Source organism: Apium graveolens, chromosome 9 (genome assembly GCF_009905375.1).
Source record: "Apium graveolens cultivar Ventura chromosome 9, ASM990537v1, whole genome shotgun sequence".
NCBI lineage: Eukaryota > Viridiplantae > Streptophyta > Magnoliopsida > Apiales > Apiaceae > Apium > Apium graveolens.
In genome coordinates, this window is record NC_133655.1 from 82,367,027 (window position 1) to 82,439,115 (window position 72,089).

The 72,089-nt window shown below is 34.0% G+C and overlaps 5 protein-coding genes across 6 annotated transcripts; all 5 read right to left on the bottom strand.

Annotated features, from left to right (window-relative positions):
• Positions 1-5,772: 5,772 nt before the first annotated feature.
• On the bottom strand, positions 5,773-9,886 carry LOC141683881 (casein kinase 1-like protein HD16). 2 transcript variants are annotated; one of them, XM_074488674.1, is made up of 9 exons: positions 9,710-9,886; positions 9,513-9,604; positions 9,199-9,417; positions 8,979-9,109; positions 7,772-7,946; positions 7,590-7,680; positions 6,625-6,782; positions 6,336-6,524; positions 5,773-6,074 (listed from the first exon to the last, which is right to left on the bottom strand). In XM_074488674.1, exons 3-9 carry the CDS (start codon positions 9,304-9,306, stop codon positions 6,015-6,017), a joined length of 912 nt encoding a protein of 303 aa, XP_074344775.1. In that variant the 5' UTR covers positions 9,307-9,417; positions 9,513-9,604; positions 9,710-9,886; the 3' UTR covers positions 5,773-6,014. The 2 variants fall into 2 exon arrangements, with proteins under 2 accessions (XP_074344775.1, XP_074344774.1); XM_074488673.1 differs by having other exon boundaries at positions 9,513-9,642; positions 9,710-9,866.
• A 71-nt stretch (positions 9,887-9,957) lies between these two features.
• LOC141683882 (H/ACA ribonucleoprotein complex subunit 1-like protein 2) lies at positions 9,958-11,815 on the bottom strand. The gene is made up of 4 exons (XM_074488675.1): positions 11,591-11,815; positions 11,225-11,373; positions 11,000-11,115; positions 9,958-10,266 (listed from the first exon to the last, which is right to left on the bottom strand). Exons 1-4 carry the CDS (start codon positions 11,736-11,738, stop codon positions 10,086-10,088), a joined length of 594 nt encoding a protein of 197 aa, XP_074344776.1. The 5' UTR covers positions 11,739-11,815; the 3' UTR covers positions 9,958-10,085.
• A 16,829-nt stretch (positions 11,816-28,644) lies between these two features.
• LOC141686604 (casein kinase 1-like protein HD16) lies at positions 28,645-31,105 on the bottom strand. Its single transcript, XM_074491633.1, has 6 exons — positions 30,966-31,105; positions 30,770-30,898; positions 30,456-30,674; positions 30,236-30,366; positions 29,030-29,204; positions 28,645-28,938 (listed from the first exon to the last, which is right to left on the bottom strand). Exons 3-6 carry the CDS (start codon positions 30,636-30,638, stop codon positions 28,831-28,833), a joined length of 597 nt encoding a protein of 198 aa, XP_074347734.1. The 5' UTR covers positions 30,639-30,674; positions 30,770-30,898; positions 30,966-31,105; the 3' UTR covers positions 28,645-28,830.
• A 108-nt stretch (positions 31,106-31,213) lies between these two features.
• LOC141686603 (H/ACA ribonucleoprotein complex subunit 1-like protein 2) lies at positions 31,214-33,073 on the bottom strand. Its single transcript, XM_074491632.1, has 4 exons — positions 32,850-33,073; positions 32,484-32,632; positions 32,259-32,374; positions 31,214-31,525 (listed from the first exon to the last, which is right to left on the bottom strand). Exons 1-4 carry the CDS (start codon positions 32,995-32,997, stop codon positions 31,342-31,344), a joined length of 597 nt encoding a protein of 198 aa, XP_074347733.1. The 5' UTR covers positions 32,998-33,073; the 3' UTR covers positions 31,214-31,341.
• Positions 33,074-36,445: 3,372 nt separating this feature from the next.
• Positions 36,446-38,136, bottom strand: LOC141687275 (H/ACA ribonucleoprotein complex subunit 1-like protein 2). The gene is made up of 4 exons (XM_074492485.1): positions 37,960-38,136; positions 37,586-37,734; positions 37,361-37,476; positions 36,446-36,629 (listed from the first exon to the last, which is right to left on the bottom strand). The coding sequence occupies exons 1-4, from the start codon at positions 38,105-38,107 to the stop codon at positions 36,446-36,448; spliced, it is 597 nt and encodes a 198-aa protein (XP_074348586.1). The 5' UTR covers positions 38,108-38,136.
• Between the last annotated feature and the right edge of the window lie 33,953 nt (positions 38,137-72,089).

Below are 72,089 nucleotides of genomic sequence, written 5' to 3' on the forward strand. Positions count from 1 at the left end.
AAGTGCTTTTCTTAATTGAGAATTGGAAGAGGAAGTATATGTTGAACAACCTCCAGGCTTTGTAGATCCCAAATTTCCTAATCATGTCTACAGGCTTGATAAAGCACTTTATGGCCTTAAGCAAGCTCCAAGAGCATGGTATGAGACTTTAGCTCAGTTTCTTCTGGAAAGTGGATTTAACAGAGGGACTATTGACAAAACACTGTTCTACCTCAACCATGGAAAGGACTTACTTTTGGTGCAAATATATGTTGATGATATCATTTTTGGTTCTACAAATGACAGACTTTGTAAGAAGTTTGCCAAGCTGATGCAATCAAGATATCAAATGAGTATGATGGGAGAACTTAACTATTTTCTGGGCCTTCAAGTCAAGCAGAATGAAGAAGGAACTTTTATTTGTCAATCTAAGTACACCAGAAATTTGTTAAAAAAGTTTGGAATGCAAGATTGTTCAAGTGCATCCACTCATATGGCCACTGCAACAAAGTTGGATAAGGATACTTGTAAATCAGTAGATATTACTGATTACAGAGGTATGATTGGCTCTCTACTCTATCTAACTGCAAGTAGACCTGATATCATGTATGATGTCTGTCTCTGTGCAAGATTTCAAGCAGATCCAAGAGAACCTCACTTGACAGCTGTGAAAAGAATTTTCAAGTACCTTAAGGGTACAGCTGATCTGGGATTGTGGTATCCTAGAGAATCAGACTTTAAGCTAATAGGTTACTCAGATGCAGATTTTGCAGGATGCAAAATTGACAGGAAAAGTACAAGTGGAAGCTGTCAATTTCTTGGAGGCAAATTGGTTTCTTGGTTTAGCAAGAAACAGAAGTCAATTTCCACATCAACTGCAGAAGCAGAATACATTGATGTAGGAAGCTGTTGTGCACAGATTCTTTGGATGAAGAATCAGTTACTGGATTACGGGTTAGAATTTTCTAAAATCCCTATTTACTATGATAATCAAAGTTCTATTGCTATGACAGGTAATCCAGTTCATCACTCAATGTCAAATCACATCAGCATTAGGTACCACTTCATAAGGGAACATGTGGATGAAGGTACAGCAGAATTGCATTTTGTTCCAACAGATCAACAACTAGCAGATATCCTCACAAAATCACTATGTGAAGTTACTTTTACAAGACTGGTAAATAAACTTGGAATGGTTTCAGGTTCTTTCTCTAAATCTGCTTAGTTTATGTTCTGATACATCAGATTTTATGATCAGTATTTGCAGATATTACTATCTTTATGTATATGTGCTTAAATTGAAATTTGCTTAAGTGCTGATTGTTGTCTGATGTGAATTTCTAAACTCTGATAGTGATATGAATGTTTCTGTGACTATTCAATCCAATAAGGATAACTGTGTTAGATGCTGACCTAGTAGTCTTTAATATACTAAAGATCCCATGTTTTAAGTAATTGTTTATGTGGAAATCTTTTAAGACAAGCAAATTCTAATATTGAGCTTAGTTAAGTTTACTTTGTATATCTTATTACTACGTCAAAAACTAGAATAGTGTTTCTTATCTGTTAAGTTCTGATGTTAGTAAATCTGATGGATGTACTAAGTGCTGATAAGCCTCACTTATCAAAAGAAAAAAAAATATCAGTTATTCCTTTGAGATCTAGAGTAAAAATGTGGAAGGGAAGACCCAAGTGCATTGCTGGTATTAAGTAATATGCATTAGAAAAGCAAAAAAAAAATCTTGGTGACTTTTCACACTCTATGATTACTGGAGAAATACTCTGATAGCAGCATAAATTCTGATAAGCAGTCGTGACTCACTTACATTGAGAAGCCACTGTAAGAAGGAATTTCAAAAGATGCATAAAATGAGCACAAAACAGTTGAGGTAGACTCATGCATGAACTCATTCTATAGTAGACTTCAGAATAATGAAAGATTTTGAGCAAAGTTCTTAGTTATGCCTTATTTCTAAGATGTAATGAAGTGAATCAGACTTTACTCTTTGTCTGATATTTAGCTTAATGCACACACTTACACTCTATATGAATGATGAAAATTATTGTGGTGATAAATGTTGTTTTGGATGAACAGTTTATGTGTCAGATTGCATAAATTATGAGGACAAGTTCCGATGGAAGTTCTGATGATTAAGTTCTGATGAAACCATATCAGTATTTGTGTCAAGAATTACAGGAATAAACATTCACTTTTCGAGTTAAGGAGCCATATTCTGATGACTTTTAAATTCTGATAATAATCAAGTTCTGATGCTGACGTGGCAGTATTTATTTACTTGGTTTATTTTTGGTCATTACTTGAACGATAATATTTTTACAGAATATTGGTTTATGTGAGATAAAACAGTCATAATCATTATGAGTTAGTGGTTAGCGTGTATGTCTTGAAAAACTGCATGTGCACAGTAATTGTTATTATATCTCGTGCCCATTAACTTTGGCTTTAGATCTTTTACTGACTGTTATTATTACACATCAGTCTAGGGAGTCGAGGGGTCATTATTTTTACTTGTAATTGTTACACATTTCTCGCGTCCCTTAGTATTTCATTGCCTATTTAAATAACTGATCATTCATTAGTAAAACCACCTATGTTCATTTCTCTCAAACAATGGCACATTTTAGTTGGTATTACTGTTATGGCACAGAGACTGTGACTATCTTTCGAAATGGAATTTCGACTTCATATCCTATCAACAACATTCCATTCGTCATCTGGATTCAACTTCCAGAGAACATTAAAAATGATTTGTTGTCTTTCCAAAGAGAAGTTCATCTTCGTATTCTTAAACAGCAGGAGCAAATCATTCGTCTTGCTGTTCTCTTTGTTGAAAGTAGGAAGAAGAATTAATTGTCATTCATCCGTTTCTCTTCACCATCAGCTTTGTTAGGCTTCTTAGACTAGGACTAAGGCTGTTGATGTTAAGAATCGTAGAATAAGAGGACTATCTTGTACTTTTTGCATGTAATTGCTAAATTTCATCAATTGTAATCATCTGATATATCAATGAAATTTTATTTAATTGCAAGATTTGTTCTTTATTTCTCAAATTATATGACTGTGCATGTTTAATTGCAATTTATTAATCTTTACTTCATCGATTTTTAATTTTATTTTGTGATGAATGTTTTGATTAAATTCTGTTGATTTGAGGAAACAACTGAGGAACAGGTTCCAATATCAGAACCTGTTGTTGTAGAAGCTGAGAAGGTCTCTTCTCAGAAAGATACTGTAATTGGGAGTTCTAGGCCCCTTAAAAGGCTTAGAAAGTTAAATTCTGATGATAAAGCTCCTACAGTGTCTCCACCTTTGAAGAAATTAAAGAAATAGAGAGCTCACAGGGACATAGTTGAGTCAGATTTAGAGGATGTAGTGGAAGCAGCTAAGGAAGGGGATCAGAAATCTCTGATCTCAACATAACCAATTGTTATTAAATCACTTCCTTCTGCACAACCAGAAACTGCTCAAGACGGAATACCTACACCTCCTATATCACCTATAGTTGATCCAGTACATACTGAAGAACCAGGTACAAGTGCTGAAATTGATATTCATAACTTGGTTGTGCCTGAGGTTTTGTACTTGGAAGCTCCACCAATTCAACTCACTCCACCAACAACACCAATTTTGGATGTTGATCAGAACCTGGCTGCAGATCAGAATTTAGAGGATGATGTTGAAGCCTCTATAGCCTCACATACTGTTATTTTATCAGAGGATGCTGATACTACAGGATCTACAAGTTCTGATGCTGCTAATGAGAATATTACTGGTGAAGCTGCTGCTAATTTCGATGTTGATGCAGCTGGTCCGTCAGGACATGCACCTCAACAAACAGTTAATAAAACTGATATAATCAAGAAGTTTGTTAAGGAAGCACCAGTACCTTAGAGTGGAACTCCTAGAGGAAAGGAGTGGACTAAGGAATGGAACACAGTTAGTTTTGTTCCTTCTGAAAAGATTCTTGCTGAGCATCTGGCAAAAGCTGATGAAATGCTGATAAATGATGATTTTAAGGCACAGCTGAGAGTTACTGCATTGAGTACTAGGCACCTTCACGGTCTACACTCAACAACTCATGCCAAGGTGAAAAAAATTCAAGAAATCTTGATCCAGCAAGATATGAATGTGAAACTTGAAAAGAACATATTTTTTAAGCCAGCCTTTGACAGAATTGCCTACATTGAGAAAACTCAGGAGAAGCAACAAGCTCAGATTTCTGAAATTCTAAAGAATCAAATTTCTCAGCAAACTCAACTCAATGAGATTCAATCCTCAGTGGAATTGCTTGTCTCTCTTCTTTTACCTGCTGATGCCAAAAAGGGGGAGAAAGTGATTAAGTCCAAATGCAAATCTATTCAGACACTGAAGGGAAAGGATGATGGAAATGATGACCAGGGAAACTCTGATAAGGGTAGAGGTCAAGGTCAAGGCAAAGAATTTTCATCAAGTAAAGCTAAAATTACAAGTCAAGGAACAAGTTCTGATACTGGAAAAAGAATAAGTTCTGCTACTGGTAAAAGGATAAGTTCTAGTGAACATTTGGAACTTGATGAAGAAATTTCAAAGGAGTTATTTCTTAAAGAAAATCCAGGAATGGACTTTGAGAGTCTAAAAGAAGAAGAAGCTAGACTCAAAGCAGAAGGTGTCAAGACAAAATCTAAATCTTCTGTTGCTGAAAAGAAATTTCCAAAGCATAAGGATATTGTGATAAAGGAAAGAACAAATTATGAGGCAACCAAAGCCAAATCACAAGTGGAAATTGATCTAAGGTCCAAGAGAAAAGAAAAAGTTGATGAACCTGTAAAGGTTTGTATGCCAGTCATGGATGAAGAAATAATTGATGAAGAAGATGTTAGTCTTACTCTGATTTCAAAGAAGATTTTTCAAACAACCTCTGACATGGCTCATGTTGTTCAGAGTTAAGATGTAGTAAGTTCTGATATGACAGTGAAGCAAGCAACCTCTTACATAGCTCAAGTTGGCTTGATATCAGAAGATAAGGAAAAGGAAACCTCTGACATTGCTCATGTTAAACCTTCAAAGATACTTCTACCAGAATTCACCAAAGCTAAACAGACTCAATCTTTAAAGACTGCAACAAGTGGTTTTGAAGCAAGAGTTGTTACAGAAAAGTAAGCAAGAGATAAATCTGGATTGGATAGTTCTGATGAACGGAGAATACACAACACTACCAATGATCCAACTTCCTTAAGTGAACCATGTGTTGGAGCAACTCCTGAAAGATTGAATCGACTTGAATCTGTACAAATAGTTTACCATACCTTTTTGAAATAACATATATTTTATATTTTATGACAGATGGAAGGGTATACCATATCAGGAAGAATGATATACCACTGAAGTATTTTCAGGAACTGGAACATGTTCTATTCCTACTTCAAGTGAAAGACAGATTAACAGATAGTGCTACAGGTTATTTAAAGTCACAAATTCAAAGACAGGAGAAGCTTTATTCAGTAAAGTCTGACAGCACATACTGTCCCAAGTACAGAGATCAAAAAGGTAATACTGTCGAAATAAAGCCTAACACTGCTAAGATCATAACTACTTTTCTGGATTATAAGTCTGTGGAATTCAATCTAGAGTCTGACAAGACATATCTGATCAGACTAGATCAGGAGATAAGAAAATCTAAGATAAATGATCTCAAAGTATCTATTTTTCAAACTGGTGACTTGAGTACAAAACTTAAAAGTAAAAAAGACCATTTAACCATAATGAAGCTGCAAAGTTTAAAAAGTGTAGTGTAGTCTCAAATGCATGGTTTTTATTGCCAATTTGTTTTAATATCTTCTCAGAAACACAAGTCAAGTAGTATTCAAGACTCCGGCAACCCCCACCTCTCTTTCTCCCTTTTCACTCACTTTATCTTTACATGAGATGTGAAACTTCTCACTTAATACTAATCTCTCACACAACTCACATATGTCAAAATTTCATCTCCCCTCCAGCCTATCCACAGCAAGATCCAGGATACAATTTACAACTGTTAGCAAACAGTTCGGCCATAACATATTGATGCGATATAGAGATTTTTGGACCATTTCTCCTGCAAAAGAATGGCATACATGTAATTAACTTCCATGCTTTAAAAGAAATAAAACAGACGCCTGTGAGAGGCACCACAAAGATAACTGGTGGCATCTATATCTTAGAAACTTCCTAGTTTTAATGAATGATAATCTTGTAACCCAAGGTCCTACATAACATAATAAGCTAATATACGGTATAAAGAAGTACGTATAAAGAACTAATATTGCTATATAGGCCAACATAACTTTATTTGGGCATATTAAAGGCAAACATTTACCTTAACATGAGTGCTAGGGAAGGCAGAAGTCCTTAGGGTTTCCTGAGTCTCGTTTGTCATCTTACGTCTTGGAACACTTAAAATGAAGGCTGATTGATCAGCAGTAGCAGCCATAGATGTTATTCTGTATCCACTCTCCCAACGTCGATGTATTCCTTCACTAGGGTAGAGAAAATCAAGCTCTACGACCTACAATGCACAAGTCATTATAAAAGTGCATACTAAACAATGGAAGAAATAACAAAGGTGCAAAGAAGAAATTTTTTTCCTAATTAATCAGTAATATTACCTGATCAGAATACCCTGAGTTTCTAGACATTACAACGCCCCAGCGATTGCCAGCAGTAGTCATGGATGTGACATGAAAACCTTCTTTCCACTTTTTGTTAATCCATTTAAAAGGAAAAGATTCACTCACTTTGTAAGATTGCTGGGTGTAAGGTGTACCTACATAGTTAAAGTACGTTTATATAGGTATTAAAGTTCATGTAACAAAACAACTGGCCTCTATCCTCAACTGAGTAATTTTTAACAGCTTGAGGTCCAAATTTTGAGCCATGCATACCTCTCAGAACAGATTCTCGCAAGTATAATGCATTTTAGTAGTGCAATTTTTTCAAAGAATACGTTTCCATGCTTTAAAATCTTTATCACTTCTCCTGGTATAGCCAAACTCTTTTCTGTTATTATAATCTCTCAACCTCTACTTCGATATTACAACATGCAGCGATGATATAGCATTTTCACTGTCCTCATTCGAGAGTAGCGGGATCTCGGTACATTACTTGCATTGGCACACAGACAATTTGTCCAAAGCAGACAAGTACAGAGCGCAGCTGGATCAAGCTGGGAATCTGTTCCCAGAAGTTAGGTGCTTTTACTGCAGTACTCGTTATATTCCCACAACTAACAAGAATTCAAGCCACAGCTCAATCAAGAATTTTGGCTCTCTAGTCTCGTTCGATCAATGAAGTTCCTAATATATTGCACTCCAGTTTAGAGGTTAATTACATCTCCAACTAATATATTGCACTCCAGTTTAGAGGTTAATTACATCTCCAACTAATAGTCTTTACTCAATAACATATGTAGCTTTTTACAGTTTGTGGGACTATCAAACTGATACAAAAAAAATTATACTGTTTACCATGAAAATATGGCTATACCATTATGGCAGGAATAAAAGATGCACACACACAAACATGTATAAAAAAAATCTACAGTTATTGTAGATTGATCAACTGTTAAACCAACCTTTAGACATCACAACCAAAGAACTTCCACTGCTCACACCGGCTATTGAACTGATGTAATAATTCTTCTCCCATTGTTCCATAATCCATTCCTGAAAAAATGAGTACAATAAGATTAGGTAAAGCTTGACCTAGATATAAATAAGTTTATAACAATGAAGCAGTCGTAAATTTAGAAACGACCTTATGAAGAAAGACTGCTGAAAGCTCATAAACCTGGGAACAGAAACCTGTCCCAGCATCCATGATCAAAGCCCAAAGATTTGCAGCTGAAGCCACACAGCTGATATACAAACCATCTTCGTTTCCTTTCTTGATATGTTGATGCAATCTTGCGTCTGCGACATTGTAATGGTATCTACACATCCAAAAAAAAATGTCTTCATTAGTACAGTAAAATCATAACGGGTCAAAAATCCCAAAGAAAGTATTGGGAGCCATTTTATAGGCTTTGGAAGCACATTTATTAGAATATTATATTATTATTAATAATAACATATGATAGAGTTTTAATTTAATTAGAAATTGGATTATTATATATAGGAGTTTAATCATTGTGATTCAGCCGATTTATTTATTCTCTAGTTATATTGTACTTATCTATTATGAATGATATAGTCATGAGTTTTCTCTAGTTATTACTTTACTTATATTGTAATTATCTACTGTGAATAATACTGTCACGAGATTTCCCGAGTTATAACAACTAGAGAAATCTTGTGACAATATTGTCTCTGTGTCAATATGCAAACGTTCTTTTGAAAATATTCCGAAACATTTTTTAAAGTGTTAATGCTCTGGGAAAATGTTGAAATTGTTAATTGCTATAGAACTTAGTGTTGTCACCACTAGAATATCATATCATATCGCTCTCACTTACTTGGGATATTTTACAGTACCACATTCTCAAATTCATAATTAATCTGAACTTTTCCTTTATGAAATAATGAACTCAATAACCATATTCCATACATTTCAAGCATTAAATGAAGTCATATATTAATAGATGGGACAAAGGAAAGGTGTCTTGATATTGACGATCTTTACAAGATGTTTAAACCTTCCACCTTCAATTCAAAATCTAAAAATGAACTTGATGTTCTAAGAAATCACACCAGAAATCAGTAGTTCACAAGGATTAAAGATTCACTAATCACTCTAGAACCCTCCCTATCCCCCCCCCTAAAAAAAAGAAGGAACTCCAAATTTCTTCAGACATGCACGATTGATCAAACTAGTTTCACATGTCCTAGAATAGAAAAATAGAATTTTTTCACTAGATCTCCATTTTGAGGACTAGGATAAAATAGCATCAACAGCATATAGTTAGGGAGAACATTTTGAGTCAAAACAGACACCTTAGCATCTTAAAGTTAGAGAAAGTACTGACCTCTGCTTCATTGGACGACGTGCATTGTAAACTGAAATCCACTGGGTTGCAGGACTACCTACCCTCACTTTCTTTTTGGGTTGTTCATCTTCTTCCAAATTAATAAGCAAACGCCCTCGTTTTTGCCCAACCTGATCATACAACACAAAGTAGAAAATTTACTAGGCAAAACATGACAGCATGAATAATAAAAAGGAGAATAAATATATCAGCATATAACCTTCAGGGCCCCATCAATTCTAACAGGTCTCAATGATGTGCATGGTTCAATGAGACTTTCAAACAAAGATATTAGCTTGCAATAGTTTGGCTCCTCATCAAATTTCATATTGGTAACAGCTTCAAAGAACTACTTGAATAGGGCAGGACAAAAGCAACACATTGCATCAGGTGTGGTAAACATCTTCTTTTTACATACAAGAAAGCTCTTATTGTCCCCCTACAAATATAAAGTAAGAAGAAAGTATCAATAACAGCACAAGATGAAATGAAATTAAACAACAATGTGGTAATGAATCTAGATGATCCACTTACCTGGTAACCTTGCCATGGTAACCTCCCTTTAATGAGAAAATTTAATGTATAAGCCAGCGACTCAAGATCATCTCTTCTACTCCCAGTTCAGCCTAAATGAGCATGCACACTCGCATATCTTATTGTTCCGCTGCCAAAAGAGATCATTAATACAATATATCAACAGAATTATGGTTGACATTCAAAATTCGACAAACCTGAAAATGTCAGGCCGCTGATCATATTCAACATGCTGACCAGATGACGAATCTTTCCATTTAGAAGCTAAATCAGCAATACATGTTAAATGGTGCAAGTACCAATATACCCTTTTTATACTAAAAATACAGAACGCATGTGGTCAATTAAAAAACAATTACAGATAAAAACAAATTAATGCATTTATTAAATTATACCAACACAGAACCAAACACTCTTATAAAGTAAGACATATTGGTCAATGAAATTAACATTGGAAAGCAGCTTAATTTAGCATTCAATATAGAATTCGAAAAGGTTAATTTAGCATTCAAAATAGAATTCGAAATATCCAGAAACGAATATTTAAACAGGCATAATTGAAATACAAATTCTCTAAAACCTCCCTCTTCCCCTAAAACCTCCGCCACCACGACTACCGCCTCGGAAGCCACCTCCTCGCCCACCTCTTGGGGCACCCCTTCCCCGAAAACCACCACCTCCACCACGACTAAATCCACGTCCACCGCCTCTTCCTCCACGACCTCCACCTCTACCACCAGCTGATGCTTGTCCCCTGAAAATAGTTTCAGGAACAAAATGAGGAAATAATTAGATGATACCAAAACAAACACAATAAAAGTCTTGAACCAAACAATTATGCAGAACCAAAAGTCCAGAACAACTTGAAGAATGGAGAAGCTCAAATAAAATACAAATATTTCTCTATTACATATCACAGTGCTTTCTCTTACAGAAAAATGATCTTTAATCTCAATCATTTAAAAAACAATGTAAAAGCACAACCTATCATAACACTGCATATCATGGATTTATTTTTCCACTATAGAATTCTTTTGCTGTCATGTTACAACAATGACATAAATAAAGTTTTTTAGTTTACAATTTTAGGGAAACTAGCAAATATTAGAATATTAGAATAAGCAGTGTTATCTGATCAATACACAGATATAATGTTGCACTTTTGACAAAGAGATCAAAGGATTACTACCTACTTCTCTTGGAAAGTAATGGTTCCAAACAGACTGCATTTATATTTTGTAAACTGACCTTTTATAAACGGTTAAAAGGCAACTTAATACCAGAAGGAAACTATACGATTTCTCCAACAATTTTAAGGAAAAACAGTGTGATGTGTTCATCTTCAATACAAATTGCCACGGATTGATCTTCATGAAGCATACTATATACATTAAATTTATTACATCATATCAAGTGTATGACAACTATTCAAAGCATGAACAAAAAGCACATCTTTAAGACCAACGCATAGCATATACGAAACTTACTTAGGCTGTGGAAGAAATCTAGACAACGGAAGAAGCTTATATGGATCGATGTAAAACTTGTCTCCAGCTGAGTAAGAAGCCGCTATAATTCCTTCCGCCATTTTAATGGAGAAAAACTACAAATATTATATAATTAGAACCAAATTAAACTACAAAAGCATACAAATTAATATGAAACATAGTGGCAGCAAGAAAAAATATACAAAGAACGGACTAATGACTCACTGATTCGTTAATTGGACCGAAAATTTCATCGACTTTCCCAATCTGAGTCTTGTTCTGAAGATAAATGGGAGCATTAAAGTAAGGTATCTTCTCATTAGTTAGCTTTGTAACAGCATCGCCTTCGCAAGCGTGAACGAAGGACGCAACCTCTACATTCACCACAATCAATCCATCAGCAAATGCATATAATTACACATATCTATATACATAAACATTCAATAGAGATAACAAATTAAAATAAGAAAAATGAGAATGCATCTACAGATACAAACACAGAGAGAGGGAGGGATGGAGAGAGAGGGGGAGGGGAAGAGAGGGAGAGAAAGAGAGGGGGGAGAGATAGGGAGAGAGAGAGAAACAACTGACCAACAACTTCAGCAGGAGGGCCTTCATCTTGATAACCACGACCACCGCCGCCGAAGCCACGACCGCCACCGCCTCTTCCCCGGCCGCCTCCGAAGCCACGGCCGCCGTCTCTTCCGCCTCTAAAGCCGCCGCCTCTCGGTGGTCGCATTGTTTGGGAGAGAGAGAATTAAGAAAAAAATGTAATTTTGAAGGGGCGGAGCGGAGTGAAAGTGAGAATTAGGGTTTTTCAGCTATTTAGGGTTTAAGCATGTTTGTAGCCCTCTTGTAAAATTACACAAATATCCTTCATTCCTTCCTACTAATAAAGGTTGGCTGGGGCTTGGAGAAGCCCAAAGTTATTGGATCAAAATATCAAATCTATAAAACTTGGGTTAGGAAAATGTGTTTTAGAAGTACTTTAAGATCACTTTAGAATTTATTTTGTAAACTTTTATCAATATATTCATGAACTTTACTATCAAAGAAAAAAGCAAATTACACTTAATACCCTACCATCCAAAAAAAATTATATTATTCTATACCCATTTTGGTAAATATACTTTCAGCTATGAATAGTCCAACTTTAAATGGGTAAACCAACTCTTCTATTTTTACATTTTTTTGGTTTAAAAGATGAATAATCCGGTTTCATGGATAAAACCCATGTTTATTAATGTGAAATCATATTAAATATTGTGTAATAAATAACAAGATCATGCCTAAGATTACCCCTCAATTTAAGTAACATTCAAATTCAAAAACATAAATGCTTCAATCAAGTGTTAACATATAATTCAAATTCAAATGTATTCTTTCTTCATATCAATTAACAGTACATCAGTATACCCGTTTTTAAATTTCATAACTACTCACACCTCCATGATAGCATACATCATGAATTTTTTTTTGAATTTGAATTTATTGTTTCTCAATTTTGATCATCTTCTTCAATACGGAATCAATGCACATCGGTTATCCTCACAAACATTGAATACATCACATCTTTCCTCATGTACGTATCCTATTTTTATCCCGATTTTTGTTACTTGTTAAATCTGGTAAAACGGTAGTATTTTTTTCATGCTTTTTTTGTGATTTAGAAACGATGAATTAGTATTGCTTGATTCCTCCATTAAAACAGGCTTGATTTAATCAGGGCGAATTATTAATATACATTAACTGTTGTTATTAATTTTAAGTTGATTTTGATAGTATTTTATTATTTACTTTTGCTTGTGCATTGTACATGTTTGATGAAAACTCCCAAAGGTATGTTATGCAAAATCAAATTGTGATTATGCAGTTGGTTATCTTTTCATTGTTATTGGATCAGAATTCACAAGGTATGTATTGTAATCGAATCACTTCTTTATATTCTTCTTTGATATTATATATTTACAAGATAATCGAATCAAATTTTGATTATGCAATTGGTCTTCTTTTCATTGTTATTGGGCCAGAATTCACAAGGTATGTATTTGTAATCGAATTCACAAGGTATGTATTGTAATAGAATCACTTCTTTCGAACGAGCTTCTTTAATTTTGATGTGATTATGTTATATATGTTTATGTGTTTAAAATTTCTTTGATCCTTTTTTATTTTGAGTAGTCTCTTTTTATTTTCTGGTTGGTTGCTTTGCTTATACCAGTTTATGCATGTTTATAAATTCTTTGTAATTGTATCTTTTAAAAATTAACATTGCCTGGTTGTTTGCTTTGAGTTTATAGGTCGCAAACGACCCCATCTTGGTCCAATATCTCCTTCTTTTGTACAAAAAGGTTTTGTCATACACTCTGCAATCACGTTACTATGTTATATTTTGATGTGCTTAAATCTTTTTAATGTGTTATAGGTTGTCAGAAAAGATAACTCGACTCTTTGATGCTTCAACTGTTAAAGAGAATCATCTAATTAGATCTAACATGTTAGAGAACAATAATCCCAATTTTTCATTATCCTGTAACACTAGTATCCCATAAGTTATAATCAGAAATTTGTATTTTAATACTGGATTTTGTTTCCATTATACATTTTTTTAAAAATAGGTCGGACTTAACGTTCTCTTGGTTCATGATCTCCTTCCTCTGTACATAAAGGTTATACGCTTTTTTTAGAAATGTATTTTAGAATATTTTGCTTCATTTATTTTTCATTATGTGTCTTTGTACGTGTGTGTTTCTCCAAGTTGTGAGCACAAAAACACTCATTTGCCTCAGACATCCAATGAGAAAGTGCAATCGATGCATCGATATGTATTTAAGGAAAACCAAAATCCCAATGTTTCGTCGTTATTTGACACTGGTCAACAATTTTGCATTTGTTGTTGCATTTTCTCACATCTGGTTAAATCTCTATGTCAATAATAATCTTTAGTTTTCTTATTGGTTATGTTTTGAATTTCAAATTTTTCATTAAAATAATCACTAATTGATATCTTCCTTATTTTTTTCTTTTATTTGAATTAGATTGATATATACAGATATAAACACGTACATAATTTTGATGAGATGATTTTCTTATTTACATAAATTTCTAATCTCTGAATCTCATTCTTCTCTCTCTTTTTGCAGGTTATACGTGCTCTACAGGTTAGTAATTATGTCCATCTTTTCAATCTCTATTTTCCGTGATGTTAGTATTGTTATTTATATTGATTTTATATGTTCATATACTTATTGTTTATTTATATTTATTTTGGTTTTGCCAGGAGATGATGATGTGTTGATAAAGTTCAGAGTATATGTGTGTCTAACCTGTTTTTTGATCAATGATGCATGATTTTATAACCTATGCCTAAATACATAGCACGTGATTTTTTTATCGTGGTGAATTAAGTGTATGTGTGTCTTTTTTTTAGAATGAAGTGTATGCGTGTCTAATCTCTGATTAGTATTGTTATTTGTGTAGATTTTATATGTTTATATATTTAATTTTTACTTATATTTATTTTTATTTTGGCAGGAGATGATGGTGTGCTGATAAAGTTTACAACATTGTTTACAAAATCATGATGAATTTTGTGTATGTGTGTCTAACCTGTTTTTTGGTCAATGATGCATGAATATCAAGAAATTGTTACAAACACTCAATGACGCGGATGAAGAACCACTTGAGCATATGCCAGACTACGAGCAATTTTTTCTGGTGCTGTATTCTATACTTGACTTAACTTTGTAAATTTTTTTGCAATGTCCAATTTATTAATATCTATAGTTTCGTGTTCTATTCAGATTACAGTGAAGATGCATCAGATCCCCATTGTATGTTGTAATATAAGTTGCTCATTTGTATTAATGTTTAGTTTGTCTAACAATTCCATATTAATTTGATTTTGTAAATGTTACGGTAAATATTCATCAAGGCGAATATTTATCTGATGAAGAAAGTGATGAACCAAATCCAGGTATAAATCTTTTTAATGTTGGTTACTTATTTCTATAAATAATTAAGCAGATCACAAGTTATCATCTTATTATCATAAAAAATCACAGATTTGTGGAGTGAATACGTGGACCTTGGACCACCGTCCAAAATTTTCCAGAAGTGTAATGCTAGAATGTGAAATAAGAAAAGGAACATTAAGTCTTCCAAGAACACTACCAGTAAACTTGCAAAAAAGGTGGAAATTTGTTAAGAATTTGTTACAAAAGGTGGATTGCTCTGATTCATTATTCTGGATTATTACTATTTTTTTGCTTCCAATATGACTATACAATTTTTGCAGTTTAGTAGCATTTTCCTGCAAAATTATGCTACAATTTTTGAGAAGATTTTAGTAGTAGATTTTGCATTTATTTGCACCAAACCTGTACCATTTTTCTACAATTTTTTTAGCAAATTTATGTAACTCTTTCGTGCATATTCAAGCAGCAAATTTGGTATTTTTTGCAGCGTATTATAATAGAATTTATCTGCAGTTTGTTGCACCAAATAATTCAGTTTTCTACAATAGTTTTTTCACCAGATTTGTACTTTTCTGCATCCATTTTTTGCACTATTCTACTGCATTTCTTCTGCATTTTTTATTTGAAATCCCGCTCTTTCTGCATAGGATCGCGGGTTTTTTGTCTATCTTAATAAATCAATCTATTTGTGGTTATTGATAAGTTCTGATCAACTAATGATCAATGTATTTGGTGTATTTTTTAATAAATTTCTTTGATTAACACGTATTTAGTGCACAAGGGTACGATGTTTTTCACTAATATTTTTGCTATGTATATATGGATGTAGCTAAATATGTTGTTTCCCTGTAGATTAAAAGCTACGCTCTCGGAACCTGACTTGCAATCCTATAACACTAGTTCAGACCTCACACTCTACAATGACTAAATTCGAAAAATATAAATTCCACTATTTCTTCTAAAGGTACATTACAGTTCTTCTAAATATCTATGTATTTCTGTTGCTTCCCCTTTAGTCCTTGACCAAGCTGTTGCTGATCAACCTATGTTATTGGCTTCTAACAAGTAATTATGTCTTACGTATAGTAGTGCATTTGTACTTAACCTATAAGGCTAACAAGCTTGGTTTTTCAGAATGTGTTTTTTTATGTACTACTAATGAAAGCCAAGTTCGATATTATATAGACTATTACTGCACTTGCAAACCTAGCTGTTGCAGCTATACTAGAACTACTACAAGTAGTTGAAACTGGTAACTATGATTTATTTTGGTTTTTTATTCATTTCATTACATATCATTGTTCTTTGCAGAATTGTATTGAATTAGATATATATTTTTAGCTAACATAGTTGTAATTTGTGTTATTAATATATTTCTTAATCCAAAAGATTATATAAGAACATGTACAAAGTTCTCTCATACCATATTTGATTTCCTTTCAAACTAAATTTTTTAGTTATTAGCATTTTAGTGCATTTGTTCATTATTAAGAGTTGTTGTTTAATATGTTTTAGATATAAACTAAAATATCAATGATCAATGATATAATTTTTTTGAATATTTCATGTCCAGCAAAGCAGCAAAACAGGAGCAGCACACTCAGTCAGATCAATGATCCCCGTGCATCCCTTTGTCCATCCTTGACCTCCAGCTCTGATCTCATGTCAGCAAGTCACAAAAAGTTTCTTATACCAGCAATGCGAGCGAAATTTTTTTAATTGAGCTGGTACAGAATGACATGATCCAGGTTGCAAACGGAAGTCAAATGAAAAAGTTAAAACATCTAACTCCATTAAGGTGAATATTTAGCAATATGAGGTGAATATTCATATAACATCATAAATAGATAATTAAACCTCTTCTAGAAAAAATTTCAAAAATAATTGTACACAACAACATGCTTATTATTTAAATTACATATGTTTAAACTAAAAATGTTATATAATGATGTCATTTAATATAATAATTTCTAAATGTTAATTTTGTATTACAAGAATTTAATTATTTTTTCAATTAATATATAAGATAAATAAAATTTTTGTGACGCTAAACTGGATTAAATACAGGTAATAATACTTTTTATCACAATTTATAATTTAGAGTAAAAATTCCGATGGATATAATGACTCATGGGAGTAAACTAAAACTATAATTAATAGTTATTAACTCAAAATTTTAAAATAATCAATAATTTTTAAAAATTTTAAAGAAATTAATCAATGAACTATAACTAATTTATAATGTGAATTTCACATTTTAAAAAAATATATTATTTCAGTTATTTTTAACCGTCATGCTATTCTGATTAATATAACATATCAATATAAATATATTCTTAAATATATAAATATATTCAAGTATCTGTTGCACTGTTGAATTGTTATTAATCTATTTTTCAGTTTGTTAAAAAAAATCACGTTGGTAAAGTTAAACAAAATAAAAATCTATCTAGAACAAAAAATAAGGATGTCATACCCAAAAAAGATATAAATAAATCATATCTTGAAGAGGAGCACTTTTTGGGTAAATAAATTTACTATGTCATGTAAACAAAATTACTAATAATATTGGATTTATTGGAATTACGTGAATTATACCACATGTGATCAAAATAATAAAGTTAAATTATACCAAATTTCAAATTTTTAAAAAGACCAATAAAATTAAATTTTAATATTTTTTGGAGAAAATATTGATTTTACTTAAAAGTTACATAATAATTACATATTTTTTAAAAGAAAAATAAATAATATGCATATGCTAATTTCTTTTATTCCGCCACTTTAAAAAAATATAGTGTACATAGAATTATAAGTAAAATCAGTGTTGGTTATTTAAGTATATGTTGCACTGTTGAATTGTTATTAATCTATTTTTCAGTTTATTAAAAAAAATCACTTTGTTAAAGTTAAAGAAAATAAAAATCTATTTAGAACAAAAAATAAGGATGCCAAAGATAAAAATAAATCATATCTTGAAGAGGAGCATTTTTTAGGGTAAACAAAATTTACTATATATATATATATATCCATCATTAATGACTTTTTTATATAATTACTTTCTTTTATCTTTAGTTTATTTTCTTATATGATTTACATGATCTTTTTAAGTAAAATATGGTTTTGGGAATAAGTACATACAAATTATTATATTTATAATTTTTTTCTCCGGACAAAAAAACTATATTACACACGAAAGAAAGATGAAACGTTCATAACCTTTTGTCCAAAACAACTGCACGTGTTCATTAAGTCTTTATGTATTCCTTTTCTTTAAATCGCAAAAGAGTAACAAGTTAACTACATCTTTTACCAAAGGTTTCTCAAATGGCTGATCAAACTATTTTCACTGTTTCACTAGAGTTAATCACTCTTCTTTTTTCTCACCTTATTTTCCAGACATAAAACTTCAGTTTGTTTGTGAAGCTTTTGTTAGTATGGGAGCGTGAACAATCAAAGAAACATCTCAAGTATGTCCTTGAATCTCTTGACTGGAATAAGCTATATGACTTTCATCAGCATCAAATGGAAGTTACACGTGACCAGTTCTATGACTTCGTTTCTTATTGTGTTAGACACAATATTCATCTGGAAAGCTTTTTTAACTCATCTCTCAGACTGTTGCAGAGGCATAATGTTCAAATGCATATTGAAGTTTTATCAAATCTATCTTCTACATATTTCCCATCCAGATTTGCTTATATTTTCTTTAAGGCATTATATAGAACAACTGAATTAGATAGTACATGTCACAGCCCGCACTTTCGGACTATTAATTCTAAACCAAAACTAATACAAAACAAATTATTAAACCGAAATTCTATTACAGAGGTGTCTATTATAAACGCGCAGCTAAAACCGGAAGTCCAAAGGTCATTCTAGTCCAATCCTAAGTCCTCGAACTCCAATGTTATCCAACTTGAAACTTAGACGAAACCTGAAATTATAAGAATGAGCTATACAGCCCAGCAAGAAACCAATCGATCCAACTAGTAGGCCAAGTAACATGAACACATATAACAAAATACGATAATCTATACGATACGATGTACAATATACGAAACAAACACTTTCGATACACATTCTTATTCTTATTCGATACACATAGCACATAGACAACAATAATTCAAAATTCATAACCCATGCCACGACCACTACAACCCGGTGATAACAGTCTTAAATTTTCATAAAACTGTCACTACAATCCGGTGACTGCGGTCCTAAATTCTTATTCGATATTTTCACAAACCATGGCACAAATCAGAGATCTAAAATTATCGTCTACACACCACATATCACTACTAGAAAAAGTAGAATAGACATCGCATCTTAGACATCGGTTGCTTCTGGAGCCGATGTAAAAGGTATTTTCTACATCGATTTTAGCTAACCGATGTCTTTTGTTAATATACATATCGGTGCTTTAACCCAACCGATGTTGTAAGTATAATATAAAATTTACTGAAACGCGCCTTCCCCATTTTCCCCCCTTAGACAAAATTTCGATTCCCTCTTTCAACTCCCCCGTTTTTTTCCTTAGTTTTTTTTTCATTTCCCCCTCTTTTCAACTTAACACTTAAAAACATAAATTAAAAATAGAATACAACAAAACACCAATCATAAAATCAAAGACATAACTTTACTCTCTACTCTCTCTCTCTTCAGACCAAACAAGAACTCGATTGAAGAAGAACTCGATTGAAGAACAATAATAGTGTACTCATTGCTGATGAAGATCTATAATATTCGATTTTGACAAAAATTTATCCCCCAAATTTTCTCTCTGCAAGCTTCGAGGTTAAAGATTCGATTTCAATTTGGGGGTTTCGAGTCCAGCGGTTGAAAATTTTGGAGTCGGAGGTTTAAAAAGGTGAGAACCTCAAGAATGAGGCTAACTTTAACTGGGTAAGCTTTAAACACCAAGTTTCAAATTGGGGTTTTTAATTTAAAATCCTAATCTTTTAATTAGCTGAGGATATGTTAATTAGTTGAGGCTTTGTTTATGTGAGTATTAGGATTTATTTAGAACATTGATGGATTTCGTGATTATCTCTTTGTTTTATTTCGAGGTTTCTCCTCTTGAGTTTATGGAAAACTATGGAAATCTGCGTAGTTAGCGGTTTCTCCTCTTGGGTCTCCTGGAGGTATCAACTATATCTACTGACTATAGCTGTTGATTCGTATAAATTGTATTTCTTGCTACGCACATTGTTTAATTATAATTCCTTCTTTATGCACATTATTTCTTCTATTTCTGTTATTTGTGAATCTAGCTCAGTTATTTACATGTATTATGATGTGTTATCTCCTCGCTCTGTTTTTTTTATCATTTGAATTGATGTTATAAAGTATTCTTCTTAATTTATCAGAATTCAGAACAATTTCTACACCTATCGAATTTTCTTATAATAAAGTTCCTTTCTAATCCGCTTCTTTGCTTGTTCTATCTTTCTCTGTCAATGATGAGGTATTTTGCTGGAATATTTAATTTTAACTTAGTATCAGTTATATTTATTACATTTAGTTGTTGCTTGGTATATATATCTTCCATAGATGTATTGCTTGTACAAGTTTGGTATGTAGTGATGTATGTTATACATCTGTGGTGGTCAGTGTCTCGGGGACTCTGATCCCGTTGGAAATCGTATATGAGGTTCACACGTTATTTCTTATATTTTCTGCTAGTTGCGAATGTAGCTCACTTATTTACATATGTATAATCGCCTCGGTCTGTGTTTTTATTTTTTGAAGTCATGATATATACTGAATTGAAGTTATTAAGTATTCTTCTGGAATCTGGACTAAATTAGGACAATTCAACACCAAGTGAATTTTCTTTTCTTTAAGATCATTGCTAATCTCTTCTATGCTAGTTGTGTCATTCTTTGTAAACCATGAGGCGTTTCTTAAAGATCATTGCTAATCTCTTCTATAGATTAATATGAATTTATGTTGGGTTGATGTACAAAAATGACTGGATCTTGAGGAACCTTTAAAGAAAAAGTGGCATCTATTTTGAGGTAATCAATAAAATGTGGTGCTAGTTAAGATATCACAGAGGAATGAGAAAATGTCAAATGTACCCTTTGTGGGCTCTCATTAGTGCTAGTAAATATAACTGAATTGACCTGGTATTATTAGCTAAAAAGGAACTCAAACATGGTATTGTTTACATCAAAATAACAGATAAAAGGTGTTGCAGTAACAATATGAAGAGGGAATACTAGAGGCTGGTAAATATTTTGTTCTTAATATAAAGAAATATGAATTCTTGATTTATAGGCAAGGTAAGTAAATGTGTTTATTAATAAAAAAACACTCCACTTAAAAGTTTCATTAACAACCCATCAAGAATTTTCTTTAAACATAGTAAGAGAACAATATTTCAATGATCTAGTATAGAGATATTTGCTTAAACAGTTGCATAAAACAAATAATAAGGTTTATATTTTAAAAGACTATGCATGGTGCAGAAGGCTTTGCTGATAAAATTTGTGGAGGTGGTATGTGCTGCAACTTGGAAGTGTTCAAAACTGGTGTACCTTGATTCAGAGAGTTGATAAGTACCAGTTCATACATCTTCGATTACTTTAAATGGTAATATGCTCATGCACCGAGTCAGAGGCAGTAGCGTGTTTTAGTACTAGTGTACTACTCTATGTCACTAATCTGGAACTATCTCAGCTTGATTTTAACATTTAGTAATTGGCTATCGGCTTGAATTATGTGTCATATTAGTTTTCCATTACCCGATAATTTGGTGGGGCTGACATCTACAGTTTTTGAGAGCATCTTGGTCACTGATTATGGGCTTGTGGAGTTGAAAAGATGGCAATAAAGCTGATAATAACTAAAACACGGTAAACTAGTGATGTAAGTAAATGTCCCATAGCTGGTCAGAATGTGGTATACTGGTGTTGTCTTATGGCCATGGCCCCGTAAGGCTACAGTTTCTTGGTATCGTTAACTTTGTTTGAACCTACACATTTTGTACTGCCATCATAATGTATGCATCTTCATGTATTTTCCAAATCCAGGGATCCTGGTCCACATGGGAGTGGCAGGTATTCTGAACACGTGTTACCTGAAGTCGAAAAGAAAGACTTTCACAAAGGTGCCCAGGTATATGTTGTGATTGTTTTTAGACGCTAGTCTGTATGTGTCCTTATGCAATAACAATGGACTGGAGTTAGGCCGAAATATTATAATTGGAAGTACTATACTACAAACATTATTAACTTATTATGATCTCTGACAGGGCATACAATAGAAGAGAAGTCCTTAAAATAGTAATTTTAAAACTTTTTTTTGATTTATTTGATTTGTATATCGAGTATGGGTGTCATCTTATACATTATAAGAGAAGATGTGTAAGTTCTTGCTTATGCTATGACTTAAAATGGTTGATTTTTGTTATAAGATGTTTTGAGTTTTGTTGCTCGAGCAAAGTCTTGCTCAAGAAACCTGTCATCCTGACCATAGACTACTTGCGTCGGTAAACAATCACAGGCGTCAACTAGCAACTATTCTTGAGATAGTAAAGTGGCAGGTGAATGTCATGCTTTATTTTTGGTGTTTTTCTTTGTTTCTGTGGGAAGATGGAGAAGAACAAGCGCATTCCTCAAATGATGTTTTACATGTTATTGGCGGTACCAAGTCAAATTCTTTATATATACAGTAGTAGAACAGATGGATGGATATGTGTAGTACTTGATATTTGGATTAGATGAATCTGTTGTACCGTATATTTGAATATTGGTTGTTAGATTTATAGATTAGTGGTATTATGCAGGAATTGGTTTTGGTAGTTCATTGGTTTGACAAATTTTTGGCATCTATATTTTTAAAATGTTCATTAATAAAATAGGCACAGACATCATTACAGTGAAAAGTGATGTATTCCAAAGCTTAATTCATCAGTTTTAGATGAACACTGACATCAGTAATACTGATTAAAACCGATGTTAAATACTAAAACAAAAAAACCTTAAAATAAAAAACCGATGTTATTAAGCTTTATAGGCATCGGTTTGTCACCAATAGATATCAGTTTGAAATAAAGAACTGATGTTAAAAGTTATGTGTACATCAGTTTATCTTGAAAACCGATGTTACTGGTATTAGTAACATCAGTTTGATGGGTAGATGAAAATATTTTGCTTATCTCACATGTGTTTAAATTGGTAAATATATCATATTATGATGATATATGAAGATTAGATATGCATGAAAAATTTAATATCAAAATACCGAAATCGGTTTTAAACAAGGAACTGATGTTATATGCTCTATTTAACATCAGTTTAAAACCGATGTTAAATAAGGGGTCTTTAACATCACCCACGAAGACATCGGATTTTTGCATTCATAGACATCGATTTTTAGCTGATGTCTATTGACGTTTTTCTAGTAGTGTATATACAACAATACGTATACTTGTAACACATAATACATTCAAAAATATCATCGCTTATCCCATATTTTGATAATCAAATATAAACGCATAACATACAATTTTGAAAACACTAGTAAGATCGATCGAAAACTTACCTCAAAATCTGACCAGATCTGAATATAGCCTTTTTGATCCACTAAACGATGTTATCTTGGAAAACACGAAATACAAAAGTTGAAGATAACGAAAAGACCTCTCCGAAAAGTTCAGAATCACTGAATTCCGACTCACCATGAATTTATTACGAATTTTACAAGATTGCTGATTTATGTGAATAAAACACTACGAATTTTATTAATTAAGGCGAGGAAGACGAATAAAGTGTATTTATAACGAGACAAAACCCTATATCTTAACCTACAAGTTATCCATATTAGAATCTGATCCAAATTTTAGGCCCATTATTCTAATTCAATTTTAAATCATAATCTTAATCAAATTTTAATACTTTTTTCTATTATTCTATTATTAATCGAATTCTAAAAATTACGGAATATTACAGTACCGCTACTGAAATGTATATGATAGTCACCAATACTGATATGAGAGGAAGAGTGAAAGAGATTATTACTCTGCTCTCAAACATGTATGGTAACATTGCTGGAAATGATCTCCTGCTACCAGCAAACAAAATATGTCCAAATGCACAAAGTAATAAACCATTAGACCTGCTTGATGGACCTCCGCTTGAGGTAGACTTGTGGAATTCACTTTACATTAGAGCAGCACAAGGAAACTATCAGGAAAAAGGTGAATTATGGTCAGAGGGTTTGAAGATGGCGCATATTTGGAACTCAAAATGTCACAAATGCACTCTTCAACTGATACTTTTCAAGATTTTACATTATGCTATGAATTATTAAATTTACGCAATGGATTTGTGTTATCTTCAATTGAACTTATGTATCTCGAATTTATGTCTATCAATCTATATGACATATTTCTATAACCTTATTTTGATTACAATATTCTTGACGTCTACGCTGTGCATTCTTAGCTTATAGTTGAAGTTTAGAGGTAATACATCTTTAACAAATGTGTCAATGTGTGACAAATCTATCAATGTCTACATTTTTAAAATTATATTACTTGCATCATCCTCAAATGCAAGTTGTGATTCACCAGTACTATTGTTTCGACTCTTACTGTGTTACACACATTATTCATCATGACAGTTTTTATAACTAATATATGTGATTGTTGATCAAATATAATGTGCAATGCTTGGTGACATCATTCTGGTGTCCTTTAGATTAGTCAAATTTGACATAATGGTTGTTGTAATTTTTTTCAATAATTTTGTCAATTACTTGTCTGTTTGTTTGTTTTTCGTGTATCTAAAACTTGGTGTCTTGCAGGTGAATGTGTTTGACTCATGAAGAGGTTTACTAACTACTTCTAATGAACTTGCCTAAATTGAAAAATTGAAGCAGTGGGCTGTGGATAAGAAAGATCCTTAGGAGTGCAAGGCGTGGTTGCAACTGAAACTGTTGGTGCACTGGCTAATCTAACAACACTAGAGGGTGGGTGTAATATGTTTCATAATGTCAGATATGAACTATGAGGCACATATCAATTATAATGTAATTTTGGTTTAAAGCTTACCATTATTTGGGTGGAATTCATTATTTTGAGATTTATATATAGTTGGATTAAATTTAAATATATCGTGATCAAAATTTCCAAACACATATACCAATGCTGGTTTGAAATTTGGATAAATGAAGTCTGTTCTAAATAATTAATAAATTGGTACTAAACAAACTTATTTAATTTATAATAAAGAAATTAAATCACAATAACTAATTCATAAACTATTATAATAGATATTATATCAGTTCTAATAAACACAACCAATCCACAAACTATTATTAATAATAATATATATTATTTTATTAAACTTTTCATATAAAAGTTTCAATATAGTTGTATATGTATTTAAATCTTACCTTAGTTTTCATCATATGTAATTTAATTTTACATAATATAATTTTCTACAATATATAATTTATCTTCGATAACATAGCCTATGAACCATACATTTTAAAATTGTGTGTCTAATGTAATACTATACGTATCAATTGCTTAAATCATGTGCGAAAAATTAAAAATTATTTATGTAATTTTTTCCACATATTAATTCTCTTTTGGACACATTTTTAAACAATATTGCAGTCTAAACTATTCTAATAGTTTTAGTTATTTAAAATTCCACAACTATTTGGAATAAACACATCTTCTCAACTCTCCTATTTATTTTTTTAATTATTTAAAATTCTACAACTATTTGGAGCAGACACATCTCTTGAATTCTTTTCTTTATATATTATCATGAATCATTTTATAATATCTCATATAATAAAGTTATACCCATAAACATATAACTGTTGTGTTATACAGTTAAGAGAATGGCACATGTTGAGCGTGTATGGAAATTTCCTCCTAATGGTTGGGTGAAGATCAATGTGCATAGTGAGTTTATCCAGAATGTTTTTGAAGGCGATAATAGAAACTGTATTGGTGTTGTTGTAAGAGACGCAAAAGGTCATCTTCTCAGACTGATTTATGGCACAATTTCAGGACTTACAAATTTGATTTATGGCAAATGACGGTCAGGTTGTGCAAGTATAAAAATCTTTCAATTTATATGAATGTGATATATGTAGATCATATAAGAAAAACATGTTTGTAAATAGAATAAACTGCATAAATTGTTGTTCAATGTATATATATTTTTTAACCACATACAGTTAACATAACATGATAGTAATCCAACATAAACAATCATTCCTATTTAGATTTATTGCATAAAAGCGTTTATTACTGTCCTCCAACCTGAACAATTACAATACATCATCACAACATTTTATCGAATAGAACATAATTTATATATTTCGAGTATAATCATCTAATAATATGCGAAACTTTCCACTTTTTTCAATCAATATATCAGCACGAGTATTCAAATTATTAAGATGTTTTTTCCACACATCTCCAAACTTTTGAAATGCACTTATCATTTTTTCCGTGTTCTGTTTGAAGTTTTTCTCATGACCATGTAGAGATGTGGACGTATCACATATGAATCTGAGTGAATTTCCTGTATAAGAATGTGGAATTTCACTACTACTTTGTGATGACTCTCCACTTTTTTTTCTTGATCCATTCTTCAGAGTATTTTCTATTTCGCTGTGAAACATTGAAACCAATGCCATTCAATTTGCAATATAAAGCAATATAAATCATAAAATTAGATACACATTTAAATATTACTTGAATTTTTCCTTAAGACCAACGGAACGAGCAAACAATTCAGATTGCATGTTTTCCATTGTAGCATACATCTCTGAGTAGAAAACCTTTGCTTCTTCCATGTCATTATTGAAGTCGGCGCACAGTATAACTAAATTTTGCAAATCTTGCTCCGCTACATTCTTTATACCTTACCATCTCTTTCTCTTTTCACTTTGTGAAGTCATTTTATAATCTGTAGTATACATCTAAATGTAATTTGTAGTATACATCTAAATGTAAAAAACACCCAAAGGTATATATATGTGTGAGTATATCCAGTAGTTTATCGTGCATAACACACGTACAGTTTGTTATTTTTTCATATTGCAGTAACATCATTTTATATTCTATTATGCAGGAAAAATAAAATATTTTTGTAGCGGACTCAAGATTCATATAATCGCTTCCCTTCGAGGATTATTGAATAAACATTATCTCATTTTTCCATTTCAGAACTTCAATAATTAAGTTTGATTTTTATTTCCATTGTTGTTTACTGTTTTGAAAACAGAAACTTTTTGCTTTGATACGGTGAAGTTGAAATTTTTTGATGTTCTTTATGTTTTTGTAAATTTTTCAATTAATGGACTAATAATTTTTAATGGCAGGTAGTTTATCCTGTAATTTGATTATTATACTTTCCGTTATGTGGTTAATATTTAAATTATAAACTTGCTTAAATTATATACAAAAAATAAAACTCTTCGTACTATTTTACTACAATATTATACCATTTCTTTATCAAAAACAGAAAAAGGGAAGAGACGTTATCGAATGATTCGTCGTTAGTGTTTACACATGATGATATCGGTATAAAAATGTTGGTACAGATTATCACAACTTCATAAATATATATTTTTAAAATTTAAAAATAAATAGTATATAACTAGACTCCGTATGGATAGCACGGGCAAGATAACTAGTACATTATAATTTTTGTTAGTGGGTAGCACGGGCAAGATAACTAGTACATTATAATTTTTGTGAGTGCAGCCCTGGTATTCATTTTCATGATTGCATTAGTTTTGGTTGATGTTTGGAATATATTTTGAATAAGACAGTTGCAACTGTTTGTTTGTGGATGATGTTTAAAAATACTCATTTTTGGGTGCAAAGGGTGAAAATACCCATTTTCAAAACATATGGCTGAAAATACCGTTTTGGATACGCATTTTGTAATTGGGCAAGTGTAATACGCATTTGAAAATTGGGTATCTAAGAAATTACTAAAAATACGCATTTTTAGTTTGGGTATTATCATTGAGATACGTATTTGCCAAATACGTATCTTAAAAAAAAATAAAAAAAATAATCTGGATACCCATTTTACAAATACATATCTAGTACAAAACACGATACCTAGACGAAAAATACGTATTCAAAACGGTATTTTCAGCCATCCACTTCCAGAATGCGTATATTCAGCCATTTGCACCAAAAAAATTGTTATTTTTAACATTCTTTGTTTGTTTGTTTGAGCCATGCATACCTCTCAGAACAGATTCTCGCAAGTATAATGCATTTTAGTAGTGCAATTTTTTCAAAGAATACGTTTCCATGCTTTAAAATCTTTATCACTTCTCCTGGTATAGCCAAACTCTTTTCTGTTTTTATAATCTCTCAACCTCTACTTCGATATTACAACATGCAGCGATGATATAGCATTTTCACTGTCCTCATTCGAGAGTAGCGGGATCTCGGTACATTACTTGCATTGGCACAGACAATTTGTCCAAAGCAGACAAGTACAGAGCCCAGCTGGGAATCTGTTCCCAGAAGTTAGGTGCTTTTACTGCAGTACTCGTTATATTCCCACAACTAACAAGAATTCAAGCCACAGCTCAATCAAGAATTTTGGCTCTCTAGTCTCGTTCGATCAATGAAGTTCCTAATATATTGCACTCCAGTTTAGAGGTTAATTACATCTCCAACTAATAGTCTTTACTCAATAACATATGTAGCTTTTTACAGTTTGCGGGACTATCAAACGGATACAAAAAAAATTATACTGTTTACCATGAAAATATGGCTATACCATTATGACAGGAATAAAAGATGCACACACACAAACATGTATAAAAAAATCTACAGTTATTGTAGATTGATCAACTGTTAAACCAACCTTTAGACATCACAACCAAAGAACTTCCACTGCTCACACCGGCTATTGAACTGATGTAATAATTCTTCTCCCATTGTTCCATAATCCATTCCTGAAAACACGAGTACAATAAGATTAGGTAAAGCTTGACCTAGATATAAATAAGTTTATCACAATGAAGCAGTCGTAAATTTAGAAACGACCTTATGAAGAAAGACTGCTGAAAGCTCATAAACCTGGGAACAGAAACCTGTCCCAGCATCCATGATCAAAGCCCAAAGATTTGCAGCTGAAGCCACACAGCTGATATACAAACCATCTTCGTTTCCTTTCTCGATATGTTGATGCAATCTTGTGTCTGCGACATTGTAATGGTATCTACACATCCAAAAAAAAATGTCTTCATTAGTACAGTAAAATCATAACGGGTCAAAAATCCCAAAGAAAGTATTGGGAGCCATTTTATAGGCTTTGGAAGCACATTTATTAGAATATTATATTATTATTAATAATAACATATGATAGAGTTTTAATTTAATTAGAAATTGGATTATTATATATAGGAGTTTAATCATTGTGATTCAGCCGATTTATTTATTCTCTAGTTATATTATACTTATCTATTATGAATGATATAGTCATGAGTTTTCTCTAGTTATTACTTTACTTATATTGTAATTATCTACTGTGAATAATACTGTCACGAGATTTCCCGAGTTATAACAACTAGAGAAATCTTGTGACAATATTGTCTCTGTGTCAATATGCAAATGTTCTTTTGAAAATATTCCGAAACATTTTTTAAAGTGTTAATGCTCTGGGAAAATGTTGAAATTGTTAATTGCTATAGAACTTAGTGTTGTCACCACTAGAATATCATATCATATCGCTCTCACTTACTTGGGATATTTTACAGTACCACATTCTCAAATCCATAATTAATCTGAACTTTTCCTTTATGAAATAATGAACTCAATAACCATATTCCATACATTTCAAGCATTAAATGAAGTCATATATTAATAGATGGGACAAAGGAAAGGTGTCTTGATATTGACGATCTTTACAAGATGTTTAAACCTTCCACCTTCAATTCAAAATCTAAAAATGAACTTGATGTTCTAAGAAATCACACCAGAAATCAGTAGTTCACAAGGATTAAAGATTCACTAATCACTCTAGAACCCTCCCTATCCCCCCCCTAAAAAAAAGAAGGAACTCCAAATTTCTTCAGACATGCACGATTGATCAAACTAGTTTCACATGTCCTAGAATAGAAAAATAGAATTTTTTCACTAGATCTCCATTTTGAGGACTAGGATAAAATAGCATCAACAGCATATAGTTAGGGAGAACATTTTGAGTCAAAACAGACACCTTAGCATCTTAAAGTTAGAGAAAGTACTGACCTCTGCTTCATTGGACGACGTGCATTGTAAACTGAAATCCACTGGGTTGCAGGACTACCTACCCTCACTTTCTTTTTGGGTTGTTCATCTTCTTCCAAATTAATAAGCAAACGCCCTCGTTTTTGCCCAACCTGATCATACAACACAAAGTAGAAAATTTACTAGGCAAAACATGACAGCATGAATAATAAAAAGGAGAATAAATATATCAGCATATAACCTTCAGGGCCCCATCAATTCTAACAGGTCTCAATGATGTGCATGGTTCAATGAGACTTTCAAACAAAGATATTAGCTTGCAATAGTTTGGCTCCTCATCAAATTTCATATTGGTAACAGCTTCAAAGAACTGCTTGAATAGGGCAGGACAAAAGCAACACATTGCATCAGGTGTGGTAAACATCTTCTTTTTACATACAAGAAAGCTCTTATTGTCCCCCTACAAATATAAAGTAAGAAGAAAGTATCAATAACAGCACAAGATGAAATGAAATTAAACAACAATGTGGTAATGAATCTAGATGATCCACTTACCTGGTAACCTTGCCATGGTAACCTCCCTTAATGAGAAAATTTAATGTATAAGCCAGCGACTCAAGATCATCTCTTCTACTCCCAGTTCAGCCTAAATGAGCATGCACACTCGCATATCTTATTGTTCCGCTGCCAAAAGAGATCATTAATACAATATATCAACAGAATTATGGTTGACATTCAAAATTCGACAAACCTGAAAATGTCAGGCCGCTGATCATATTCAACATGCTGACCAGATGACGAATCTTTCCATTTAGAAGCTAAATCAGCAATACATGTTAAATGGTGCAAGTACCAATATACCCTTTTTATACTAAAAATACAGAACGCATGTGGTCAATTAAAAAACAATTACAGATAAAAACAAATTAATGCATTTATTAAATTATACCAACACAGAACCAAACACTCTTATAAAGTAAGACGTATTGGTCAATGAAATTAACATTGGAAAGCAGCTTAATTTAGCATTCAATATAGAATTCGAAAAGGTTAATTTAGCATTCAAAATAGAATTCGAAATATCCAGAAACGAATATTTAAACAGGCATAATTGAAATACAAATTCTCTAAAACCTCCCTCTTCCCCTAAAACCTCCGCCACCACGACTACCGCCTCGGAAGCCACCTCCTCGCCCACCTCTTGGGGCACCCCTTCCCCGAAAACCACCACCTCCACCACGACTAAATCCACGTCCACCACCTCTTCCTCCTCCACGACCTCCACCTCTACCACCAGCTGATGCTTGTCCCCTGAAAATAGTTTCACGAACAAAATGAGGAAATAATTAGATGATACCAAAACAAACACAATAAAAGTCTTGAACCAAACAATTATGCAGAACCAAAAGTCCAGAACAACTTGAAGAATGGAGAAGCTCAAATAAAATACAAATATTTCTCTATTACATATCACAGTGCTTTCTCTTACAGAAAAATGATCTTTAATCTCAATCATTTAAAAAACAATGTAAAAGCACAACCTATCATAACACTGCATATCATGGATTTATTTTTCCACTATAGAATTCTTTTGCTGTCATGTTACAACAATGACATAAATAAAGTTTTTTAGTTTACAATTTTAGGGAAACTAGCAAATATTAGAATATTAGAATAAGCAGTGTTATCTGATCAATACACAGATATAATGTTGCACTTTTGACAAAGAGATCAAAGGATTACTACCTACTTCTCTTGGAAAGTAATGGTTCCAAACGGACTGCATTTATATTTTGTAAACTGACCTTTTATAAACGGTTAAAAGGCAACTTAATACCAGAAGGAAACTATACGATTTCTCCAACAATTTTAAGGAAAAACAGTGTGATGTGTTCATCTTCAATACAAATTGCCACGGATTGATCTTCATGAGGCATACTATATACATTAAATTTATTACATCATATCAAGTGTATGACAACTATTCAAAGCATGAACAAAAAGCACATCTTTAAGACCAACGCATAGCATATACGAAACTTACTTAGGCTGTGGAAGAAATCTAGACAACGGAAGAAGCTTATATGGATCGATGTAAAACTTGTCTCCAGCTGAGTAAGAAGCCGCTATAATTCCTTCCGCCATTTTAATGGAGAAAAACTACAAATATTATATAATTAGAACCAAATTAAACTACAAAAGCATACAAATTAATATGAAACATAGTGGCAGCAAGAAAAAATATACAAAGAACGGACTAATGACTCACTGATTCGTTAATTGGACCGAAAATTTCATCGACTTTCCCAATCTGAGTCTTGTTCTGAAGATAAATGGGAGCATTAAAGTAAGGTATCTTCTCATTAGTTAGCTTTGTAACAGCATCGCCTTCGCAAGCGTGAACGAAGGACGCAACCTCTACATTCACCACAATCAATCCATCAGCAAATGCATATAATTACACATATCTATATACATAAACATTCAATAGAGATAACAAATTAAAATAAGAAAAATGAGAATGCATCTACAGATACAAACACAGAGAGAGGGAGGGATGGAGAGAGAGGGGGAGGGGAAGAGAGGGAGAGAAAGAGAGGGGGGAGAGATAGGGAGAGAGAGAGAAACAACTGACCAACAACTTCAGCAGGAGGGCCTTCATCTTGATAACCACGACCACCGCCGCCGAAGCCACGACCGCCACCGCCTCTTCCCCGGCCGCCTCCGAAGCCACGGCCGCCGTCTCTTCCGCCTCTAAAGCCGCCGCCTCTCGGTGGTCGCATTGTTTGGGAGAGAGAGAATTAAGAAAAAAATGTAATTTTGAAGGGGCGGAGCGGAGTGAAAGTGAGAATTAGGGTTTTTCAGCTATTTAGGGTTTAAGCATGTTTGTGGCCGTCTTTTGTAAATTTACACAAATATCCTTCCTGCCTACTAAAGGTTAATTTCATGGCTTGGGCTCGAGGAAGCCAGAGTTATTGGATCAAAGTATCAAATCTATAAAACTTGGGTTAGAAAAAGGGTAAAATGACTATTTTATCACTATAGTCAGTAGTAATTTGCAACCGAGTCACCAAGTTAAAAAAGTTTTCAGTCAAATCATGATGTATTTTAAAACTTACAAATTCATCACTGCCGTCAGTACCGTTAAAATCCCTAACGGAAAAATGGCGTGGCATACTCTCAAGTTCATCTCAACTTTCAATTAGGTCATTAACTTTATCTCAATTTTCAACTAGGTTATCAACTAAATTTGATTTTAAAATATATTAAATTTAAAATTGAACATACTCATTTATTTCATATACTTAGAAAAATTTCATAATTTTCAGTTTAATTAATTTTTCTCCGAACAGGGCAGTACACTTTAATTGAATTTAAATTTGCATAACCATTTAATTTATACTTTATTTTTTTAATTTTTATTGAATGTTACACTTTAATTAAATTTAAATTTGAACGTACCATTTCAATCCATATTCTTATAATCGATACAAGTGAACAAATATTTAGATATCACATTTTTTCCGATAATTTCATTTCCTCCATAAATAGTGTTAATGTTTTCTGTGTGATTAAAATATAATTAAATTTAGAATTGATTAAATATTGTACAAAATTAATCGGTACGATAAAAGAACTCCCAAAAGAAGATAGTATGCTAATAAATTCATAAAGTGAAAAACATATAAATTATTTTATTTCTCAATTCAATTTTTCTGATAGTAATAATTGATACCAATAATTTTGTAAATTATTTTTTTGAATGATTACAATTTAAAAAGTCATATCACTTTTTTTAAAAAAATTATTTGATTTGTTATATTTTCAATATTCCATTTCTTTCCCAATAAGTGACCTAATTTAACACATAGTTCAGTGATGAATTTGAAAATTTAAAGATGATGTACCATAATTTAACGGTCTCCGTTAAAGGTCAACACATTTTTAACGGCGGTGCAAGTATTCTGAACTTCGGTGATGTGATTGCAAGTTAATTATAATTTCATGATGCGATTGAGAGCTTTTTTTAACTTGGTGACCCACTTGCAAGTTATTAGTGACTACAGTGACCAAATAGCCATTTTACCCCTTTATATTTTAAGAATGTAAGTGTCATTTGTTGAAGTCAGTTCTGTAGCTGCAAAATTTAATCAGTATATCTCATGGTTACAAGTTTCATAAACTAAGTAACGCGTAACTAGTTCACCTTCGTTTGAAATGGACTTGTTAAAATACATAATAAATAATATTAAGATGTTATACACATTAAAAATAAAATTGTACACCAAGAACAATATTTTTTTACTTTTTTTTAATATGCAAGTAAATAATTAAATTTAACTTATTCTAAATTATCTTTGTATAATCTTATAACTATTCTTGCCCATGAAGTCAATACCCAAATGTTTGTTATGTTACTGGTCAGAGTCAAAAGCTTATCAGAATCAATATACAAAACATGTTTTTTCCTCATAAACTCAGTGTCATTGTGCTTAACTAATTAAAATTTAAAAGAAAGAGCACTATAAACGTTGTACATATTGAAAGAAGTGAACTGCAGTCGGCTTAGATTTGAGGCTCTAGTAGTTGTACATATTGTTATGTTTTTGTTCTTGTTCCGCTAAACGTCTACACAATACATCTTGGTTTATAAATTTGTTGGTCACTTTGATTAGCTAGTCTGACACTTCATAAGTAACAAACTTCTCCCCCCCCCCCAAAACAAGCTGAAATTATCCAACAATCTCCCTTCTTCCACTGCTGGGACTGCTTTAACATTGGCTTGTATATGAATGTTTGGGGGGTGCTATACTGTTATTCAGCACGAAGTATAAGCAAATCTGTGTTCCTAAAACTCACCATAGTTTTTTACCCCAACAATACATGATCTGACACATGAGAACATATCTAACATATGATTGGGAAAGCCAGATTTCAACGTCTGAAGGGTCCAACAAACCCAAAGGCAAATCCAAAATCCCACACCTTACTCGAACTATTTAAAACCTTATTCTGTTATAGGTTGCCTAGTAAGTGAAGGGAAAATGCGGATGGCATCAAACCCCAAGTTTACATTCCGGCACTTCATCACCCAACATGTAACATTTCAAGTATGTTACATAAGTAAGCCTGAAGGCACACAAGATTATAACTAAGGTGCACCGGAAACTACTGGCTAATGGCTTATATAAACAAGCCAGTTATTCACGAGATGTTCTCTCTTTCAGACTAGTCAGAAACCTAGCTGCAACCACCACTTCTGGTATAACCGAGTTCTTCACGTGTGCCTAGATCTTTAAGGTGTAATTATCTTACCAAATATTCTTGCAAACAAAAGATTTATTGTAAGCTGTTTTAATTAGATTCAAATATTACACAATTATCTGTCTTTCTTTGCCTCTGTTTTTTATGTAATAAACAGAGAACACTTGACAATTAACGGGAAACGATGATATGGCGAAGATAGCTAAAATATTACACATGATAGCAGGGTTTAACGATGTCAAAAAGACATCTAAGACCCGCAGCAACGATCTTAGTATGGGTGCTTTAATCCTGGAGTTCAACAAGTTGCCCAGGTAATTGCTCTTGGGGGGGGGTTTGATTGCTGCTATAAGAGATGGGTACTCTAAAACCTGGACTTGATCAAGTTTCACAGTTAACTGCTTTAAGGGGGTTTGTTACTGCTATAGGAGATGTCCCGATGGTAGTTTATATTTTCTCAAACTTAATAAGGTAGACAGAACTGACATCATGCTTATAGAGGGGTCTATCCTAGTACTTTATACATATATTTAGTTTAGACGATGCATGGTTCCCTGTACATAATTCTGGCAATCCCTCAAATAATCACCGTAAAGCCTTTGTTCAATGACTTGAGAATTCCAATTCCTTCATAGAGTAGACTATATGCTACTAGGATAATTTCAACACATGTTACTTCACAATGTTACCTATAAATATAATAAATATAATAGATTAATCATCAACAAAATGAAACATGTACAGTTAGATATGTGCACCTAGAGGCAACACAAAGGTCAAGTAATCAAACATCATAGTAAGTTCATAACTACTCGTGCAGTAATATTGGTCAATGAAATTAACATTGGAAAGCAGCTTAATTTAGCATTCAATATAGAATTCAAAAAGGTTAATTTAGCATTCAAAATAGAATTCGAAATATCCAGAAATGAAAATTTAAACAGGCATAATTGAAATACAAATTCTCTAAAACCTCCCTCTTCCCCTAAAACCTCTGCCACCACGACTACCGTCTCGGAATCCACCGCCTCGCCCACCTCTTGGGGCACCCCTTCCCCGAAAACCACCACCTCCACCACGACTAAATCCACGTCCACCGCCTTTTCCTCCTCCACGACCTCCACCTCTACCACCAGCCGATGCTTGTCCCCTGAAAATAGTATCAGGAACAAAATGAGGAAATAATTAGATGATATCAAAACAAACACAATCAAAGTCTTGAACCAAACAATTATGCAGAAACAAAAGTCCAGAACAACTTGAAGAATGGAGAAGCTCAAATAAAATACAAATATTTCTCTATTACATATCACAGTGCTTTCTCTTACAGAAAAATGATCTTTAATCTCAGTCATTTAAAAAACCAATGTAAAAGCACAACCTATCATAACACTGCATATCATGGATTTATTTTTCCAATATAGAATTCTTTTGCAGTCATGTTACAACAATGACATAAATAAAGTTTTAGTTTACAATTTTAGGGAAACTAGCAAATATTAGAATATTAGAATAAGCAGTGTTATCTGATCAATACACAGATATACTGTTGCACTTTTGACAAAGAGATCAAAGGATTACTACCTACTTCTCTTGGAAAGTAATGGTTCCAAACAGACTACATTTATATTTTATAAACTGACCTTTTATAAACGGTTAAAAGGCAACTTAATACCAGAAGGAACCTATACGATTTCTCCAACAATTTTAAAGAAAAACAGTGTGATGTTTCATCTTCAATACAAATTGCCACGGATTGATCTTCATGAAGCATACTATATACATTAAATTTATTACATCATATCAAGTGTATTACAACTATTCAAAGCATGAACAAAAAGCACATCTTTAAGACCAACGCATAGCATATACGAAACTTACTTTGGTTGTGGAAGAAATCTAGACAACGGAAGAAGCTTATATGGTTCGATGTAAAACTTGTCTCCAGCTGAGTAAGAAGCCGCTATAATTCCTTCAACCATTTTAATGGAGAAAAACTACAAATATTATATAATTAGAACCAAATTAAACTACAAAAGCATACAAATTAATATGAAACATAGTGGCGGCAAGAAAAAATATACAAAGAACGGACTAATGACTCACTGATTCGTTAATTGGACCGAAAATTTCATCGACTTCCCCAATCTGAGTCTTGTTCTGAAGATAAATGGGAGCATTAAAGTAAGGTATCTTCTCATTAGTTAGCTTTGTAACAATATCGCCTTCGCAAGCGTGAACGAAAGACGCGACCTCTACATTCACCACAATCAATCGATAAGCAAATGCATATAATTACACATATCTATATACATAAACATTCAATAGAGATAACAAATTAAAATAAGAAAAATGAGAATGCATCTACAGATACAAACACACAGAGAGAGAGAGAGGGGGAGGGATAGAGAGAGAGGGGGAGGGGAAGAGAGGGAGAGAGAGGGGGGTGGGAGGGGGAGAGAGAGAGAGAGACAATTGACCAACAACTTCAGCAGGAGGGCTTTCATCTTGATAACCACGACCGCCGCCGCCGAAGCCACGACCGCCACCGCCTCTTCCTCGGCCGCCTTCGAAACCACTGCCCCCGTCTCTTCCGCCTCTAAAGCCGACGCCTCTTGGTGGTCGCATTGTTTGGGAGAGAGAGAATTAAGAAAAAATGTAATTTTGAAGGGGCAGAGTGGAGTGAAAGCGAGAATTGAGAATTAGGGTTTTTCAGCTATTTAGGGTTTAAACATGTTTGTGGCCCTCTTTTGTAAAATTATACATATATCCTTCCTTCTTTCCTACTAATAAAGGTTAATTTCATGGCTTGGACTTGGGGAAACCCAAAGTTATTGGATCAAAATATCAAATTTATAAAACTTGGGTTAGGAAAATGTGTTTCAGAAGTACTTTAAGATCACTTTAGAATTTATTTTGTAAACTTTTATCAATATATTCCTAAACTTTACTATCAAAGAAAAAAGTAAATTACACTGAATACCCTCCCATCCAAAAAAAAATTATATTACTCTATACCCATTTTGGTAAATATACTTTCAGCTATGGATAGTCCAACTTTAAATTAGTAAACCAGCTCTTCCATTTTTACACTTTTTTGGGTTAAAAGTTGAATAATCCGGTTTCATGGATAAAACCCATGTCTATTAATGTGAAATCATATTAAATATTGTGTAATAAATAACAAGATCATGCCTAAGATTACTCCTCAATTTAAATAACATTCAAATTCAAAAACATTAATGCTTCAATCAAGTATAAACATATAATTCAAATTCAAATGTATTCTTTCTTCATATCAATTAACAGTACATCAGTATACCCGTTTTTAAATTTCATAACTACCCACACCTCCATGATAGCATACATCATGTATTTTTTTAAATTGAATTTATTGTTTCTCAATTTTGATCATCTTCTTCAATACGGAATCAATGCACATCGGTTATCCTCACAAATATTGAATACATCACATCTTTCCTCATGTATGTATCCTATTTTTATCCCGGTTTTTGTTAATGGTTAAATCTGGTAAAACGATAGTATCTTTTTCATGTTTTTTTCTGTGATTTAGGAACGATGAATTAGTATTGCTTGATTCCTCCATTAAAACAGGCTTGATTTAATCAGGGCGAATTATTAATATACATTAACTGTTGTTATTAATTTTAAGTTGATTTTGATAGTATTTTATTGTTTACTTTTGCTTGTGCATTGTACATGTTTGATGAAAACTCCCAAAGGTATGTTATGCAAAATCAAATTGTGATTATGCAGTTGGTTATCTTTTCATTGTTATTGGATCAGAATTCACAAGGTATGTATTGTAATCGAATCACTTCTTTATATTCTTCTTTGATATTATATATTTACAAGATAATCGAATCAAATTTTGATTATGCAATTGGTCTTCTTTTCATTGTTATTGGGCCAGAATTCACAAGGTATGTATTGTAATCGAATTCACAAGGTATGTATTGTAATAGAATCACTTCTTTCGAACAAGCTTTTTTAATTTTGATGTGATTATGTTATATATGTTTATGTGTTTAAAATTTCTTTGATCCTTTTGTATTTTGAGTAGTCTCTTTTTATTTCCTGGTTGGTTGCTTTGCTTATACCAGTTTATGCATATTTATAAATTCTTTGTAATTGTATCTTTTAAAAATTTACATTGCCTGGTTGTTTGCTTTGAGTTTATAGGTCGCAAACGACCCCATCTTGGTCCAATATCTCCTTCTTTTGTATAAAAAGGTTTTGTTCATACACTCTGCAATCACATTACTATGTTATATTTTGATGTGCTTAAATCTTTTTAATGTGTTACAGGTTGTCAGAAAAGATAACTCGACTGTTTGATGCTTCCACTGTTAAAGAGAATCATCTAATTAGATCTAACATGTTAGAGAACAAGAATCCCAATTTTTCATTATCCTGTAACACTGGTATCCCATAAGTTATAATCAGAAATTTATATTTTAATACTGGATTTTGTTTCCATTATACATTTTTTTAAAATAGGCCGGACTTAACATTCTCTTGGTTCATGATCTCTTTCCTCTGTACATAAAGGTTATACACTTTTTTTAGAAATGTATTTTAGAATATTTTGCTTCATTTATTTTTCATTATGTGTCTTTGTATGTGTGTGTTTCTCCAAGCTGTGAGCACAAAAACACTCATTTGCCTCAGACATCCAATGAGAAAGTGCAATCGATGCATCAATATGTATTTAAGGAAAACCAAAATCCCAATGTTTCGTCGTTATTTGACACTGGTCAACAATTTTGCATTTGTTGTTGCATTTTCTCACATCTGGTTAAATCTCTATGTCAATAATATCCTTTAGTTTTCTTATTGGTTATGTTTTGAATTTCAAATTTCTCATTAAAATAATCATTAATTAATATCTTCCTTATTTTTTTTCTTTTATTTGAATTAGATTGATATATACAGATATAAACACGTAATTAATTTTGATGAGATAATTTTCTTATTTACATAAATTTCTAATCTCTGAATCTCATTCTTCTCTCTCTTTTTGCAGGTTATACGTGCTCTACAGGTTAGTAATTATGTCCATATTTTCAATCTCTATTTTCCGTGATTTTAGTATTGTTATTTATATTGATTTTATATGTTCATATACTTATTGTTTATTTATATTTATTTTGGGTTTTCCAGGAGATGATGATGTGTTGATAAAGTTCATAGTATATGTGTGTCTAACCTGTTTTTGATCAATGATGCATAATTTTATAACCTATGCCTAAATATATAGCACGTGATTTTTTGATCGTTGTGAATTAAGTGTATGTGTGTCTTTTTTTTAAGAATGAAGTGTATGTGTGTCTAATCTCTGATTAGTATTGTTATTTGTGTAGATTTTATATGTTTATATATTTATTTTTTACTTATATTTATTTTTATTTTGGCAGGAGATGATGGTGTGCTGATAAAGTTTACAGCATTGTTTTCAAAATCATGATGAATTATGTGTATATGTGTTTAACCTGTTTTTTGGTCAATGATGCATGAATATCAAGAAATTGTTACAAGCGCTCAATGACGCAGATGAAGAACCACTTGAGCATATGCCAGACTAAGAGCAATTTGTTTCTGGTGCTGTATTCTATACTTGACTTAACTTTGTAAAGATTTTTGCAATGTCCAATTTATTAATATCTATAGTTTCGTGTTCTATTCAGATGACAATGAAGATGTCTCAGATCCCCATTGTATGTTGTAATATAAGTTGCTCATTTGTATTAATGTTTAGTTTGTCTAACAATTCCATATTAATTTGATTTTGTAAATGTTACGGTAAATATTCATCAAGGCAAATATTTATCTGATGAAGAAAGTGATGAACCAAATCCAGGTATAAATCTTTTTAATGTTGGTTACTTTTTTCTATAAATAATTAAGCAGATCACAAGTTATCATATTATTATCATAAAAAAATCACTGATTTGTGGAGTGAATACATGGACCTTGGACCACCGTCCAAAATTTTCCAGAAGTGTAATGCTAGAATTTGAAATGAGAAAAGGAACATTAAGTCTTCCAAGAACACTACCAGTAAACTTGCAAAAAAGGTGGAGATTTTTTAAGAATTTGTTACAAAAGGTGGATTGCTCTGATTCATTGTTCTGGATTATTACAATTTTTTTGCTTCCAATATGACTGTACAATTTTTGCAGTTTAGTAGCATTTTTCTGCAAAATTCTGCTACAATTTTTGAGAAGATTTTAGTAGTAGATTTTGTATTTATCTGCACCAAACCTGTACCATTTTTCTATAATTTTTTTAGCAGATTTCTGTAACTGTTTCGTGCATATTCAAGCAGCAAATTTGGTATTTTTTGCAGCGTATTATAATAGAATTTATCTGCAGATTGTTGTACCAAATAATTTAGTTTTCTACAACAATTTTTTTACCAGATTTGTACTTTCCTGCATCCATTTTTTGCACTATTCTACTGCATTTCTTCTGCATTTTTTATTTGAGATTGCACTCTTTCTTCATAGCATCGCGGGTTTTTTGTCTATCTTAATAAATCAATCTATTTGTGGTTATTGATAAGTTCTGATCAGCTAATGATCAATGTATTTGGTGTATTTGTTAATAAATTTCTTTGATTAACACGTATTTAATGCACAAGGCTACGATGTTTTTCACTAATATTTTTGCTATGTATATATGGATGTAACTAAATATGTTGTTTCCCTGTAGATTAAAAGCTACGCTCTCGGAACCTGACTTGCAATCCTATAACACCAGTTCAGACCTCACACTCTACAATGACTAAATTCGAAAAATATAAATTCCACTATTTCTTCTAATGGTACATTACAATTCTTCTAAATATCTATGTATTTCTGTTGTTTGCCCTTTAGTCCTTGACCAAGCTGTTGCTGATCAACATATGTTCTTGGCTTTTAACAAGTAATTATGTCTTATGTATAGTAGTGCATTTGTACTTAACCTATAAGGCTAACATGCTTGGTTTTTCTGAATGTGTTTTTTATGTACTACTAATGGAAGCCAAGTTCGATATTATATAGACTATTATTGCACTTGCAAACCTAGCTGTTGCAGCTATACTAGAACTACTGCAAGTAGTTGAAACTGGTAACTATGATTTATTTTGGTTTTTTATTCATTTCATTACATATCATTATTCTTTGCAGAATTGTATTGAATTAGATATATTTTTTTAGCTAACATAGTTGTAATTTGTGTTATTAATATATTTCTTAATCCAAAAGATTATATAAGAACATGTAAAAAGTGTTGGATTTTTAACGCAGCGGGGCATGGCAAAATACTTTTACACATACAAAATCCAAATAAAAGCATATAAATCGTGAATAAAAATTCGAGGGATCGAATCTAACCTTTTAAAATAATTCGGAGACAACGATCAGAGATCCTTAGCAGTTGTTCCTCAAGTGTGAAGCACTCCACCGGTATCCACCAAGAAAACGATGTTAAGGAGGAGGAAGGAGGTGGAGAGAATTGGGTTTTCCAAACTTTTTGGGTTTTCGGGTTCCGATGGGGTTAAAATAAAATTAGGGTCTATAATAGTGTATTTATAGGAAAAATTTCCAGCTGAAATTTTCCCATAAATATTATTATTATTATCCCATTTATTATTCTCATTAATAATTAAAACACCTTTTAATCATTAATCCTTTTTCTAAACACTTTAAAAATAATTCTCTCTCTTGATTTAATTTCCAAAAATTAAATCCTTTAATTAATAATATTAAGAACTTTTCTTAATTAATTTATAATCAATTAAATCTCATTTAATCAATTATTAAATTTGCCAATTAATTATTTATTTCATAAATAAATAATTATTAGCCATTATTAATTAATTTCTCCACCATTAAATCATTCTCCTTTTATGGTATGACCCTGTAGGTTCAATATTAAGCCGGTAGTAGAAATAAATAATAATAAAACTATTTTATCATTATTTATATAAATTCTCTAATTTATGAAATATGATTAATTAATTAATCACATTTATTCTACATTGTGAGTGATGCTTCTCAACATATCGCGACTATCCGGATAATATGAATTCACTGCTTAGAATACCAAGAACCTGTCAGTGAATAGTTACCGTACAATAAACTCCTTATACCCTACAATGTCTCGATTAAATACAAGGCATGAATCTCGTGTCAAGCCTATCTAATTCAATCACTTGCTTACCATTTGTTATGCGTAGTTCTATGCAAATTAGAAACTCCTTTCTAATTTCATTCACTCTGGCCAGAGATTCCTGAACTAGCATAAGTGGATCAGCCTTGAACATTCGCTTCCTTCACTGGAAGGGGTAGATCCTTTATTGATCATACACTATCTTCGTGTACAAATTCCTATACCCAGAAGAGCCCTAATAATTGTCCCTGGAGACTAAGAACCAAACCAAAGCATAGTTCAGTGTACACAAGATGACTATGATGACCTCAAGTCTAAGGATACTTGTACAACTATCACTATGTGAACAACTGCTGACACATGAGTGAACTCCATCAGTTGTTCAGCTGTGCGAGTCATGTTCAGTGAACTTATTCTATAATAAGCACCTACATACTAGCTATAGTGTCACCATACAAATGTCTATGAGAACAGACATCCTTCATAATGAAGCAAGCATAGTATGTACCGATCTCTGCGGATTATTAATTACCAGTTAGTAATCCTATGACCAGGAGCTATTTAAGTTTAAAGTTATCATCTTTTTAGGTCTCACTATTATGATCTCATCATAATCCATAAAAAGCTTTACTCTAAACTATGGTATATCTTATTTAAACACTTAAATAGATAAAGCCCGTAATAAAAACAAAACAAGTCTTTATTAATATCAATGAAATCAAAACAGATTACATAAAAGTTTATTCCTAAATCCTTATACATGATTGGACTTAGGATATATTCCTTTCAATCTCCCACTTGTACTAAAGCCAATCACTCTGGTATCTAATACCCATCTCATCTTTATGACGATCAAAGTGACTTTCAAAAAGTAGCTTTATGAGTGGGTCTGCTATGTTGTTATGTGTGTCAACTCTAATTCAATACAATACAAGAAATGTTACCGCGCTCCCACTAACCCTTTTGTAGACGCATGGTTCATCTTCGTTTTTGATAAAATCAAACTCTTTGATTGTCTCATCAAAACGAATGTTCCATCTTTCGAGAAGCTTGCTTTAAACCACATATGGTTCGCAGTAGCTTACACACTAGGTTTTCATTTCCCTTGGAAAGAAAACCATCTGGCTAATTGCCAGATCTCATAGTCGTAGTAAGCAGCATTCGCAAGCAAAATCCGAACTGATTTTAACAGGGCTACAGGTAAAAGGTTTCATCAAAGTCAATCCATTGCCTTTGTTTGAATTCTTTTGCCACAAGCCTGGCCTTAAAGGTCTCCACCTGGCCATCTGCTCTAATCATTCTTTTGTATCCCGTATACATAGATTTCTTTCCGGATTTCCAGGCACTATGCCATTTCTCTGAGTCAACACTACTCATAGCCTCATTATAGGTCACAGGGTCGTCATCATCAATGATCGACAACTCATTGTCATTCTCAATGACAAGGCCATAATACCTCTCAAGTTGGTGAGACACTCTCCCTGATCTATGAATGGGCTGTTCCACAAAAGGTTGTTCAGTCAGAACAGGTGTTTCCACTTGATCCGTAGTAGTTTGTGCTTCTTGAACTTCATCAAGTTCAATTTTGCTCCCACTGTTTCCTTCAAGGATAAACTCCTTTTCCAAGAAGGTAGCATGTCTGGAGACAAACACCCGATGATCGGTGCAAAAGTAATACCCTAAAGTCTCTTTAGGATATCCCACAAAACTACATTTTACGGATCGATATTCCAGCTTATCTGGGTCAACTTACTTGACATAAGCTGGACATCCCCAAATCTTAACGTGTTTAAGACTCGGTTTCCTTTCTTTCCATATCTCATACGAAGTTTGAGGAACAGATTTTGGAAAGCACCTTATTCAGTTAATATGCTGAGGTTTCCAATGCATAACCCCATAGGAATACTGGAAGATTTGCATAGCTCATCATGGACCGAACTATGTCTAACAAAGTTCGATTTCTCCTTTCAGATACCAATCTGGAGGAGTCCACTAGGAGACTATACCATTTACTTTGAGATAATCCAGAAATTCTCCGTTCAAGTATTCACCACCTCGATCTAATCGAAGAGTTATAATACTATGTTTGGTTGTTTCTCCACTTCATACTTATATTCTTTGAACTTTTCAAAGGCCTCAGACTTGTGTTTCATCAAACACATATCCGAATCTAGATCTATCATCTATGAAAGTAATGAAGTATGAAAATCCACCCATGGCTTGCTTAGACATTGGTCCACATACATCTGTGTGTACCATTCCTAGCAAATTTGCAGTCCTCTCTCCATGTCTACTAAATGGAGACTGCAGTGCCACTATAAAGTGAGATTTTCATCATCCCTTTTCTTTTATTAGTTTGTTCAATCTGAAGTAAATTATGTCACATATATACAGACCATTATTTAAAGTACCACGTCCATAAAGAATATTATCTCTAAGAATTGAACATTCATTATTCTCAATAATAAATGAAAATCCAGCCAAGTCTAACATGGGAATAATATTCCTCACAATCGAGGGAACAAAATAACAATTATTTCAAACAATAGTCTTGCCCGTAGGCATATGTAAATGAAATGATTCTACATCTTCAGCAGCAACTCTTGCTCCATTTCCCATCAGTAGAATCACCTCCTCTTCTTCAAGAGTCCTACTTCTCCTTGGTCCCTGCAACAAATTGCAGATTTGAGAACCACAGGCGGTATCTAATACCCAAGTAGAAATTTGATTTAATGACATATTCATTTCTATCATGAACATACCTGAATCAGAAGCGGTAGTCTCACTACCCTTCTTCTTCAATTCTGCAAGGTAAACCTTGCAGTTCCTCTTCCAGTGCCCCACCTTGTTACAGTAAAAGCAAACAACTTTGCTCTTGGGGTCTTCAGCTTTTGGTGGAACCGGTGTTTTCTCACCTACTTTCTTCTTCTTGGAAGGGTTCCTCTTCCTTTTCTTAGGATTGGAACCTTCCTTAATTAGAAGAACAGAACTCTTCTTAGGGGGAAAATTCGATTCCGCGGTCTTCAACATGTTGTGGAGTTCAGGCAGGCTGACATCCAACTTATTCATGTGAAAGTTCACAATAAACTGCGAGAACGAACTCGGAAGCGATTGCAAGACCAAGTCCTGGCTCAGCTCCCCATCCATGGCAAAACCAAGTTGTCCAAGACATTCAATCAAATTGATCATCTTAAGTACATGGTCATTCACAGATGATCCCTCAGACATCCTACACCCGAACAGCTCCTTCGATATCTCATATCGAGCTGTCCTCCCCGCCATATCATACAACTCTTGTAGATGCATGAGGATAGTGTGAGCATCCATATGCTCATGTTGCTTCTGTAGCTCAATGTTCATGGAAGCTAGCATGATTTATTGAGCAACATTTGCATCATCTATCCACTTACGATACACAACATGTTCATCATTATGTGCATCACTAGCAGGTTCAGTAGGCTTAGGTGAGTCAATCACGTATTCTAGCTTCTCAATCCTGAGAACAATTCTCAAGTTTCGAAGCCAGTCAGCATAATTAGGACCAGTCAATTTGTGAGCATCTAGTATGCTCCTGAGTGATAGTGCAGAAGACATAATGTATATTGTAAATCTGTAAATGATAAACACATAACAACACTTAGCAAATATTCGATTTCATTTTAAAACACTATATGAATTGGGTCTTTATTCATAAGTGGCTCCCACTAGTTTTCCTAATTTATTCAACCCCCTACGTGAAAAATTAAGCATACATAATGCTAGTGGGAATAGGGATCCTACATTCCATTACACGACCCCGGCTGTAGCACGAACCGCCATGTAATGTTCAATAGGCAGACAACTCTTCAATTACATCTCATGTTATTCCCTAATCAAACTTTAGCCTCTTGAATAATTGAGTCTCGGCTGTAGCACGACAAACTCAATATTCTAAGTCAAGTCTAACCCAATATTCCGTACAGTTGAATCAGTCCCCAAAGGCCCACGGCTGTAGCACGTACCGACCTTTAGATTCTTATTCAATGTACACATCTCTATGTAATAGACAAGTATTTCTTATTTCGAAATAAAAGCCCTCGGCTGTAGCACGAACCGACAATAATTCAAAAATAAGAACTACTTTTCTATCATGTTGGAAGACTATGACCGACACAAGCCCGTTGTGTCATTGGCCAATTACTACTTGATATTATTTAATTTTATAGGGATTATATTACGTTACAATCATAATCATATTATAAAGAGATTCTTCCTTTTAAATTAAATATTTCAAATTAATAATCAATAATCAGATGATTCCCAGATCGGGTGGAGCATTGTCAAGAGGCGTCACTTAATAACCCTTTCTTACAGATAGAAATCTGTTGTTGACAGAATCATCCTTTCTCTCATATCGAAAATTCATATTCAATTACGTGTTTCACAAACACAAGAATCTCATGATTGTATTCATAATATTGTTATTAAGGTTATGAAACAATTTCACTATACTAGGTTGTCTAACAAACACCTTATGTTTATTTAAGTTCACCTAAATCTATCATCGTATGATAAACTAAGCATATATCACATATATCAAAATGAATAAACATCAAGGTAGGCATGTTACATCATCTAGCACATAGAACTAAGCATTATACATCTCTATGTATCACATGAAGCATTTAAAAGCAATTAAAACAGTCAAAAATAACTTTAAAACACTTCATGGAAATATAAACAGTTCAAAACTTTTATATAAACTAAAATTGATCACTCCATTAGATCCGTCTCGGAAAAACGAATCCAACGGTATATTGCACGCCTAAAACGGAGTTACGAAACTCCCAGAAAATCAATTTTAAAATCAATAGAAGGGCTGTAACGCATTACAGGAACGCGTTACATGACCTGTAACGCATTACAGGAACGCGTTACATGACCTGTAACGCATTCCGGTGATGCGTTACACCCCTTTTCAGCCATTAAAGGGTGTAACGCATTCCGTGTATGCGCCACATGTGTGTAACGCATTCCCGGAATGCGTTACACCCCTATTTTTTTTTTGTTCAGCAGCCGCCTGTTTCCTCGGTTTGCGCGCCTGACACCTCTATACCGTGTCTGTCTTTCTCCGTGCAACTCACAGCAGCATTACAACAAGTAGATGACAGATATATACATACATACAATTCATATATATATATATACATATAATTATTTATATATCTTTATTTAATTAAGAATTTAATTGAAACAACTTCAAAAATTCATAATAAAAAATCTATACATCATAAAATTATGAAAAAAATACCCAGACGATCTACAACACTTGTAGAACCCAGATCAACATTCAAAATTATTCTGAGAAACGATTTCTCATCAGACAAAATTAATCCATGATATAACTTGTAAAAATCATAATTAATACGTACAAGCACATAAAATTCTGAAATTTTTACCACAGATCTATATGCATACAACCTATGCTCTGATACCATTGTTGGATTTTTAACGCAGCGGGGCATGGCAAAACACTTTTACACATACAAAATCCAAATAAAAGCATATAAAGCGTGAATAAAAATTCGAGGGATCGAATCTAACCTTTTAAAATAATTCGGAGACAACGATCAGAGATCCTTAACAGTTGCTCCTCAAGTGTGAAGCACTCCACCGGTATCCACCAAGAAAACGATGTTAAGGAGGAGGAAGGAGGTGGAGAGAATTGGGTTTTCCAAACTTTTTGGGTTTTCGGGTTCCGATGGGGTTAGAATAAAATTAGGGTCTATAATAGTGTATTTATAGGAAAAATTTTCAGCTGAAATTTTCCCATAAATATTATTATTATTATCCCATTTATTATTCTCATTAATAATTAAAACACCTTTTAATCATTAATCCTTTTTCTAAACACTTTAGAAATAATCCTCTCTCTTGATTTAATTTCCAAAAATTAAATCCTTTAATTAATAATATTAAGAACTTTTCTTAATTAATTTATAATCAATTAAATCTCATTTAATCAATTATTAAATTTGCCAATTAATTATTTATTTCATAAATAAATAATTATTAGCCATTATTAATTAATTCCTCCACCATTAAATCATTTTCCTTTTATGGTGTGACCCTGTAGGTTCAATATTAAGCCGGTAGTAGAAATAAATAATAATAAAACTATTTTATAATTATTTATATAAATTCTCTAATTTATTAAATATGATTAATTAATTAATCACATTTATTCTACATCGTGAGTGATGCTTCTCAACATATCGCGACTATCCGGATAATATGAATTCACTGCTTAGAATACCAAGAACCTGTCAGTGAATAGTTACCGTACAATAAACTCCTTCTACCCTACAATGTCCCGATTAATACAAGGCATGGATCTCGTGTCAAGCCTATCTAATTCAATCACTTGCTTACCATTTGCTATGCGTAGTTATATGCAAATTAGAAACTCCTTTCTAATTTCATTCACTCTGGCTAGAGATTCCTGAACTAGCATAAGTGGATCAGCCTTGAACATTCGCTTCCTTCACTGGAAGGGGTAGATCCTTTATTGATCATACACTATCTTCGTGTACAAATTCCTATACCCAGAAGAGCCCTAATAATTGTCCATGGAGACTAAGAACTAAACCAAAGCATAGTTCAGTGTACACAAGATGACTATGATGACCTCAAGTCTAAGGATACTTGTACAACTATCACTATGTGAACAACTGCTGACACGTGAGTGAACTCCATCAGTTGTTCAGCTGTGCGAGTCATGTTCAGTGAACTTATTCTATAATAAGCACCTACATACTAGCTATAGTGTCACCACACAAATGTCTATGAGAACAGACATCCTTCATAATGAAGCAAGCATAGTATGTACCGATCTCTGCGGATTATTAATTACCAGTTATTAATCCTATGACCAGGAACTATTTAAGTTTAGAGTTATCATCTTTTTAGGTCTCACTATTATGATCTCATCATAATCCATAAAAAGCTTTACTCTAAACTATGGTATATCTTATTTAAACACTTAAATAGATAAAACCCGTAATAAAAACAAAACAAGTCTTTATTAATATCAATGAAATCAAAACAGATTACATAAAAGTTTTTTCCTAAATCCTTATACATGATTGGACTTAGGATATATTCCTTTCAAAAAGTTATCTCTTACCATATTTGATTTCCTTTCAAACTAAATTTTTTAGTTATTAGCATTTTAGTGCATTTGTTCATTATTAAGAGTTGTTGTTTAATATGCTTTAGATATAAACTAAAATATCAATGATCAATGATATAATATTTTTGAATATTTCATGTCCAGCAAAGCAGCAAAACAGGAGCAGCACACTCAGTCAGATCAATGATCCCCGTGCATCCCATTGTCCATCCTTGACCTCCAGCTCTGATCTTATGTCAGCAAGTCACAAAAAGTTTCTTATACCAGCAATGCGAGCGAATTTTTTTTAATTGAGCTGGTACAGAATGACATGATCCAGGTTGCAAACGGGAGTCAAATGAAAAAGTTAAAACATCTAACTCCATTAAGGTGAATATTTAGCAATATGAGGTGAATATTCATATAACATCATAAATAGATAATTAAACCTCTTCTAGAAAAAATTTCAAAAATAATTGTACACAACAACATGCTTATTATTTAAATTACATATGTTTAAACTAAAAATGTTATATAATGATGTCATTTAATATAATAATTTCTAAATGTTAATTTTGTATTACAAGAATTTAATTATTTTTTCAATTAATATATAAGATAAATAAAATTTTTGTGACGCTAAACTGGATTAAATACAGGTAATAATACTTTTTATCACAATTTATAATTTAGAGTAAAATTTTCGATGGATATAATGACTCATGGGAGTAAACTAAAACTATAATTAATAGTTATTAACTCAAAATTTTAAAATAATCAATAATTTCTAAAATTTTTAAAGAAATTAATCAATGAACTATTACTAATTTATATAGTGAATTTCACAATTTTTAAAAAAATATTATTTCAGTTATTTTTTAACCGTCATGTTATTCTAATTAATATAACATATCAATATAAATATATTCTTAAATATATAAATATATTCAAGTATCTGTTGCACTGTTGAATTGTATTAATCTATTTTTCAGTTTATTAAAAAAAATCACGTTGGTAAAGTTAAACAAAATAAAAATCTATCTTGAACAAAAAATAAGGATGTCATACCCAAAAAAGATATAAATAAATCATATCTTGAAGAGGAGCACTTTTTGGGTAAATAAATTTACTATGTCATGTAAATAAAATTACTAATAATATTGGATTTATTGGAATTACGTGAATTATACCAAATGTGATCAAAATAATAAAGTTAAATTATACCAAATTTCAAATTTTTAAAAAGACCAATAAAATTAAATTTTAATATTTTTTGGAGAAAATATTGATTTTACTTAAAAGTTACATAATAATTACATATTTTTTAAAAGAAAAATAAATAATATGCATATGCTAATTTCTTTTATTCCACCACTTTAAAAAAATATAGTGTACATAGAATTATAAGTAAAATCAGTGTTGGTTATTTAAGTATATGTTGCACTGTTGAATTGTTATTAATCTATTTTTCAGTTTATTAAAAAAAATCACTTTGTTAAAGTTAAAGAAAATAAAAATCTATTTAGAACAAAAAATAAGGATGCCAAAGATAAAAATAAATCATATCTTGAAGAGGAGCATTTTTTGGGGTAAACAAAATTTACTTTATATATATCCATCATTAATGACTTTTTTATATAATTACTTTCTTTTATCTTTAGTTTATTTTCTTATAGGATTTACATGATCTTTTTAAGTAAAATATGGTTTTGGGAATAAGTACATACAAATTATTATATTTATAGTTTTTTTCTCCGGACAAAAAAACTATATTACACACGAAAGAAAGATGAAACGTTCATAACCTTTTATCCAAAACAACTGCACGTGTTCATTAAGTCTTTATGTATTCCTTTTCTTTAAATCGCAAAAGAGTAACAAGTTAACTACATCTTTCACCAAAGGTTTCTCAAATGGCTGATCAAACTATTTTCACTGTTTCACTAGAGTTGATCACTCTTCTTTTTTCTCACCTTATTTTCCAGACAGAAAACTTCAGTTTGTTTGTGAAGCTTTTGTTAGTATGGGAGCGTGAACAATCAAAGAAATATCTCAAGTATGTCCTTGAAGCTCTTGACTGGGATAAGCTATATGACTTTCATCAACATCAAATGGAAGTTACACGTGACCAGTTCTATGGCTTCGTTTCTTATTGTGTTAGACACAATATTCATCTGGAAAGCTTTTTTAACTCATCTCTCAGACTGTTGCAGAGGCATAATGTTCAAATGCATATTGAGGTTTTATCAAATCTATCTTCTACATATTTCCCATCCAGATTTGCTTACATTTTCTTTAAGGCATTATATAGAACAACTGAATTAGATAGTGAATTGTTTATTGATTTGCAACCTTGGATATTGAACTGTTCTGCACTTCTGTACTTAGAGAAATTTCTTTAATTCGAGATCTCCAATTAAGCTGTAGAGAACTCGACATTTCGATAGACATGTTGACTTGTCGATATCTCTGAAACTTCATTGTTGACTTGACTTATCGACAACTCTGAGTTCTCTGGTGAATTTTGGTTTATCGATAACTCAGAGTTCTCTAATGGACTTTGGCTTATCGATAACTCAGAGTTCTCTAATATATGTATACTTGTCGATATCTCTGAGTTCTCGAATGGGTATCTGACTTATCGATATCTCCAATAGCATTTCCTGAGGTCTCGATAGGCAATTCCTGAGTTCTCGATAGGTCTTTCTGAGTTCTCGAATGACTTCTCTATAACACTAATTCTGTGACTTGTAGAGATCTTGACTTAGAATGTTTTTCACCAAATAACATTATTCAACTCCAAGTTTCTTCATAATTATTCTGAGGCATGACCTTCTTGATCTTCTTCCAGATAGAATTTTTAGGCTTGACACTGTTTAGGGAAAAATGCTCCAGTCTGCTCCATTTACATTTTACAGACATTAAGTGTTACAAGTATAAATTACAGATTAAGGTTACTGTACAACTAATCTTATGGTTGTCAGAATGACTTAGTCTTGTTATGATACATGCATGTCTTGCACAATAATCTCCCCCAATTTGTGAGAAGATTGCTTATCACAAATTCATGCCTATTAACAAGACTAACCCCAAGTTAAAGAATGAAAATAAAACAATACAAAAGTTGATACAACACTTGTACATTGAACATTTGACAGTTTACAATGATTAAGTAAAGACTGAGCTTTCTGATCCTTTCTCAATTATGTTCTTAATCTGTACAAGTATTTCCAATTCTTCTAGGATGGGGGTGTCAGTTAGAGCCTCTATTAGTTTCAGCAAATCTGGCTTACGATAACTAGCTAACATCCCTATCCTGTATCTTGACAAAGAGCCAGCTTTTACATTCAGAAATTTCCCATCCTTTGATATTCTGCTCTTGCCTGCTGCTTTCAACTCTTCTGATCTTCTGATATACTCATCAATGTCATGCTCATACTTTCTCCTCTTTTCAGCTAGCAAATCTCTATGCTTATCTCTCATCTCCTCTCTGTTAACCACAAACACTGCCAATACTGTTCAACATGCCTTAGTGGCTGAATCTTTACCATTCATCAAGCTTATCACCCTTTTCAGTTCAACAATTGAGAGAGAATCCATTAGTCTATTTCCAAGCTTTTCAAAGGACCCATCACTATAGTAGATTCTAACTTCTTTGATGTTAACAACCCAAACTCTGACAATTCTTTCAGCTAACTGTTGGAAGTAATCTTCATCTGAATCTACAATATTTAGAGGTTGGAAATCATTTTGATCATATATGTTCCAGATGGTCTTTTCACCAAATCCATGATCATTGAGAAATTCAACTGTCAGTTGTCTTCTTTATTTTCTGAATCTTCTCTTGACCTTGGCTTCTTTTGGACCTATTCCAACTGTTTTGAAGTGTGTTTTATGGGGTGGCTTGAATGAAGGTACAATTTTGAGTCTTTTCAGAGAAGTATGGCTGTGAGGGATTTGAGTTTTGAGGAGAGAGTTTATAGTGAGCTTGTAGAAATATTTAGGCTTAGAGGTTTGAGGTTGAGCAGTTTTTGATGAGGTTGAATGTGAAGGTTTAGCAATTGGTATTTGGATATTTAGGGTTTGGAGGGGTTGTGAGGTATCATTCTTTTGTCTTTGTCTCCTTCCACCCCTCCTTTGAGTCTCGGATCCACTTTTCTTCTCCTTCTCTTTCTTAATATTACCTTTTCCACCAATTGCCTTGCTAGATTGACTTGAGTTTGAGCCAGAAGGGTTTTGACCATCTTTCTTCTGCTCATCATCACCCAAGTCATCTATGTTGATTTGAGTTTTAGGCAAATTGGCTTCAGGGTTATCAATGTATCTCCTCAGAATCTTGATCATAACTTTATCTTCACTAGTCTTCAATTTCTTACTTTTCAGCTCAGACTCAATCACCATTATCAGTCTTCTGTTGGCCATGACACAGTTTTTGGGTACTTGGAAATGTTTCAGTTGCTTGGTTGTAGAGCAGATATAGTGCACCCCTTTGCTTGGATGTAGATAAGCTTCTGGGAATGCAGCTTCTTGAGCCTTCTTCAACTCTGCTAGTAGCATTTTCTCTTCATTGTTGATTATCCTGACCTTGTTAATCAAAATATCTACCTCATATGCTCTTCTGGAAATTAGATAATTGAAGTTGACTTGCATACATCTGTCTACACCAGAATCATTTAGATTGATCACTATCCTTTTCTCCAAAAACTGGTCCTTGACTGGGATCTGCAGTACCCTGATGAAATTGATAGTCTTTTCCAAGGTCTTTCTGTAAGTGAAGAAGTTGTTGTTGAGAGAGTTCCTTAGTCCAGTGAGCAAATTGTCAAACTCTTGTGTCATTCCTGGACCTTGGGCAGCCATAAGGAGCCTCTCTTGTTCTAGACCTTGTACTTGACTTTTGAGTTTTGATTGTGCGAGCCTTGCATCTATCTCCCCCTTAGTCTTGGTGACATGCATGAGTAGGGGAGTAGGAATCTCAGGTCTAATAGCTTCAGGCAATGCTGGCAGTGGGATGTTGAGTTTTCCCATAATGGCTCCCAAAGCAACTGTATTATGCATTTGTAAATGCTTATGGGACTCCACTAGGGCCTGAATATCATGTTGTTGACTCTCAACCAATGTGGTTAGAGCTCTGACTTGTGAAGATAAATCTGAGTTGGAAGCTTGAAGTGAAGAAATTTGATCTTGAAGTTCTTGTATTTGAGGAGTAGAGGTTTTGGCTGAGAAGGACCCAAAGTGTTCATCAACAGCTTTTCTGACACCCTCCATGTTGTGAATATATTGTGCACTTGATGAGTACCTAAACAAAACATCTAAGTAGATTTTACTTAGTGAAATAATGTAGCACTCGACGGATAAGAATTATAGTCCCGACGGATAACTCATTTTAGTCCCGACGGATGAGTAACTTATTATCCATCGAGTGAGTAGCTTATGTAATAATGAGTTTGTAGCACAGTGCTGTATACACCTTTGTATAGAATCTGTAGTAGTATATAAGTCATGTTGACATTAACTAGATATGCAGAATAGGTTGATTAACTGTACATAAGCAATGTCTTGTAATTCTGTATAAGTGAAATGAAGTCAAGTGCCAGAATAGCTATCAACGGATGCTTAACAAAGCTTCGACGGATGATCAAATGACTTTCAACGGATGTTTAAAATAGCAGTCGACGGATGATCAAGTAAGTCATCGACGGATGATCTGAAAGTCGACGGATGATAATATCAAGATTCAAACATCAGTTGAACAGTGAAAGCTGACACACAGCCGTCGAGATGGATACAAACACACTGTGGAAGCCCATTAACTGGGTAATGAGGACGAAAAGCAGCAAATATCAAGACTGTTAGATTTTATATTTATTCAGTTCTTTTGACTTTGTAATATTGGTAATATATAAACCAAGAGAGTAGCAAATAGAAATACGACTAAGAGAGCTAAGAAACAAAAAAACAGAGAAATCTTTGTAAGCACTATCTTTAGCATTTCCTGTATTCTTAGTAGTTCTATTTTGTATAAGCAGTTGTGAGCATTTCTGCACACAGAGTTCTCTCGATATATTTTATATATCTCTGGTGGAATTGTTTAAATCCACCAGAAAGTTTTAAAGACTCTTGTTTTTAATTACTCTTATTTTGATTCATTAAAGTTTATATTCCGCATTGTGCTAATCAAAACAAATATATCTATAATCGAGTTGAACATTTTTATCTTAAAAGAAAAAGTTCAAGAATTCCATTCAACCCCCCCTTCTGTAATTCTTGCTATATTGTTAAGGGACTAACAATTGGTATCAGAGCAAGCTCTTAATCTACAAAGAGTTTAAAGATCAAAACATTTCAGCAAGATGAACAAGAAAGATGTTGGAGTCAAGATTCCTTTTCTTGATAAAGATAATTACCATCATTGGAAGGTAAAGATGCATCTTCATATGCTTTCTCAAGATGAGGCCTATGTGGACTGCATAGAAAGAGGCCCTCATGTTCCAATGAGAGCTGCAACAGGAAATGAACCATCAGTTCCAAAGCCAAGGCATGAATGGTCTGATCCTGATCTTGAACAAGTCAGGAAAGATAAAAAGACCATGAACATTCTGTTCAATGGTGTTGATGCAGATATGTTTGATAACATCATCAACTGCAAGACTGCCAAGGAAGTTTGGGACACAATACAGATAATCTGTGATGGTACTGAGCAAGTAAGAGAAAATAAAATGCAGCTCCTGATTCAGCAATATGAGCATTTTCACAATGAAGAAAGTGAGTCACTCACTGACATTTTTAGTAGATTCCAAAAGCTACTAAATGCTCTTAAATTGCATGGAAGAGTCCATCAGACTAAAGACTCCAATCTGAAATTTCTCAGATCTCTTCCAAAGGAATGGAAACCAATGACAGTCTTATTGAGAAACTCACAAGATTATAAGGAGTTTACTTTGGAGAGACTGTATGGCATTCTGAAGACCTATGAGCTTGAAATAGAGCAGGATGAAAGAATGGAGAGAGGAAAGAAGAAAGGAGGATCCATTGCACTAGTGGCTGAACTGGAAAAGGAGAAGGAAGTGAAGATGGAAGCTGTGGAATCAACTTCAAAGGCCTGTGAAAGAAAGGGTAAAGGGCTAGCTGCAGAAAGTGAAGATTCTTTGAGTCAAGATGACATGGAGGACATTGATGAGCACCTAGCATTCCTTTAAAGAAGATTTGCCAAGCTCAAGTTCAAGAAGAACTTTGGAGCTGCCAAGCCAAATAGAAACATGGTGGATAAATCAAAATTCAAGTGTTTCAAATGTGGCTTGGCAGGGCATTTTGCAAATGAGTGTAGAAAGTCAGATTCCAGTAAGAAAAGATTTGAGTCTGTGGATTATAAGCAAAAATATTTTGATTTACTCAAACAGAAGGAAAGGGCTTTTATTACACAAGAGAATGACTGGGCAGCTGATGGTTTGGATGAAGATGAGGATGTCAGCTATGTCAATCTAGCCTTTATGGCCAAGTCGGATGAAACAGAGACAAGTTCCTCAAGCAATCAGGTAATTACTACAAACCTTGCACATTTATCTAAAGCTGAGTGTAATGATGCAATAAATGACATGTCTACAGAATTGTATCATTTGCGTGTTATACTTAAGTCCCTCACTAAAGAAAATGCTAAAATCAAAGAAAACAACTTGTTTTTGAGTGAGAGGAATAATGTGCTTGAGTCTCAGTTTGTTGAGTTTGAGAAACTAAAAATTGAGTGTAGAATTGCTAAGGAGGAATTAACTGAGTCCTTGAAAAAGGAAGAAATTTTAAAGAAGCAGCTCGATCGTGAACAGGAGCTGATTAAAGCATGGAAAACATCCAGAGATGTTCATGCTCAAATCACCAAGGTTCAAGGAATTGAGTCCTTTTGTGATGAAGCATGGAAAAAGAATAAGGAGAAACTAGAACCTATTTTGGTAGATGGATTGCTGACAGATGTAGACTCGACGGATGATGAGGACTATCCGTCGGATAACAAAATGTGTTATCCGTCGAATGATAAAAATCCTCATCCGTCGGCTGTGAGCAAACCCATTAGCAAAGCCAAATTAACCAAGCTAAATGAAAAGTATGGGTCTGTTTCCAAGAACTTTGTTTCAGGGGAGTCAAGTCAAGCCAAGAAAGGGAAAAAGGCTAATGTTGGTCACATGACTGTCAAACAGTTGAGTGACAGACTTGAGAAGATAGAGGTAAAAACAGAGACTAAAAGGAAAAACAATAGGAATGGTAAAGTAGGGATTAACAAACATAATAACTACACACCTGACAAATATGCTCCTAGAAAAATCTGTGTCAAATGTGGTAGTGTAAATCATTTGTCTGTTAATTGCAAATCTGCCATGCCTACTCCCATGTCCGTTCAACCTCAATTCTCTAACATGAATGCCATGTCTCCTATGCCTGTTAATGTTATGCCTACACAGAACATGAATGCACAGTTTGCTAATATGCCATTTGTACCTAATCCATATTATGCTGCATACAATATGCCTCAAATGCCATTTAGCATGCCTTACTGGAATAACATGTTTGCACCAAACATGCCATTTCCTGTTAGCCATAACATGCATAATAATTCTGTTGCATCTAGTGGTTTCAAAGGCCCAACCCAAATGACTGAGGAAGAATCTGAAATTCCTAAGTCAAATGAGTTAAGACCTAAGAAACAGAAGAAGAAAGCTAACAAGGCAGGACCCAAGGAAACTTGTGTACCAAAATTAACTTGATTTGATTTTGATGTGTGCAGGGAAACAGAAGGAATCTTTGGTACTTGGATAGTGGTTGTTCAAGACACATGACTGGTGATTCTACCCTGCTCACAGAGTTTGAAGAGAGAGCTGACCCAAGTATCACTTTTGGAGATGACAGCAAAGGTTATACTGTGGGATATGGCTTGATTTCAAAGGACAATGTCATCATTGAAGAAGTTGCCTTAGTGGATGGTCTCAAACACAATCTGTTGAGTATCAGCCAGCTTTGTGATAAAGGCGACTCAGTAACCTTCAACAAAGAAACCTGTGTTGTGATTAATAATCAAAACAACAAAGTGGTTCTCATTGGTGTGAGAAGAGGAAATGTGTATCTAGCTGACTTCAACTCAACTAAAGCAGAATCTGTAACTTGTCTTCTCAGTAAAGCAAGTCAAGATGAAAGTTGGCTATGGCACAAGAAGCTATCCCATTTGACCTTCAAGACCATGAATGAGCTGGTAAAGAAAGAGCTGGTTAGAGGCATTCCTCTGGTGGAGTTTACAAAGGATGGACTGTGTGATGCCTGCCAAAAAGGGAAGCACATTAAAGCATCATTCAAGAAGAAACTTGATTCAGCAATTGAAGAACCTCTGCAACTGCTTCACATGGATTTGTTTGGACCAGTCAATGTATTGTCAATCTCAAAGAAAAGATTTTGCCTAGTAATTGTAGATGATTTCTCAAAGTTTTCTTGGACCTATTTCCTAAAGTCCAAAGATAAAGCTAGTGAAATCATCATCAATCACATAAGGCAAGTTAACAATCATCCTGATTTCAAAGTTAGAAGAATCAGGAGTGACAATGGAACTGAGTTCAAGAACTATGTCATGAGAGCATTCTGTGAGGAAAATGGGATCCTGCATGACTTTCAGCAGCAAGGACTCCACAATAGAATGGAGTAGTGGAAAGAAAGAATAGATCTCTTATTGAAGCTGCAAGGACAATGCTTGAAGAATCAAAATTACCAACATATTTCTGGGCTGAAGCTGTCAATACTGCATGCTACACTCAGAACATCTCTCTGATTAATCAAGCAAAATGCAAGACACCTTATCAATTGTTGAAGAACAAGAAGCCAACTCTGAACTTTCTTCATGTCTTTGGCTGTAAATGCTATATTCTGAGAAATCAAACTGATCAAAATGGGAAGTTTGATGCTAAAGCAGATGAAGGAATTTTTGTTGGATATGCTGTTGGTAAAGCATATAGAGTCTACAATCTAAGAACCAATATTGTTGTTGAATCTATACATGTTGTGTTTGATGATAAAAAGATTGAAGGACTAAAAGATGGAGATTACCATGAGAGCCTCAAATTCGACAATGTTGAGATGGTCAGTGATGAAAGTGATGATAAGAGTGATCAAGAAACAGTGTCTAAGGATAATGCAGACAAATTTACTATAAATGAAGCACAAAACTCAACATCTGTCGAGTTACATAATGCTTCATCCGTCGGAAGGCAATCTGTATTATCCGTCGGAAGACAACCTGCCTCATCCGTCGGTGCTCAAAATTCACCATCCGTCGGGTTATCAAAAGGAGCAGGAAGTCAAGGCAGATCACCCATAGAAAGCACCCCAATCTCAAATCAAAGATCCACAAACTCAGGGGGAGTTTCTAGCAATCAAAACTCAATCACACATCAAGATAACATTGAGGTCTCTTCATCTAGGGCTAATCTACCTCAACCAAGAAAATGGACAAAAGATCACCCCTTTGAACTGATTATTGGTAATGTTTCTTCCAGAGTTCAAACCAGGAGAGCAACTCGAGAAGAATGTCTATACAGCAGCTTCCTGTCTAAGGAAGAACCAAAGAAGGTAGAAGAAGCCTTATCAGACCCTGATTGGATTTTAGCTATGCAAGAGGAGCTAAACCAATTTGAAAGGAATAAAGTATGGAAGCTGGTACCCAAGCCTAAAGGAAAGAATCTAATAGACACCAAATGGGTATTCAGAAACAAGATGGATGAAAATGGCATAGTAGTAAGGAACAAAGCAAGATTGGTTGCTAAAGGCTATTGTCAGCAAGAAGGGATAGATTTTGATGAAATATTTGCTCCTGTTGTAAGACTTGAAGCCATCAGAATCTTCTTAGCCTATGCAGCCCATGCCAATTTCAAGGTCTATCAAATGGATGTCAAAAGTGCCTTTCTGAATGGAGATTTGGAGGAAGAGGTGTATGTAAGTCAACCTCCTGGCTTTGAAGATCCAAATTTCCCAGAGTATGTCTATTATCTACTAAAAGCACTTTATGGACTGAAGCAAGCACCTAGAGCCTGGTATGACACTTTATCAAAGTTCCTTTTGGAAAATCACTTCACAAGAGGTACTGTAGATAAAACTTTATTTTTCAGAAATGTGAATGGCTCTAGCATACTTGTTCAAATTTATGTAGATGATATTATTTTTGGCTCTACAGATGAGAAACTTTGTAAAAAGTTTGTCAAACTGATGCAAAGCAAGTATGAAATGAGTATGATGGGAGAACTAACTTACTTTCTTGGTTTACAAGTTAAGCAAGTTAGTGATGGAATATTCATTAGTCAAACTAAATATATTTTTGATCTTTTAAAGAAGTTTGATCTAATGGATTGCACATCTGCAAAAACTCCCATGGCCACTGCAACTAATCTTGAACTAAACACTACTGAAAAGACTGTGGATATTTCAAGTTATAGAGGCATGGTTGGCTCACTTCTGTACTTAACAGCCAGTAGGCCAGATATAATATTTGCTACATGTTTGTGTGCTAGATTTCAGGCTGATCCTAGAGAGTCTCATTTGATAGCTATTAAAAGAATTTTCAGATATCTCAAAGGAACACCAAACCTTGGCATTTGGTATCCTAGAGATTCTGGTTTTGATCTAACTGGTTATTCAGATGCAGATTATGCAGGTTGCAGAATTGATAGAAAAAGCACAACATGAACCTGTCAATTTTTAGGAGATAAGCTTGTGTCCTGGTTTAGTAAAAAGCAAAATTCAGTTTCTACTTCTACAGCTGAAGCTGAATATATTGCTGCTGGCAGTTGCTGTGCACAGATTTTATGGATGAAAAATCAATTGCTAGACTATGGTTTGCAAGTTGAAAGGATTCCTATTTTCTGTGACAACACAAGTGCAATTGCCATCACTGAAAATCCAGTGCAACATTCAAGGACAAAGCATATAGACATCAAGTACCATTTCATAAGGGAACATGTAATGAATGGTATTGTAGAGTTACATTTTGTTCCAAGTGAGAAGCAACTTGCAGATATTTTTACCAGGCCACTGGATGAATCCACCTTTTCTAGGTTGGTAAGTGAGTTAGGTATGCTTAATTACTCTTGAATTTATCTGAATTATTCTTGCAAGTTGAAAAGAATCCAGAAATTTAGTTGATTTTTGGTCTTGGATGAAATTTTGGCTAAATCAAAATTTGTATCTCGACGGATGACCATTATCCATCGGGTTGAGTCATCCGTCGATATACAAATTATAAATAAAAATCAATTACTTTTCTGGAATATTTTAAAGCTCGACGGATAACATCTTATCCTCATCCGTCGAAGTGTCTAAATCTTAACCGTTAATTCCCTGAACATTATCCATCGAGTATACTTACAGTTTGTAAGCATTACACGACGGATAATGGGTGGAATTTTTAAAGTTTATTTTAAAAACGGTTATTTTAGGCAATTTCTATTGGGTAATTTACTTCTCTTTATTATTTTTATCCGTTGATTTTAAGTAGAGTATAAAAGCTTATTTCATTCTAATCATTTTCTTTTATCATTCTCAAATTCAACTGTGTTATTTCATTCCCTCTCAAGCAAAAATCCTCTTTCTCTTCAAGCATCTCTTCTCTAACAATGGCACCCGTAGTAAAGATCATGTCACAGACTGGGTTCATCTATGAGAAGAACAACTTCACTGCCTTGGTCAATAAGGGGATTCAGCAATCTGAAGACTATCATAAGATAATGGACTTCGTGAAGAACTGCAAGTTAAGTTTTGCTATGCTGGAATCACCCACAATCTATTGTGAAGTTGTTGAGGAGATGTGGACAACAGCAATCTACAACTCTACTGACAAAACCATCACTCTGACCATCAAAGGTAATGTTTTCTGTATCAATAGTGATGTAATAAAAGCATGTTTCAAGATTCCTAATGATAATGTTACTGCACCACACACTGACACTGATATTGTCAATATGCTAAATTCCATTCATTATGCACTTCCTACTGCAAAACTAAGTGAAATTAGAAGACTAGGTCTTAGGAAGGAATGGAGTTACTTGTGTGATGTAGTAACTATGGTCTTTTCTGGAAAAATCAGTAATTTTGATTCTGTGAACATTTCCATGCTTAACATGCTATACATGCTAGTTACAGACAAATATTACAATTTTAGTGACCTGGTTGTGTATGAGTTAGGTTTTAAACTAGGTGACTTAGCCAAAAGAGGAAAGAATATTTACTATGCTAGATTTTTTATGCTTTTGGCTAACCATCTTTGTGAAGAGATTGTACTTGAGAACCCAACCAACAAATTAGCTTGTTGGGTTCAAGAGAGAAGAATCATTGCAGATTTGAACAGAGCCAACCATCACAGGGATGTGCCAATGTTCTATTTTCCTGTAATGCTGACACCTCAGGTAAGTGAGGTAAGTTCATCTACACCCTCCACTATTCCAATCCCTTCTATTTCTTTGACATCAGGCATAACTATGGCAACTGTGACAATGACCAAACAGTTGCCTACCAAAGCTGCCAAAACAACTGCAATTCTTAAATCCAAATCAAAGAAAACCCCCTCTGGTATCTCTCAAAAGGTACCAGTTGAAAAATCTACCAAAGCCAAAGAGGGGAGTGTGAAGGAGGGTAAGATAGGTGAGGAAAGGGGTGAACATCAAAGAAACCCCAAGGATAAGGTTGGAGAGATGAGTGAATCCCAGCCTAGCCACACTGCAGTTTCCCAACAAACTGCAGTGCTTAAAAAGGACAGAAGCTCACTTCTAGCTGCATCCTCCCAAAAGGATGTGGCTATTGAACAAAGCTCTCATCCAAGAGCACATACCAATAGGGTTAGGGACACAAGCTCACACCAAACTTACACTAGAAAGAAGAAATCCAAAACTACTGGGGATGCACAGGGCACACACTTAGTGCAAACTGGTGCTAAAGACACAGTCCCTGCACCTTCTCAAATTCAGATTGATGTGGCTCCAATAAATGTGGAGTCACAGCCAAAATCTCTCATTATAGAAGCCACTGAAACACAATACTCACCAACCAACTCACTGGAAGTGGACATGATAAACACTTCAATTCCTGATTCTCCTTCTTTAACTCTGTTGGGGAAGCCAAAATCCAGTGCAAGTGAGCATCATCTTTTAGATGATTTGTTGGCTCACTTGCCAATTCTTTCTGATTCTATTGTGACATCTGTGCCTCAAATAACTTCAATCAACACAGAGTCAACAATAGTTTCTCTTCCCACCTCATTTATTTCTACTCTCTCGATGGATATTGCTCATCCATCGAGTAGTGATTGTGTCCCGACGGATAAGCTTAACAGCAGTTATCCGTCGGATAGCTTTACCACTCACCCGACGGATATCACTTATCCGTCGAGTGTCTCTGCACAACTTCAAACTTCAATAATTTCAAGTGCAGAAGATTTGGTGGTAATAGAATCACTCTTAGGACTGAGAGAGGAGAGTGTATTGAGTGAGAGGCTGGGTTGCTCCCAGGCAAAAGGAGAGAAAAAGAGTGAATCTCAGCAATCCATTCATTCAGGATTGGCAAAAGTGAGTGAGAGGAGTCCCACCTTAGTAGGTGAAGGTGAGGGTGTGAGGGTGGGGAGCCAGGGTGAGACCCTGATGTAACAAAAGAGAGAACATGAGAGAAAAGCAGGTACTGGAGAAATAAGGATGGAACCAGCCATTGCTAGTGAGTCAATGATTGTGGATGATGCTGAAAAGGAAAGATAATTTCAGCAACATTACAAAGCTGTAATTGATAACATTTCCTTGGATGCTGACACTTTTACTCACCCTGTTTCAGCCTATCAACTGTTGGCTGCTCAGGGCAATGTGGAGGCAGAGCAGACTTTGCACTTAGTGCACACTACAGAATCTCTTCAAAGAGATAAAGCTGCTGTAAACAGGATGCCTCCTCAAGCTGGAGAGCCATCTGAAGAATTTGGAGTAAATTCTGATGATGACGACTCTAGTTCTTTGCATGGAAGCATGAACTTAGGGGGAGCTGAAGGCCCAAGTTCTGCTTTAAGTTTACCTGAATGGGCATGGGCAAAGGACTTTACTCCAGGACAATTTGAGGTGTCTTTGGTAAAACAAGTAACAGCTATTCAGCAAGCCCTTCAGGAAGCTTCAGATGCTGGTACCAAGGCTGTTCTTAAAGCTCATCTAGACTCTTTGCACTTAATGAAGATCCAACACTCCAGACAGAATATCAGTGTGGATGAATTGAAAAAGGAGATAGCTGACTTAAAGACATACAACTCTGAGAAGCTGGATTCAATAATGCCATATGGTACCATGCATGATCTTTTACTAAGGTTGAGAAGAGAATCAGATTCTGACAAGAAGATAGCCAAGCTGGAGACCCGAGTCCAGGTTATTGAGAATTCAGTGGCTCTACTTCTTTAAAATCAACAGACTCAGACAAATCTTCTCATGCAACTGGCTAAAGCACAAGGCCTAACTCCTCCACTTGATGATAACAAAAAGGGGGAGAGAGAATCAAGTAAGGGGGAGAAAGGACCAAGTGAGGGGGAGAACATTGTAGTTCAAATCAGCAAAGTAATTGTACCTTCAATTACTATCTCCAAGCCACCAGTTGCAGATGGTATAGATCTTATAAATGCAGCAGCAGCAAATTTGAAAGATGCTGATAAAGAAGAGTTGACTCTGATCAACTGGAAAAAGATTGATGAGGAAATACAGAAAAAGTTTCAATTAGTCAAGGAACCAGATCAGTCAGCCATCCATCACTCTCATGTCAAGCCAATCAATGTGAATGAGATGAGCATGAACTACCTGGAGAAAGGACAGTCTTCCTGCATCAAGACTACAAAGGCTGAGATAATTCTTAAACCAAGGGCAAACTATCCAAAGTCATCTTTGAAGAACCCTATGGATACTGTGTATGAGACACCCAAGCCTGATGAAAAGAAGCTTCTGTCAAGATCTATTCTCCTCTATAAAGATCCAGATGATTCAGCCTCAAGAAAGAGAATTGCAAAAATATTCAGAAATGGGAAGGAAATTTGTGTGGTAGCTGGACATCCACAATTTGCTCATGCAAAGGAAGAAGAAAAAGCCAGATTGAAGTAGGAAAAGAGGCAAGCTGCTCTAGATGCAAAGAAGTCTAAACAAAAGAAAGAACAGTTTGCTATCTTGACCAAGCTACAGGCTGTGAACTCTTCTCAACAAATTCTCTCTCAAGCTACTGAATCAAAGAAGAAGATTGAAGAACAGAAGAAATCTCCAAGAAAGAAAGAACTGGCTAAAAGAACAAAAAGAAAGTTGGACATTGTTAACAAGGAATTGGAAGATCAATTTCCAATGGAATCCACTAAAGCTGAAACTCAAGCATCAAAGCCCTCTGTGGTATTTGAAGACATAAGGGTGGTGGACCCCTACAGGAACATACATGGAGAGCCTATTGTGCCAAAGGATGAGCCAATAGAGTGGGATAAATTACCAATTCCTGACTTCAACTTGCCAATTCTCACCAAGCCAAGAAGGACAAAATCAAGGGCAGTCAAGAAAGTGAAGCTGTCACCTCTCAAATCCAAGGCAGTAGTCAAAGCTCAACCCAAGATCAACAAGGGAGACTACTTGTACTTGTGTGACATCAAAGAATTCTCAGACCTAAACCTTTATCTGGAGGAGCTGGATGAGGTAAGGGCAATTGATGCATACAGAAACCTACCTGAAAGGTTGGTATTCAAGTACAAAGGAGGAAGGGAGATTCAGTGGCCTCTTCACAGGATACTTCAAGAAAGCCAAGCTGTGTTGATCAAAGTCTATTCATCCTTCAAGAAAAACTTTGGGTTTAATGTAACTGCAAGAAGATTAGTATTGAAGAAGATTGAAGAGCTAAGGAGTGTTAGAGCCAAAGATGCACTACCCAAAACTCTTAACATCCCATACACAGGGAGAAGAGTGCATCTAAGGCCCTACTGGCTGATGGAATTCATGGATGACAAGGGTGTGAGAAGATTCTTCAGATTAGAAGACCAATTGAGTATCTCTAGCAATGAGACTCTCTTAGAAATGCAAGAAATGTTAGATCTCTCAGAATCTGATGAATTAGAATTCCACAGACAGCTCCAGAATCAAATTGAAGAAAACAACAGAAAGCTTGGAAGAAGATCCAGACCTTCAAGAAACTAGAAAAATCTGCTCAGGCTAGAGGAGCATCTTGAACTGACTGTGAGCCAAACCTTGTATATCTTGTTTAAATTGAAGCACTTTCAGTTTTATCTACTTATCTTTAAAGATATATATATTTAGGATGTTTTGTTATCATCAAGTATCTCTTAATTTATGGCTACAATTCCAGTAGACATAAATTGGGGGAGATTGTTGTGAATATGTTGTGCACTTGATGAGTACCTAAACAAAACATCTAAGTAGATTTTACTTAGTGAAATAATGTAGCACTCGACGGATAAGAATTATAGTCTCGACGGATAACTCATTTTAGTCCCGACGGATGAGTAACTTATTATCCATCGAGTGAGTAGCTTATGTAATAATGAGTTTATAGCACAGTGTTGTATACACCTTTGTATAGAATCTGTAGTAGTATATAAGTCATGTTGACTTTAACTAGATATGCAGAATAGGTTGATTAACTGTACATAAGCAATGTCTTGTAATTCTGTATAAGTGAAATGAAGTCAAGTGCCAGAATAGCTATCAACGGATGCTTAACAAAGCTTCGACAGATGATCAAATGACTTTCAATGGATGTTTAAAATAGCAGTCGACAGATGATCAAGTAAGTCATCGACGGATGATCTGAAAGTCGACGGATGATAATATCAAGATTCAAACATCAGTTGAACAGTGAAAGCTGACACACAGCCGTCGAGATGGATACAAACACACTGTGGAAGCCCATTAACTGGGTAATAGAGGACGAAAAGCAGCAAAGATCAAGACTGTTAGATTTTATATTTATTCAGTTCTTTTGACTTTGTAATATTGGTAATATATAAACCAAGAGAGTAGCAAATAGAAATACGACTAAGAGGGCTAAGAAACAAAAAAACAGAGAAATCTTTGTAAGCACTATCTTTAGCATTTCCTGTGTTCTTAGTAGTTCTATTTTGTATAAGCAGCTGTGAGCATTTCTGCACACAGAGTTCTCTCGATATATTATATATATATCTCTGGTGGAATTGTTTAAATCCACCAGAAAGTTTTAAAGACTCTTGTTTTTAATTACTCTTGTTTTGATTCATTAAAATTTATATTCCGCATTATGCTAATCAAAACAAATATATCTATAATCGAGTTGAACATTTTTATCTTAAAAGAAAAAGTTCAAGAATTCCATTCAACCCCCCCTTTGTAATTCTTGCTATATTATTAAGGGACTAACACTCCATGAGAAGAAATGAAGGCCCATACCTAGCAGTATACATTTGATTTAGCTTGACCCTTTTATTATTTGAATTTGGGATATGAGCTTGAACTTGATCAAACAGGGCCTTGAAAGAACTCTTCATATTTGACACTTCCTTTTCAATGGAGGCCAGATCCATCCTTGACATTTGCTCAGTGAAATACTGGAATTGATTCTTGATGTCCTTTTGAGAAGGCACAATGTCATCCATCTTTTCCTTGATCAGCTTCCTGATTTTATCTTGATGTCCAGTCAATTTTACTTCAAGGGCCTTTCCAAAGAGATGGAAAGCCTTGAGTTGAGCTTTGTGCACATCTATGATGACATCATAGACTTCAGGAGGAGTGAGAGATTTAACATTGCTTCCCATGATAGTTATGTACTCCCTCCTGAATCTAGCCAAAACTTCATCCATTTCTCCCACATGGTCATAAGACAACCAGGCATCTACATTTCCATCTTCTTCAGCCTCATCTACTATCTTCTCCTTCTATTGTTCAACCTCTTCATTGAAGCATAGCAGTATAGCTTGATAGTCCTGGTTCCCCATATCTGAAGTGAGCAATTGCTGAGAGAGATTGGCCAAGCCTGATATTTGATCTACCAACATGTCATCAACTGTAGAAGGCTGAGCTTCCATATCTTGTAGACATTGAGCCATGACATGTGGTTGGCTGGATTGAGATGTGGATGGTTGCTGAGAAATGTCCAGATTACCACCTGTGACTGAAGTCACAGTTTGACTCACAGATAAATCTGTGGTTTTGATAGTTTGTTGTTCACCACATGTAGTGGGAACCTCCATTGGAATTGGAGAGGATTTGACTGGGTTACTGTCATGTACACCAGCCTCAAACCTTTGTGCACCTTGCAGAGCACTGTCACATAAATGTGATGAACTTGCCTCTCCCATAACAGGGTCATTGTCAATTGTACTCCTAGCTTCAACTGTCAAGGCAATTTCAGCTAGGGTTTTGAGGGGAGTTGTTCCTTCTAGAGGAACCTCCAATTGAATTGGATAGGATTTAGATAGCTCTCTCTCAAGAGTACTACCTTCAAACCTATTCATCTGTGAAGATGATTGTGCACATGAAGGTGCAAGAGTGACCATGGAGTCTTCAGTAAAAATTGATGAAACCCCCATGTTTGTGATGGTGTCATCAAGGTCTACCCCGGCTAGTAGCCTCTCACCATCTAGATATTGGTTCTGGGTGGTGAGCACAGTTTTATGAACCATGTCACTTGAGTGTTGGTGCACTTAAGAATCAGATTCAAGTGCTCTATATGATGAAGAAATTTGAGAGATTATAGAAGTTTGCTCAGTTGTGAGTGTTGGCAGCTCCCCCTAAATGGATGAGGGAGCTTCAAGTGATGTGCCCTCACTGTATGTGCCATCCTTATTTCTTCTACCATACACTCTAGGTGCAGGTTGTGCTGACTCAGTACAGGATGCATTGGGGTGAATGCTCTTTTCAATAGATACACCCTGTTGAGAGGATGCATCTAGTAACTGTTTACTCCCCATTTGTTCAACTGTGCCCTTTTGGGAGGACACAGAGGTATTTTGAGTGGTCAACTCAGGTAACTTACTCTTCTTTGGTTTCTTGACCAAGGGTGACTCTGGTTCAGTTTGAATTGTTTCACTCTCATTTACAATAGTAAGGGTTGGTTCCTTTCTCTTCTTTTTACTCACTTCAGTCTTTTGAGAGACTAAAGTGGTTGGTTTGCTAACATCTAGTGGTTTAGAAGAAGGGGCTGCAGCTTTGGAAGGTCCCTGTTGGTGTGCCTGTGTTTGTACTTCCACAGGCTCAGGAACCATAGCTGAATTAGCAAATTTAGGAACCCTTATGTCTGGCATAGGGTAAGGATAAGTCCTAAATCTCTCCAACATAAATGGAGTGATTCTAAGACTTACACTCACCTTATTCTTTGAAGTAAGTGAGCCAAATATTATTTTGGACACTTGGTTACAATTGCCAATTCTACTACTATCAATACCAGCTAACAAATGTATGTCATTTACTTTATGAGCTAAAATAGACATAATAAACCTTGGCAAAAAGATTTCTTTACCTCTATTCTTTAAAGGCATAGTAAGCTTGGTAGCCAGCTCCTCCGGAATTAGAGCCCCAACATTCAGATGCCTGTTGTGAGCTATTAAGAACACCAACTTCTGCACCACATTTGAGATATTGTCAAAGCCAGTTTTTCTGCAAGTGAAAGCCCTCACTACAGAATCAAACACAAAGGACCATTCCTTCCTAAGGTTTGTCCTGTTCAGGTTTGCCAAGTTGATTGAGCCACTGTAGTTGATGAAGTCCATGAATTCACTCAGCTCATCTACAGTTGGCATCTCTCCATAAGTCTCAGTTGGCAATCCCAGGGTTGTATTCACATCAGCAGCTGAAAACTCAATTTCCTGGCCTCCAATTGTGCATGTGACCACCATAGAAGTGACATTCTCTATAACAACTGTCCTAGTTATAGCTGATGTCCAAAATTCATGAAGAATGTCCAAATACAGTACATGACTTGTAGTTAAAGCACCTGCAATATAGGATTCAGAAAGAAACTTCAAAAACCCCTTGAAACTATCAAGGGTTTGGTTAGCATCAAGGAAAACAATAAAGTTAGTTCCCTTCTCTGGAATGATAGCTCTAACAATGTTTTGTGCCATTTTAGTGTTTAGAAGTAGTGGGTAAGAAAAAGTTTTGAGAAAGGAGCAAAAACGAGAGAGAAATCGCCTTTTGTCTGAAAGCTAGGTCACTTGAGATCTCGAGAAAGTGTAAGTACAGTGTATGTATTGAGAAGTTTGGGTATTTATGGAAAAAGTAAAATACTTATCGAGAAGTC

Bases quoted from the DNA above. Each gene is read 5' to 3' on its own strand.
- LOC141687275 (XM_074492485.1), bottom strand. From the start codon at position 38,107: ATGCGACCACCAAGAGGCGTCGGCTTTAGAGGCGGAAGAGACGGGGGC. The intron at 37,735-37,959 runs GTCAATTGTCTC...TGGTGAATGTAG, and splicing joins CCCTCCTGCTGAAGTTGTTG to AGGTCGCGTCTTTCGTTCAC. The intron at 37,477-37,585 runs GTGAGTCATTAG...TAATATTTGTAG, and splicing joins TCGGTCCAATTAACGAATCA to TTTTTCTCCATTAAAATGGT.
- LOC141686604 (XM_074491633.1), bottom strand. From the start codon at position 30,638: ATGTTTACCACACCTGATGCAATGTGTTGCTTTTGTCCTGCCCTATTC. The intron at 30,367-30,455 runs GTTATATGCTGA...TTGTATGATCAG, and splicing joins GAATTGATGGGGCCCTGAAG to GTTGGGCAAAAACGAGGGCG. The intron at 29,205-30,235 runs GTCAGTACTTTC...TTGGATGTGTAG, and splicing joins CGTCGTCCAATGAAGCAGAG to ATACCATTACAATGTCGCAG.
- LOC141683882 (XM_074488675.1), bottom strand. From the start codon at position 11,738: ATGCGACCACCGAGAGGCGGCGGCTTTAGAGGCGGAAGAGACGGCGGC. The intron at 11,374-11,590 runs GTCAGTTGTTTC...TGGTGAATGTAG, and splicing joins CCCTCCTGCTGAAGTTGTTG to AGGTTGCGTCCTTCGTTCAC. The intron at 11,116-11,224 runs GTGAGTCATTAG...TAATATTTGTAG, and splicing joins TCGGTCCAATTAACGAATCA to TTTTTCTCCATTAAAATGGC.
- LOC141683881 (XM_074488674.1), bottom strand. From the start codon at position 9,306: ATGAAATTTGATGAGGAGCCAAACTATTGCAAGCTAATATCTTTGTTT. The intron at 9,110-9,198 runs GTTATATGCTGA...TTGTATGATCAG, and splicing joins GAATTGATGGGGCCCTGAAG to GTTGGGCAAAAACGAGGGCG. The intron at 7,947-8,978 runs GTCAGTACTTTC...TTGGATGTGTAG, and splicing joins CGTCGTCCAATGAAGCAGAG to ATACCATTACAATGTCGCAG.
- LOC141686603 (XM_074491632.1), bottom strand. From the start codon at position 32,997: ATGCGACCACCGAGAGGCGGCGGCTTTAGAGGCGGAAGAGACGGCGGC. The intron at 32,633-32,849 runs GTCAGTTGTTTC...TGGTGAATGTAG, and splicing joins CCCTCCTGCTGAAGTTGTTG to AGGTTGCGTCCTTCGTTCAC. The intron at 31,526-32,258 runs GTAAGTTTCGTA...AACTATTTTCAG, and splicing joins AGATTTCTTCCACAGCCTAA to GGGACAAGCATCAGCTGGTG.